Source organism: Lolium perenne, chromosome 5, assembly GCF_019359855.2.
Source record: "Lolium perenne isolate Kyuss_39 chromosome 5, Kyuss_2.0, whole genome shotgun sequence".
NCBI classification, from domain to species: domain Eukaryota; kingdom Viridiplantae; phylum Streptophyta; class Magnoliopsida; order Poales; family Poaceae; genus Lolium; species Lolium perenne.
In genome coordinates, this window is record NC_067248.2 from 152,522,870 (window position 1) to 152,594,958 (window position 72,089).

At 49.2% G+C, this 72,089-nt stretch overlaps 3 protein-coding genes across 3 annotated transcripts in view; 2 read left to right on the plus strand and 1 right to left on the minus strand.

Moving 5' to 3' along the window:
• The first annotated feature begins 26,081 nt into the window (after positions 1 to 26,081).
• LOC127300270 (sodium/proton antiporter 2) lies at positions 26,082 to 34,818 on the plus strand. The gene is made up of 10 exons (XM_051330371.2): positions 26,082 to 26,364; positions 27,157 to 27,330; positions 27,458 to 27,586; positions 28,344 to 28,520; positions 29,854 to 29,960; positions 31,178 to 31,298; positions 31,893 to 31,954; positions 32,043 to 32,345; positions 33,031 to 33,325; positions 34,254 to 34,818. The coding sequence occupies exons 1-10, from the start codon at positions 26,149 to 26,151 to the stop codon at positions 34,371 to 34,373; spliced, it is 1,704 nt and encodes a 567-aa protein (XP_051186331.1). The 5' UTR covers positions 26,082 to 26,148; the 3' UTR covers positions 34,374 to 34,818.
• A 13,529-nt stretch (positions 34,819 to 48,347) lies between these two features.
• LOC127300271 (probable LRR receptor-like serine/threonine-protein kinase At4g37250) lies at positions 48,348 to 51,289 on the plus strand. The gene is made up of 2 exons (XM_051330372.2): positions 48,348 to 50,292; positions 50,373 to 51,289. The coding sequence occupies exons 1-2, from the start codon at positions 48,528 to 48,530 to the stop codon at positions 51,062 to 51,064; spliced, it is 2,457 nt and encodes an 818-aa protein (XP_051186332.2). The 5' UTR covers positions 48,348 to 48,527; the 3' UTR covers positions 51,065 to 51,289.
• Positions 51,290 to 70,366: 19,077 nt separating this feature from the next.
• Positions 70,367 to 72,089, minus strand: part of LOC139831042 (uncharacterized) — a 2,265-nt gene continuing 542 nt past the window's right edge. Inside the window, exon 1 of the mRNA XM_071820042.1 lies at positions 70,367 to 72,089. This exon is cut by the window's right edge and continues 542 nt beyond it. Coding sequence (XP_071676143.1) covers positions 71,369 to 72,089 — 721 coding nt within the window. The 3' untranslated portion in view covers positions 70,367 to 71,368.

Here is a 72,089-nt window from a genome sequence, read left to right on the forward strand (position 1 = left end):
TACAGACAAGCATCCGCGGCGGGACGCGAAGGACGCCAATATGGCCTCGTACCGCTTCCATGTCCAGCAGCTATCCGGCTTCTTCGACGGCTGCGAATTCCACCACGTGCCACGAGCAAACAACGAGGCGGCTGATGCCTTATCCAAGATTGGCTCAACCCGGCAAGCCATCCCGCCAGGTGTCGCCTTGGCGGTTCTCAAGAAGCCGTCCATCATACCGTCACCGGACTCGGATTCAATATTCGTGCCGGCTGACCCGGGGGCTGCTCAGTCCAACCCGGAGGCTTCATCGCCCAAGTCGGGGGCTAACAAGCCAAACCCGCCGGCTAGCATGCCGAACCCGGGGACTTCTCAGTCCAACCCGGGGGCTTCATCGCCAAACTCGGGGGCTAGCAAGCCGAACCCGCCGGCTAGCAAGCCGGACCGGCGACCATGCAGTCGAATCCGGAAGCTCCCACGCAGGAGGCCCTGTTGATCAGCGTATTCGAGATAAGATGCGTACCTTCATGGGCACAAGAATTCCTCTCCTACCTCACCGATGGTGTGCTGCCTGATGATAGAGTCCAGGCCAGGCAGATTGAGAGAAGGGCCAAGGCCTACACCATCATCAACCACCAGCTGTACAAACGCAGCGTAAGTGGGGTGTTCCAGCGGTGCGTCGAGCCGGCTGAAGGGATTGAACTCCTATGGGAAATCCATCAAGGAGAGTGCGGACATCACGCCTCATCCAGAGCCATAGTGGCCAAAGCCTTCCGGCACGGCTTTTACTGGCCGACTGCGCTCAGAGACGCAGAAGATTTGGTGAAGAAGTGCAACGGCTGTCAGCGCTTCGCAAAGCAAAGACACCAGCCGGCTTCCGCCTTGAAAACCATCCCCATCACATGGCCATTTGCCGTATGGGGCTTGGATATGGTGGGCCCATTCAGAACAGCGAGGCGGCATGACACATCTCTTGGTGATGAATGATAAAATCACCAAGTGGATCGAAGCAAAGCAAATCAATAAACTGCACGGGTCCACAGCCGTCACATTCCTCAAGGAAATCATTGAGAGATTCGGCTACACCCACACCATCATCACCGACAACGGCACCAACTTCTCCCAAGGCATCTTCTCTCGCTATTGCGGGGAAATGGGAATCCGGATGGCCCTATCTTCTGTGGCACACCCAGAGTCCAACGGACAAGTGGAAAAGGCTAACGGCTTAGTCCTAGCCGGCATCCGGCCCCGGCTGGTGGAGCCGCTCGAGCGAACAGCCGGCTGCTGGATTGAAGAACTGCCCAATGTGCTGTGGAGCCTGCGCACAATGACAAATCGCTCAGTCGGCTTCACACCATTTTTCCTCGTATACGGGGCCGAAGCCGTCCCCGCCGATCGATATCGAGCACGACGCGCCAAGGATCAAGCTCTACAGAAGCCGAAGCCAAAGAAGCTCGCGAAGATGGAGTCGACCTGGTCGAAGAGGCCCGGCTGCTGGCTGAGTCTAGATCTACCATCTACCAGCAAAGCCTCCGACGCTATCACAGCCGGAAGGTCCAGCCCTTAGCATTCCGAGAAGGAGACCTAGTGCTCCGGCTGATCCAGCGGACAGCCGGACAGCATAAACTGTCATCCCCATGGGAGGGTCCCTTCATCGTGAGCAAGGCGGTAGGCAATGATTCCTACTATCTCATAGATGCCCAAGAGGCTAAGAAAAACAAGCCGGACAAGGCTGACGAGGAGACTAAACGTCCCTGGAATGTCAGGTTACTCCGCCCATTTTACGCATGAGAGCAGGAATGTATGTATCCCTTGTATCCCCTTTGTGAGTTATGAAAAAGCTTGCGCCAAGAGCGCCGTTTCCGACAAGTTTTTCGCATACTTTACCTTGTTTCGCCAATTGGCTTGAACCCTCTCACGCGGTCGGCTCAGTAACGTGATCCGGTTTCCGACAGCCGGCTTCCGACCAGCTACAGACCGCAACCCGGCTGTCCGGCTGGCGGGAGTAAGGCCTAGGGAGCCGGCACGCGAAAAACGACTAAGGGAAAGAGTAAAAGCGAGTTGACTTGCAACTTTTCATAAAAGTGCCGGATTGCCGAATTCAGCCCGTTCGACTGAAATACTATCGGCCTCACCCAGCGGCCCGCTCTTGATCCGGCGACGGACCGCAAGTCGGACGTACGACCGGCAAGGGCACAGCCAAAGAGTGGGGCGGATGGGAAAAAGCGAACGAGTCGAAAGAAAGCAACTCGGCACATAATTGGTTAACAAACACATTAAAGTGTGGCATAATTAAAAGGCGATAATATTGTCTTACATCTGCACCCGGCATCCCGGGGATTTAATAAATTGTCTTGCAAAAGAACAACTGAAAAGCAGGAAATCTAAGCCGGAGGGGCATCAGTGGAGCCGGCGGCCGGGTCGTCCTCAGGCACGTCTTCCGCCTCCTCATCATCCATGTATTCTTCATCGGATGGAGGAGGGTTCGGGTCCGCGACGAAGAGGGCCTTGTCGACGAAGCCGGCGATGGTGCTGGCTCGAGCAAGGCGGGCGGCCTTGAGCTCAGCCGGGAGCTTGTCCTCCACGCCGGCTCGCCGGAACTCAAGCTGCCCCAGGTCCACCTCGTTGTACCAGGAGAGGACGAAGGACAGCGCCATGTCGGCACCGGCGCGCGTGGCCGACTCCTTCCAGTCGAGGAAGCGGTCCGGCGCCCGCTCCATCGAAGAGATGAGGCCGGAGATGTCTTGCGGCGCCGCCTCCCCAGGCCACAGCATGGGCACCAGCTCTTCGGCCGCCTTCCGCAGCTCCCAGCCGAGCTTGGTGACGGGCTCGATGCGGGCAGCCATGGACGCCAGATGGTCCTCCATGGAGAAGTACTCCGAGCTGCCCTCGCCGGTTTCCCGCCTCCTGGAATCGCGCGCGACGCCAACGGCTGCCAAAGCCGCCTCCTGCGTCTCCGGGAAGGCCGCTGCAAGAAGAAGAAGCAAGTCAGAAACCATCAAAGCCGAAATAAGCTGAAAAATTCAAATTTTCGAAGTCCTAAACCAAAAGGAAAAGCCTGGCGGCAGCCGGCAAGAACCGACTGCCGCCAGCCCGAAGATGAGGGTAGCGAAGAAATAAGAAGTTTCTGCTGCCGGCTACCAACGAAAATCGGCAGCCGACAGCCGAAAGCCGGCAAAGGGAAGGAACATAAAGATGCACTCACCCGCCAAGCTGCGATCAAGCGCGCTGAAATCGTCGGTCCAACGCTTGGCGGTAGCCGTCAGCTCCGTGGACTTGGCGGTGACCTCCTCCTGCAGCACAAGCCGCTGCTTCTCCACCTCCGACAGCCGCCGGCTCAGATCATCCACCTTCTCCTTCTCCGCCGTCCTGAGAGAGTTGAGCTCGGTGATGTGGTTCTTCTCCGGCGCAGGCGCAGCCGTGTCAGCTCCTGCTCAGCCAGCTTGAGCTTGGCTGCGGCAGATCGGCCCGCCTCCTCGCTCTCGGCGCACTGCGCGCGAGCGGCTCGGAGATCCGACTCCAGCTGCGGGACCTTGGCGGCCTCAACTGCGAGGCGGCCGGAAAGAAATGTCAGCCAACCAAGATTAAAAAAGAAACAAGACATCAAGTCGAAAGAAGCATAGAGCTTACCCTTGACAGCCTCCAGCTCGCGAGCCAAGCCGGCTCGCTCGATCTTAGCCTTGTGGTAGCTGGTCACCACCTGGTTGTACAAGAAGGTGCGCCGCTCCTCAACCGTCTGAAAGAATCAGTTGCTTAGACAAGACCTGGACCGGCTTTGTGCAGCCGGCCCACGTCTCGGAGGGCTACCAGGACAAGAAAATTGCAAAAGAAAAGAAAACACACCTTCTCGGCATCCTCCGGCGTCGCCGGTGGGCATGGGTCTCGGCGGCCTTGGTCTTGAGGCTGGCCCGATAGCCGGAGAAAAGCATCTTCATGGGCGCCGTGCCAGGCTGCCCCTCCCGGCTGAGTACCTCGCAGAGTTCGCCCGATGCCATGCCCTCTCCATGGTTCTGCCGAGCCGGCCGGAGTCGGAGGCGGACGGCACAGCCACCAGCCGGGCACCCTTGGCCACGTGAAGGCCCTCGAGACGGGCCCGCTGCGCCGTCCGTCCTCACCAGCGCGCGCGAGTCGGCGCCCTCCGTGCGCGCCGGCTCGTCCCTCGCCGGCTCTGCTGGTCGGCTCGTCCCTCGTCGGCTGCGGCGGCGGCGTCGCTCCGGCGCAGCGGATGGCCCAGCCGGCCCGATTGTCTCCGGCGCACGGGCGCCCTCCGGACTCTCGTCCAACTCCACCACGGTGGGCCTGCTGCCGGCTCCGGCCGCAGCGGCGCGGCCCTGCCGGCGCCGGTCCTAGGAGCAGCCCCGCCGGCCTCCGGCCCCGGCTGAAGGCGGCATGCCCGCCCGGCCCCGGCCGGGCTGGGTCCAGAAGAGGTGTCCGGCGCGGGAACATGTCGTCCAGCGTCGGCTGCCGCGTTGGCTCGACCCGCGTGCCGCGATCTGGCGCGGAGGCCAGCGGCACGGCAAAGGAAGAAGCCCCTGTCGCAGGCGGCGGCGGCGTAGGTGCGCGCGAGGAAGGCTGCGGCGTCCGCTCCCTCCTTCGGCGCGAAGCGGCGACACAACGCGCGGAGCTTGCCGGGAGCCGCCGCCCGGGCAAACTTGATAGGGGCCCTAGCCGGATAAACGAAAGATAATAAGCATAAAAGTAAGGAAAGAAAAGGAATCAAACAAGAAAAAGAGAGAGAGAACTCACCCGGCTTGCTCCGGGACCTTCTTCGGGCGATGCCGGCGCTGTTTCTTCGCCCTCGACTCCGCGGCGGCGGTGGAGCCGGCTCTCTTCGTGCCCTTGGGCGCCGAAGTCGCCGTGGCGCTTGGCGGCCTCGTGCGCGAGGCACGGCGGGGATTAGCCCCGTGCCGGACGTCGCCGGCTCCTCCTCCTCCCGGTGCTCGGTGAAGGGGGCGGATTGTGCTCCCCCGGCCGCCTAGATCGGGCGCTGCGGCAGGTCGTCGTCGCCGGCATGGTCGCCGGCTTGGTCAGCCGGATCGACGTGATCCGGCGTCCACCTTCGTCGCCAGGTCGCCGTCCTCGGCGTTCCGGCGCTCAAAACCTAGAAAGACAGAAAAACATGAGCATAGCCGGAAGTCGGCGAAGAAAAGGAAGTCGGCCTCGCAGCCGCAAGCCGGAAAATGGCAAAGACACGAAGCTTACCCGCGCCGGTGGATGGTTCTGTCGCAGGGCACCAGCCCGTAGCTCCAGTCCTCCGCCAGGTTCGCCTTGGTGATGTGGTTCACCCGGCTGGCCACCTGGGCCTTGGTGAGCAGCACCTTGGACGTCCGGTTCGGATCGAACCGGCCGGACATGTGCCCGATCTTGTGGGTGCGCATTCGGAGCGGCAGCACCCGGCGCTCGGCGATGGTGCAGAGAAGATCTTCGGCGGTCAGCTCCGCCGGCGGTGGCTGTCGCCAGGAGATCCTGCAGAAGGTTCACCTCCGCGTCCGGATCCGTCGAGCGGGCGTTGTGGCTCCAGTTGATCCGGCCGACTGGAGGAGCCGGATTGAACTCCGGCAGGTTGATCCGGTCGACGAGCTCCCCCTCGTTGCGCACGTAGAAGAATGACATTTGCCAGTTCTTCACCGAGTCGACGGTGGGGATCTTGGGGAAAGGCGTACCAGGCCGGGTGTAGATCGAGGCGGCGCCGCAGGCTCGCAGGCGGCCGTCGTTGGTCTGCGCCTTCAAGAAGAAGAGCCGGCTCCAGAAGTCGATGTCGGGCCACAAGCCGGCGTAAGCCTCCATGAACGCTACGAAGCAGCTCAGGAGGACGCACGCGTTGGCCGGCAGGTGGTGCGGCTGAAGGCCGAAGTGGTCGAGGAATTGCCGGAAGAACGGCGAAGCCGGCAGACCCAGCCCGCGGTCGAGGTGCGCGCCGAAGACGACGCGCTCGCCGGGCCGCGGCTCGGGCTCCACCTCCTCGCCGGGCACCCGCGTGATGACCGACTGCGGGACTCGCCGGAGGCGCACCAGGCGCTCGATGTCGTCCTCCCGCATGTAGGAACCCCTCCACGATCCACTGGGGGACGCCATTGACGAGGTCGAGGAAGAAGATGACCAGGAGAGGCTGAACGGCGAGGAAGAACCTTGCGATCGCGGCGGCGACAGCGGCGGCTGAGGACGCTCCGTCGAGACGCGCGGCCCCGTGGCGCCGGATTGGCGGGGTGGCGGCGGCGGATCGGTGGAGATTCGCCCGCCGGAGTTCGCCAACGGAAGATGTTCGCCGGAGCAGCAGTGAGCTCGAGCGCGCAGAGGATGGCGATGGGGGCAAGAGTGCGAGGAAGAAGAAATGGCAAGTGGCCGCCTCGGGGCGCCCCCCCCGCGGCATTTATAGCCACCCGACGCGGGCGGTTGGCCTCCAAGTGGCGGTCGTGGGCCGTAACTCCTCCCACGTCGCCGGATTTACTGCGCCATGACTGCGCCGTAACTCCTCCCACGTCCACGACGGTTACCGAAAACGGCCACACCACGTCGCCCACTACCGCACCGGATCCGGGGGAACATTGATGTGACCAGACGAACCGACCACCGGGCCAGGCGTCAGACCCGTCAAGTCGGGCGCAGGACCCGAGGCGGCGGAGACCCCGGCGCGCCGCAAGCCGGAGCCGGACCAAAAGTTCCACTCAAGCCAAAATTCATCAGCAAGGCGGAGGCGCCATCAGATCTTGCGAGAAAGCAAAAAACTACACAAGTGTAAAAAGCGGCCGGCTAGAAGCAGCCGGCAGGAACGAGCCGGATGAGGGCGCAGCCGGCTGAATGGAAATTCTCAGTCGGCCCCTCCAAGTGCCGTCAAATATACTCGAGAAGCCAGGAAAACCTGCCTAGGTCCTTCTGGGCGCAGGACCTTGCCAGCTTCGGGGGCTAATGTCGGGGAAGACCCCGGGTAGGGCAATGGACGCGGAGCAGCCGGCTGGCCACTGGCCGGCTCGCGGCAAGGCCGGCTGAGGTGCAGCCGGCTGGCGCCGTGGCCGGCTGGTCCGGAAGCCGGCTGGCTCTAGGTCCTAGTCGGCCTGGCTACGGCCACCAATGCTGTAGCTGGGCCGGCTTCTACAAGCCATATCCGACTGGGGTTTGTACCTCAGACCGACTCGAGGCTGGCGAGTCTTGCACTGGAAGGAACCGGGTTGGTGATCCGGGTTCCTAAAGTCCACGCTGACTCCATCTTCCGTAAAACGCGGGAGCCTTTGTGGGAGCAATAGTGCCGCGCGATGGACAGGCCGTCGGGGCTTACGACGATCCGTACCGGCTACGGTGGGCGACGGCGACAGGGACACCTCCTCCATACCGCTGACCGTGGCAGCCGGATGGGACAGGCCACGATGCCCCAACCACTCCTGACGTCACCGCCTCGGGAAGGAGCGGAAGCCGAAGCCGGCCCAGCCGGCCAGTAAACTATAGGGTCTTATATGTAAAGTGCCGGTGCCTATATAAGCCGCACTACCCCCTCTCGTGCAGGGGATCGATCATTTTATTGCTTTCACCCACCTACAGAGCTGCCCTGTGAGAGAGACCATCGTCTTCCTTAGCCTCTCAGGGCCAGCCGGACACAGCTCTAGGAGCACCACCATCTTGTGTGATCATCTTATACACTCATAGCAGGAGTAGAGGTTTTACCTCCACCGGAGGGCCTCGAACCTGGGTACGTCGCCGTGTCGCTCGTGCCCATACCCGCTTCCGGATACCGCCGTGAGATCCCTCAGGAACCACTTCGATTAGCCACCCTATGGCATATGCCGTGACGATACCACGACAAATTCTCTAAAAATATGGTGTATATTCAATTGAGAATACAACAATCATATCTTTTAGTGCGATAATTCTTTATTATCTCTATTATGATGCATTATTACTAATCTCATAATCTTTCTATTTCTACAGCCAACATGGCAAGTTCACGTCCAGGACGAAACGTGAAAGTGATGGATTCCACACTGAGCGAATATGAAGGAGGACTTGCAGATATTCTACGTGCCATGCTACTTGAATTTGGGTGTGATCCCCAGATCCAAGTAAAGAAATACATGTACTATGATGGTACTGTATTGGCCAAGTGTAGGGTAGGACTGCGACTTCCCGAATCTTTGGGAATGAGCGTAGTAATGCCAGCAGGGGAAGCCAGAACTATCAACACAGCCTATCATATAGCTGTTATGAGAGCCATCACAGATATTCGGGAGCATAAGACGAAAGAGCTTATGGGTTCCGAATTCACCCACATTCCTCATAATCAGGAGGAAGAGGATCCCATGCTTAACCACTACAAATATGCAAAACGCAAACCAATAGCAGCTGCAAAATACATGGACAATAGCCGCAACTTTATATCATTGCTCTTTCAGTTGAACCATCATCTGACGGGAGTAATTGATACGATGCTAGAGGAGTTTACTGAACCCAAGGAGGAGATTAGGGGGAAAGAACCTATGGAGAATGTGGTGCAAACACCAGTTTATTCAGCTGGTGACTACATTAGTATTGATCCTCTTGAGCGTGAAGCTACACCTGTTACACCTGGGAACTATCTGGGTAGTTCCTATGGGGGATATGAGGGCGGAGAGGAATCCGGAAACAATCAGCGTTCCAAGACTCCTATAGAAAATTCCACGGGTTGGCGTTGGGGATCTGATACTGGAACTCATAGTACTTCGGTGTATTATGACGGGGAGATGAATGATGACGCCACAACCCAGAACCAGAGTTATCCTAGTAATGAAGGAGTTGATGGAGGGTATCCGACTCAGGTTGAGTCGGGTACGAGTGTTGGAAACACCTATGGTGGAGCTACAGGGGAGTACACCCGATGGGTGGACTATGATGCACTTAACGATCAGTTTGTGAACACTGACTTCTCCCTAGGATCATCATCTGATTCGGATTACCAGCCGACGGGGAGACCTTATGTTCCAGGGTCTATCAGGAGGACGATACGTTCGACCGGATGGAAGCCTGGGATGTACCGGGAGTGAAGATCGACTAGAGTCCACCAAGGGAGGCGAGGCTATAATACACAAGTACCACGTGTATTATAGTATGTAATATTTGTATAAATTTGTACATATACTTTAATAAGTGAGTTTGCATACTCACATCGACTTGAGTATTGTAATAAGACCACTTAAGTATGTATATACATGGTATATGTTTTGTATGATTTGGATTTGCTTCTTGATTTCCATTGCGTGGCTAGTTCTGTGCACAAAGTTGAGCTCAGAAAACTTGCGCATGGAGTAATTATGAGTATCATCTTGTGTTGCAGAACTAGGGGGTTATGTCGGGAGCGTTAGGAGAGGAGACCGAAGCGTAGCGCATGGAGCGCGAGGCAAAGCAAAAGGAAGAGGCTGATGACGCAGCCAGAAATCAGTTTCCACCACCACCACCACCCATGACGCAGCAGAATTTCGTCCAGTACATGCAGCTGGTAGAGGAGACACAACGTGTAACGTTGGAGCAGCAGAACAAATTCTTCCAGGAGCTGCTGCAACAGAATAGGGTGGAGAGACCCGAGAATCAGGGAGTCACTTTAGCAGACTTCCAAAACACCAAGCCTATATCTTTCGCATACGCGCCCGAGCCAATGGACGCGGAAGATTGGCTTATGGATACTGAGTGAAAGCTCAATACCGTTGGATGTAACGACCAAGAGAAGGTCCGTTATGCTACCCATCTGCTGTGTGGACCTGCCGCATCATGGTGGGACAATATAGTAGCCGTTTATCCGGCTGGAAAGGTATTTACCTGGGAGGAATTCGCAAGGAAGTTCAGGGAATCCAATGTCCCTGAAAGTATCGTGGAACTGAAGCGCCGAGAATTTGAAAGTCTCGAGCAGAAGGACAAGGCCATCCTGACCTATGTCAGGGAATTCTCTAAGCTGTCCCGGTATGCAGTTGAAGAAGTCAACACCGAGGACAAGAAAAAGAAGAGGTTTCTGAGGGGGTTAAGTCCCCAGTTCAAAGTACAGCTCCGTATGATGAGAGCAACAGAGTTCCAAGAGTTGGTGGATGAGCCATCACTCTGGAAGATGAAAACAACTGCAGGAGGAAAAGAGGAAGAAGGCCAAATTTGAGCCTAAACGATTTTCCAGTAACAAGCCAAATACCAGCTTGTGTTTCAAGCCAAGGTACAACAACAACAACAACAACAACAACAACAACAGCAACTACTACGGTAGCAGGAAGAATCAGGCATTTCAGACTGCAAATCAAATCGTTTGCAGAAGCTGTGGACTCACAGGGCATTTCGCCAAGGATTGCAAGAAACCAAGGATTATATGCTTTGGTTGTCGCCAGGAGGGGCACATGCTGAAGGACTGGCCCAAAAGAAATAATGGAGGAGGTCAGTCAGGAGGAGGAGGGAATCGTGGAGGAAACACCGGAGGAAACTGGAAGAATAAGAAGCCCTTCGGCAAGCTGAACTGCACTAGTCTGGAGGAGGTGGTCAACTCTGATCAGGCGGTGATAGGTACGCTCCAGATACTCACTCATCCTGGCAAAGTACTTTTTGATACTGGTGCAACTACATCATTCATTTCTCAACAATTCATCATCAAACATGGGATTAGTTGCACTAAGTTAGATACACCCATAACCATACTTTCTGCGGGGGGAACGATAGTAGTAACCCATACCAAACAAAAACAAGTCATCATGATCAATAAGTGCGCGTTTGACGCGGACCTGTTCATTTTACCGATGAAGGACATTGATGTCATTCTTGGTATGAACTGGTTGGAAGCTAATGGAGCATTGATCGACTGTGTGAACAAGACGGTGTCTTTGAAAAGCCCCGATGGAAGTAGAATGATCTACCAAGGCGACAAACATACACAGATTGAAGTTGAGCTACAGCTGAACAGCATGAAGGAAGTGAAATTAGAGGATATACCTGTAGTGAATGAATTCCAGGATGTGTTTCCTGCTGAATTACCAGGTATGCCACCAGATAGGGAGATAGAATTCACTATCGACCTAATTCCAGGAACAGCTCCGATTGCTAAAGCACCATATAAGATGGGGCCCAAGGAGTTGAAAGAACTTAAGGAGCAGCTGGATGACTTGGAACAGAAAGGATTCATACAAGAAAGTGTTTCACCATGGGGATCACCTGTGATCTTCGTGGATAAAAGAGATGGAGGAAGAAGGATGTGCGGAGACTACAGGAATCTGAACAACGTCACAATCAAGAACAAGTATCCACTTCCAAGAATACAAGATCTATTCGATCAAGTTAGAGGCGCGGGAGTCTTTTCCAAAATTGATCTAAGATCCGGTTATCACCAGATAAAGATCAAGAAGGAAGACGTTCCGAAAACTGCCTTTGTCTCAAGGTATGGACATCATGAATACCTTGTAGTGCCTTTTGGATTAACCAATGCCCAGTAATTTTCATGAATCTCATGAATAAGATTTTCATGCCATATCTAGACAAGTTTGTCATCGTATTTATTGATGATATCTTGATCTACTCCAAAGACAAAGCTGAACATGCTGAACACCTGAGGCTAGTGTTGCAAACACTAAGGGAACATCAACTCTACGCCAAGTTTAGCAAGTGTGAATTTTGGCTAGATCAAGTGGAATTCCTTGGTCATGTCATTAGTAAAGATGGAATAGCTGTTAACCCGAGCAAGGTAGCAGCAGTTCTAGAATGGGAAGCACCCAAGACTGTCAAGGAAATCTGAGGATTCCTAGGAATGGCAGGATATTATCGGAGATTCATTGAAGGATTCTCCAAGATAGCAGGACCAATGACAAAGCTGTTAAGAAAGAACACACCATTCGTGTGGTCGGAGGAGTGTGAGAAGAGTTTTCAAACTCTAAAGGAGAAACTCACCACGGCACCGGTGTTAGCAGTTCCGGAAGTTGGCAAGGATTACACCGTGTACTGTGACGCATCCAAGCATGGATTGGGTTGCGTACTCATGCAAGATCGGAAAGTGATATCTTATGGATCGAGGCAACTCAGACCTCACGAAGTGAATTATCCAACACATGATTTGGAATTAGCAGCAGTTGTTTTTGCACTCAAAACCTGGAGACATTTTCTCTATGGAGCCAAGTGTGAGCTCTATACAGATCATAAGAGTCTCAAATATTTCTTCACTCAGAAGGAACTCAACATGAGGCAGAAAAGATGGCTAGAATTGATCAAGGATTATGATTTGACCATCAATTACACTCCAGGGAAGGCCAATGTTGTAGCAGATGCCTTGAGTAGGAAGAGCACCGGAGGAGTGGAACAAGAAATATCACCGGAGTTGAGGAAGGAAATAAGTCAAACCCAAATACAACTTTGGGATAAGGAAGCTCATGAAGGACTATCGGCTTTGCAAGTAGCCGATGAGTTGAATGTTAACCTGAAGAATGAGATAATGATGGGTCAGCTGGACGATCCATTCATCGTGGAGGAGATGAGAATAATAGATGAGGGAAGACCATCAGAATTTCACCGCGGAGAATCTGGATCATTATGGTTCCAGAAGAGAATTTGTGTTCCGGATATTGCTGAAATCAAGGAAGTAATACTCCGGGAAGCCCATCAAACACCATACTCCATTCATCCGGGAAGTACAAAGATGTACATGGATCTAAAGGAGTTATTCTGGTGGAATAATATGAAGAGAGAGATAGCACAATATGTGGCGGAATGCCATACCTGCCAGAGAGTGAAGGCTGAACACCAAAGTTCGGCAGGAAAGTTACAACCTTTACCTATTCCAGAGTGGAAATGGGAGGAAATAGGGATGGATTTCATCACCGGACTACCCATGACTAATAAAAAGAAGGACATGATATGGGTAATCGTGGACCGGTTGACGAAAAGTGCACACTTCTTAGCGGTAAATCAGCAGGATAAAGGAGAGAAACTCATCGATCTTTACATCAAAGAGATCGTGAGTAAGCATGGAGTGCCCAAGAAGATCGTGTCGGATCGAGGATCCGTGTTCACGTCAGCATTCTGGAAGCAACTACACGAAGCTTTAGGATCCAAGTTGGACTATAGTACCGCTTATCATCCTCAGACAGGTGGACAAACAGAGAGAACTAACCAGATCCTAGAGGATATGCTTAGGGCTTGTGCCCTAGACTTCGGAGGATCATGGGAGGAGCACTTACCACTAGCAGAGTTTTCATACAATAATAGCTATCAAAGCAGTATCAAGATGGCACCGTTTGAAGCTCTGTATGGAAGAAAGTGTAGATCACCGATATGTTGGTATGAAGCCGGAGCAAGCAAAGAGTTCAACCCTGATTATGTCAAGGAAAAGCAACAAATAATTGACATTATCAGGGATAGGCTCAAGATAGCCCAGAGCCGACAGAAAAGTTATGCCGATCAAAAGAGGAGAACATGGGAGCCACGAGTTGGAGACATGGTATATCTTAAGGTGAGCCCGATGAAAGGACTTCAGAGGTTTGGAGTGAAAGGAAAGCTAAGCCCTAGGTACATCAGACCTTTCAAGATTTTGAGTCAAAACCGAGGGTTAGCCTTTGAATTGGAACTACCGGGAAGGTTATCTCAGGTTCACAATGTATTCCATGTGTCGCAACTCCGAAAGTGTCTGAAGACCCCCGATGAACCAGTATCACATGAAGAGCTCGAGTTGCAACCAGATTTGACATACATCGAGAAGCCAGCAAAGATTCTCGAGGAAAACTGGAAACAACTCAGGAATCGAGCGATAAAGTACTGCAAGATACAATGGAAGCACCATCCCGAGAGGGAAGCCACCTGGGAAAAGGAGGAAGACCTGAGGAAAACATACCCCGAACTCTTCAGGTATTACAACCACAACTTCGGGATGAAGTTTTCTTTAAGGGGGAAAGGCTGTAATATCCCGGGTTTAGAGACTATCGAGGGGTAGATTTTAGAAAGGGATGTGCATTGCATTGTAAATTACGGGGAAATTTCGCGCTTTTAAAACAAAACTGCATCGAAGGGGGACATGTTTCTCTCTCGACACCTTACAGGGTTAGGGTTTCGAGAGTGCGATGAACTTGTTCCTACTTAACTAAATTAGGGTTTTGAGAAGAGAGAAGTGATAATTGCATTGGAATCTTAAGTTGTATGATTGAATTACAAGTTAAGTGATATGTTTGAATGCAAACCAAATTTGAATTTGAATTTCAAATTCAAACATTAAATAATCATCACATAATTCCAAGTAAAGATAATTTCACAAACAATTAACATTAAGCAAGAATATGAGTAATACAACAATTAATTTAAGCTCATTGAGAAAAACTTGAGCTTTATTGATCATCACACACATAATACATTGTCTTTACAATATTCAGATTTGAATTATGGAATTACAACACATTACAAGAATTGAATAAATAGAAAAAGAAAAAGGAAAATTACAAGTTATCTAAATAAACTAAACTACAATGTGATTTTCATGAATTCTATGATCTTGATGATCTTGAATTCATCCTGATCAGCACTTGGTACCTGCACACATACACAAACAATCAAGTATTAAGCCAAGTGGCAAAGCCACTTGGCAGGTTAGCAAAGAAATAATGAACTAGAGAGGATATTATCAAGATCAGCCGAGCTGATCCACCAAATGGACCAAGTCCCAACAGGGAACCACACAGGCAGCTCACCAGGCTATGTGCATGCACAACAGCACACACAAGCCAGGGGAGTCACCAAAATGGTGCCAGGCTCAGCTGTCGACCAGGAGAGCAAAGAGAGGATGATATAAAACCTTTTTCCCATCCAAACCCTAACCATTCCATCGACACAAGCTCCTGGGTAAGTTCACCAAGAACAGCAAGAACACTTAGAACAGGAAGAACAACAAGCCATCAGAAACCATCCAGGGACAGCTTCACCAAGAGCTGTCAACTGTGAGCAAGCACCAAATGGAGTAAAGCACCACAAGCTTGCAAGGAGGAGCAGGGCAAGGAAACCAAGCATCACAGAAGCAATCCTCTACACCAACAACACATTCTAGGAGCTGGAGTGAGGTATACCACACAAGAGCCTGAGCAAGATCATACCTTGCTCATACTTAAGCATGCTTGCATCACAGGAGCACAGAAGGGTAGGAAAACCCTGAGTGTATCATCATTTGGTTACTAAACCAATTGGTGCCAGCAAGTACAATCAAGGCTAGAAAGAAATCAAACCAGGGAACACTGGTTGTGACAACACAGTGTCAAAACCAGAGAAATCCAGCATGGATTTACTCCTTGTAGCCATTCAGATTCACAAAGCACCTATTAGCCTAGCTAAACCATCAGATTGATAGGCAACATGTGCCTATCTTAGTTATCAACATTAAAGCTACTGGAAATTCACCAAGTGACTAGCCAGTGAGCATCTATCCATCACAGAAAGCCAACAAATAGGGGAGCTACCCTAGGGCAGCATATGATCATCACCCTGATTGGGTTCAAAGAAGGGCTGGGGTTCCCAACCACTGTGGGCATCCATCTAGCCTAAGCCAATCAATTGTGATGATCATCACTGTATCACAGTTCACATCAATTATCCACTCCATCAATTAAAGCAACACAGATAATTGATATTAACAAGCAAACTTTGGAATAAACATTTGCTAATGATCCAGAGGATCACTGCAAGTATCAGCTGATGCTTGAGCAAGCACCAGCACTGATCTGTGCCACACACATACACATAAATAGGTAACAGCAATGCACAGGCACATGTAAGCAAATCAATTATCAGCTATTGATGATCACATGATCATCAGAGCTTGCCATAGCATGCTAGGGCATGCTAGAGCATCACTAAGCAACAGAGTATGGACCAGCTATTTAATTGGCCACATATAATCAACAATTGTTCCACAGATAACCAAATGGATAATCAAATGATTGTATCCAGAAGCACATCCAAGGCAGGATGAACCACTGGATCAAGATACATAAGTACATCACTTAGTGCTCATCACTGAACCAAGCAGTTAAATCAAAAGTAATGCTCAATTGAGCATACACATTAAATTGAGCACAAGGGACAGCATACCATTGCCTGGTACTTGCAAATAGCAAGGAATACACATGTTAAACAAGCCAGTGCAGCCAAATTGAATACACATGAGTGTCTAGCAAGAATAGTAACTAGAACAGAGGCACATGGAAGGATTCAAGCCAGGAATGCAAGATTAAACAAGCATGTGGCTTTGGAACATGCACAGAAATGTGCACAACCAAGATAGCAAGAATTAAGCATAGCTAATAGGCAGAATAGGGCAGCACCGTAGCAAGGATTCATGGCAGTAACACAAGCAGCACAGCCACAGCACAAGTAGCACAAAGAAGAAAGACAAAGACAAAGCAGAATTAGCACGGCAAGACTCTACAAGGACAAGCAGTCCAGTGACCAAGCTAGACGAAGAAGAGGTGGAGAAGAAGAAGTAGAAAGGTAGGAGAAGAACTCACCAGGGAGGAGATGGCCGACACGGTCATGGCGGCCATGGCGGCGCGCGCCGGAGCACGGCGGCACCAGGCCTGGCCAAGCCAAGCCTGGCGACCACCACCGCACCTAGCGCTGCACCACGCGCAGGGGAGGCGCCTGGATGAAGGGCCACGACCTCTCCAACGCACGGCGGCGGCAGACGCCGAAGGTCTGGCGTACTGGCGGGTCGATGGCGAGCGAACAGCGGCACCAGCGACAGATCGACGCGGACCATCTGGTTCGCCGTTGAAAGGCGACCCAGATCCGCAGCACCTCGTCGTCGGCGACGGCCTGAGGCGGCGGGGATAAATCGGCGACGGCGGAGGCGATTTTGGTCGCCAGAGAGAGAGAGAGGTTAGGGTTTCTGCGCGAGGAGAGAGGAAAGGATGAATGGGCCGACCGAGCCCAAAGGGTGGCTCGGGTTCGACCTAACCCGTTGGGCCACCTGACAGGTGGGGCCCAAGGGTATTTCAGTCATTTCACAATTCATATAAATGCAGAAACTTTGAAATTAAATAAGAAATGCTTAGAAGCTCTAAAAAATAAATTAAAAATATGAAAATGGATCAGCATAAAATTCTCTATTTAAATAAAATATCAAAGAGAATTTTTGAAGAAAATTAAGAATAAGTCCTAATTTGAGGATTTAAATAATGATTTAAATCACACATATTATTTTCAATAATGAAAATAAGTCCATTAATGCAATTGGACTTTAAAAACACCTTGACAATATTTCAAGGTTGTATTTTACCCTAAACAGAGTATCCCTAAATTATTCTTAGTATTAACCTCTCACATGAAATAACAACGACATCGGAAGGGGGGAACAAACCCTAAAACTGGAATCATGCATAACTGCTTCTTTAACCATTGCCCTTATCGGACAATGATGCTATTTTTCAGAGATAGAGGACAAGGGTCAGTCCACACCATCCAACTGCAAAACTTTGCAGTGTTCAGGCAAGTTCATCACTTGCTCATGTCATTTGAGTATTTCTATCAAATTACTTGCAAAGTATTATGGTTATCACTATTGCATACAAAACAAAACCACTACTTTCATAATTATGAATATGACTATGTGGTGGGCAATGGAACCATGGATTGTGTTGATATGGTGGAGGTTCCATTGCACGGGTTTATATCCATCTAGGATTAAACAACAAATGTCGCCAGTGATTCTTGTGTCGTAACACCCGTGTTAACCATAAGATCCGGAGTGGGACGGAATAGTCAAAAGTGTTTCCACCTCTCGTTCATCAACGGATGCGCTTTACCGTAGTACACTTGTAATCCAAGGGGGCAAGCGGTGAGGCTGGGGAGTCCTAAGTCCCCACGGCATAGTCCGTAGTACACTTGTCGCCCGAAGGAGCAAGCGGTGAGGCTGGGGAGTCCTAAGTCCCCACGGTATTGCGGTCTATGATGGGTTGCAGCTACCGGCGTAGGAGTGTATGGTAGAGCCCAAAGATCGACGTCGTGGTCGGGGTCCACCTTGAAATCTACAGGAATAATGGGACCGGCGTGGACCCAGGGTCGGGGCATGCAACAAAGGGTGGGTGTTCGAGGTAGCGGAGGAACATGATTGGCTAGACCTTATACCGGGCCTCACACCGAAGGAAGTGTGGACGGGAAAGCTGCCCGGTTGGCACCAAGGTTAAGATCTCTTATGGGTAAAGCAACACACCTCTGCGAGTGTAAAGAATCGTGACTGTCACTCCCTGTTCGGGATAGGAATCGCGAACGCGGCCGGAAAGGAGCTCCATGAAGTTCTAGTAAACCGGTGAAGGCTGACAGACATAGCTCTTTGGAATAAAAGCAATCTCTTGAAGAAATGTTTATCAAAACCTGCATTGGTATTAGACTTTCTGGTCTAATATCGTAGCTAGAGCATTAAACACCTCTTATCTATAATGAACTTGTTGAGTACGCTCGTACTCATATCACTCTTAAGTCCCATGCTTAGATTGTCTGAATCGTCTGGAGGAGGACTACGACCACAATGAAGGAGCTGAGATCATCGGCTATGAAGAACCAGACCTCTCTGGAGGTATCGAGGGCGTAGACTACCTCATCGTCTACGGAACCGGGGAGGCTTCCGGAAGAGATCAAGCCTAGAGACATCCAGTAGTAGTAGTAACCGAGCAGCCCGAACTCTTAGTATTTAGCCGCTCGAGGAAATAAATGTATAACTTAATGAGACTCTTATATTGTAAACTAAGTTGGGTTCGCCTCGAACCCAGGAGTATCCCTCTTAGGACCCAAGAGGAGCTCCGAGACAATATGTGTATCATGTTTGTAATATTAATGGAATGAGTTATGGACCTGCTATGTTCTGTTGTACTACTCTAAGGGATGTAATATTTGCGGAACGGTACTTCGTGAATGTTATATCAACGACTGGCATACTACAACATGCAGTGGTATGCAGGGTCACCACAAGCGCTGAAGCGGCATCCAATCCTCTGAAGCATCGAAACTGCTCCTCGACCACGACCCCTCCGCGCTTGGTCTCTAGCGCTGACCAGCGGCGTAGGTGGGGCGCGGATGCTCGCGGGGAGAAGGCGGGTTGTTGTAGGCCAACGTTCTCTCGCCGATGTAGGGGCGGGACGGGGAGAAGGCGGAGCTCATCGGAATAGTAACTTCGGCAAGTACCAGATAAATACATCAAAATACAATTTCTGAAACAAGTATAAACATGCACTAAATCCATATAAAGATCTATGTATTTGAACACAAATAACCAAATGTTCCATACAAAGATCTATCGAAATCGAACAGACCCCAAAGTCGGCCACGAACAGATCCCAAATCGAAAAATACCAAATCCAATTGACCACAAATCAACCACGAGAAGATCCCAAATCGAAAAAATGTCCCACCTACGACGTGCGTCAATACATGAGGACGGACGGCGGCACACTGATGTGGATGTGACCGAAAGGCGGCGGTGGCCGGGGGCCAAGGGCAACGGAGGTGCGGGGCACCTCGCGACGCCGCCGTGAGGAGCGATTTCTCTGGCCCGATGGTTGACTTCATAACCTCGACCACCTCATGCTGGTAAGCGCCGAAGACGCCCTACCCTGCTCTAGCTGTGATCCGCTCGAGGAGGGGAGGGCCGACCCGCCTTCCCTGCTCGGCTGCTCCAGCCATGGAGCTCGTCGGGGAAAGGGACGGGTTGGAGCTTGTTTGGCCTCGCCGGGGAGAGAGAGGCGGGGTTAAGGATAAGGTGTGGGTGGGGACCGACGATTTTATTCCTAGAGTTTTTTGGTGGACATAGGATTAGCAGATGACAGACATGCGGCTGGGGGCTGAAGAATGAGTGGAGGATAGGAGAGGACAGCCAAAAAAGATGCTAACGCTGTATGGTGGCCATGAGTGAGAAACTGAATCTCAATGTTGATCCAACGGTGGCTAGGGGGTGCTCACGTACCCCCTGAACACCAAATCCACTCTCTTGAATTCAAATGCAAACATTATAAATTGTGCATGAACCTTGGGGAGCTTTCTTATTTTATTTAGAGCACTATATCTCTCTTATCATGATATCTTTGTTTGCCCAATTGGATCTTTGATTGCTTGCTTTATTTGTTGAAGCTCACTTCACCATGTTACTTTTATGCAATCTTTGATCCTCAATATAGTTTGACTTCCTTCAAGTATTCATCATTGGATATGTGCACTTGATTCCACTCAAATTATGAGAAGTGCACACCTTGGGGAGGAACTCACATTATATTGGCTTTCTAAATTTTGCACCCATTTTGGCACTTGTTGCCAATGGGGGCGAAGTTTAGAGGGTTTAAGAGAATGGTCTTATACTTAAGTTTGGTTTGTGCTTAAGTGTTTTGCCTCTCATGCATTCCAGACTTATATGTCTTGCTGGGTTGTATATATATAGTGGAAACTCTCCCAAAGGTTAATCTTGACAATGTATGCAATGAATTCATGTTCATCACACGTGCATACATTGTGGGGGAGTTTGCTCTATATATATTGGTTCTACTCACATCCCTTGCATTAGTTGTAGTTGTGTGAGTAGAGCCGGTGTTGGTATGGGCTAGTAGCTTTGTGTTACTTGACCATATCAAATACAACCTCTTGTATACAACTTATTCTCAGATAAGTTGCATACTTGTTTCTAGTATTCACTATATAAACCCTCTCATTGTGATTGTCATCAATTACCAAAATGGGGGAGATTGTAAGGGTACATTGCCCCTACGTGTGGTTTTGGTAATTAATGACAACCCCTATGGACTAATGTTTTCATTGAGTTTATATGAAGGAATATTCCATAGGTACTACTTGTATTCCATGTGTTGGATTCAAGTATGGATGCCATGAAGATAAAGATACACCTTGTGTATTGGCATCAAGATCGTCGATCAAGATAGTATGATAGAGCATGAGAAGATACACGGTTGACCAATACAAAGAGTGAAGAATAGATTCAAGATTGGTCAACACATGAAGCATGAAGAATGTGCCACGAGAAGTCATGTGGTATGGTAAGCCGTGTCAATCATGCTTTATGAACTAACCCATCATATATGTTTCCTTGCGTTGTCTATGTGGGTTAGGTATCTTTCCATGGGCATGCATAAAAGTGAGATCTCATATAGCCCATGATAGGATGACGTCAAGTGGTGATTGTCATCAAGGTTGAGTTGGACAAGTTCAAGTTGAGCATCTCGAGAGGATCATATGCTTGAAGCTTGCCGTCCATTTGATGATAATGGACATGTGAAGATGTACAACAATGGAGCTTTCCCATCATAGTGTATGGGGGAGCGTTTGTGAGTCTTCACGAAGTAACGATGATCAAGTAAGGCATTCCGGCTTGAGTGGAGCTTGAAGAGCTATCATCAAGATCAAGCGGGATGCGCAAGGCAAAGGTATGGCCTTGCTAGGTTTTCCTTTTACCGGTCTCAAGATGGTTGTTGGGAGACCGGATTATATGATAGATAGCCGCACTATCAAGAGGGGCTTTCGGTTGGGTAACTTGATCACATCGTCTTAGGGAGCTCAACCCTTTGCATGCTTTGCATTCCATAAATCTTGTTGTTTCTTGGTGTTTCTCTGTGTGAGGTTCTTGAGCTTGTTGCTAGCTTTACAACAAGCCCAAGTTCATCGAAAACGGAATCCATATGCATCTTCTATTGCGTTTTCGAGCTTGGAGGTTTTATCGGTGTTTCTTTTATAGATAAGTCAAAACATTCATCTTATGGTTTTTACTCCGTGGGTGGACAATGATGTTTCTATGCATAAAGTTGTAGGGCTTGTTGTCCTGATTCCAACAAGCCCAAGATCATCGGAATCGGAGTCCGGACGCAAAAGTTATCATGGTTTTTGTAAAACATGTTTTCATGATTGGCCCGGTGCCTCGCCCGGCGTGACCGGCCGTCCCACCGGATGGCCCGGTTTCAACCGGCCCCTGGACTGGTGCCAACCGGGACATGTCTTTGTAAGTCCCGATCCACCGGTCCACGGCCCGACCTCAGTCCGGTTTGGACCAGCGGCCCGGTCAGTGGTCGGCCGGATCGGCTCTCACGCTGGGCGTCCGGTGCAGGCCCGGTCGACCAGCTCTCACGCCAGGCGGCCCGGTCTGTGGCCCGGTCCCTGGCCCGGTCGACCAGCTCCCACGCCAGGCGTCCTTGTCCCTGGCCCGGTTGACCAGGCTGCACGAAAAACTTCCACATCTGCCCCAAACGGTCATATTTCGTTTGGCTATAAAAGGGGCTTCTTCCCCAACAGTTTTATAGGGTTCTTGAGCACGTTTTTGACCACCATTGTTGAACCTCTTGAGCTTGCTTCCTCTCCCTTCCCTCCCACGATTCTTGTTCATTCTTGAGGGATCTAAGAGAGGAGATCTAGATCTACAACCTCCACCAATCCATTTCTCCTCTAAGTAAGGGGAACTCTTGGGATCTAGATCTTGGAGTCATTTGTTGATTTCCTCCATTGTTCTTCCTCTCTAATCTCATCCTAGCATTTGTTGCTTGGGTGGGATTTGAGTGTGAAGGATTTGAACACCTCTAGTGTTCTTGCTTTGCATCATTGCATAGTGTTGAGCTCTCCACCACGATTAGTTCGAGTGAGAGACCGTGAGCTTGTTACTGTTGGCTTAGTTGGTGTCCCGGTGACCTCTTCGTGGAAGATTGTGAAGGGGCCCGGGCTTCTCCTTCGTGGAGCTTGTGAAGTGGTTGTGGAGCTTGCCATCTCCGGAGCGGAGGAAAAGCTAACCATAAGGAAAGGGCCATTATCCTTCGTGGGTGTGGCTCGGAGAATAGGGTGAGCCTTCGTGGCGTTGGGGAATCCTTCGTGGGACCTCCACTCCTCCAAACGTGACGTACCTTCTTGCAAAGGAAGGGAACACGAGAATACATCCTCGTCTCCGCGTGCCTAGGTTATTTCTATACCCGAGCTCTCTTTTCTTGTGATAGCCATCGAGCTTGAAGTACATATATCTTGCTATCACTTGTGCTACATATATCTTGTGCCTATCTTGCTTAGCTCTAGTTGTTCTTGTTACACTTAGTTGAGCTTAGCATATTTAGGGTTTGTGCTTCTAATCTAAACGTTAGTTTAATTCCGCATTCTTACAAGACAAATCCATAAGAGTTTTTAATTGCCTATTCACCCCCCCTCTAGGTGACATCTCGATCTTTCAAATGCAACCACAAGTTTAAGAAAAAGAAAAAGGCCCGTTGAGGCCACAACACAAACATGTTTAGGTAAAACTGAAAAAAGAGCAAGCTCAGCGCCCAAGACAGGTGGGTGCTGGCCAGCGGATGGACGGGGCAGGAAGATGGTGTGCCGTCTCCAACATTTATTGCAGCATGTCGTCTAGTCGCTCTCTGCTGTTGTCTACACAACGGGTACCACAACTACAAGAATGTCATAGATAACAATTTTTCAATAACCATCTTATTGCGAATACTCCAGAGGATCCACGACATGGCATCAAACACTGGCCATAAGAGACATCTCTTCTTGCTAGTGTTGTTTGCTCAGTTCTCCAAGAACTCTCCAAGGTCTTAGGCCTTCCAATCAGGGCCGAACACCTCTTGAACATAACTCCATAGGAACATGGCCGCGGGACAAGTGAATATTATGTTCGTTCCCGACCCCGGGATCCCACATAATGGACATAACATGTCCCCAACCCCTGTCGTTTAGCCACCACAACCCCTGAAGGAAGGCGATCTCGAAGCTAATGGCAGAGGAAGATCTTGGTGTTCAGGGGTAGAGGGGATTTCCATAGCGGAGATGTCCAAGGTAAAATGAGCCCTCTAAATAGGGCAAGGTACGCCAAGCTAACCGTAAAGATCCCCGAAGAGGCAATACACTAGGAGACACTATCTGACAAGGCAAGGCAGTGAAGGACAGTGTGAGACTCGCCCACAACGCCTCCCAAGCTGCCGCTTCATCTTTGCCGAAAGTTCTAGGGAACACCACATTCCATAACCCCCCATTGTCCGTGGGGAGACCAACAGGGAAGGCTCAATGCAAATCGCAAAGAGGCTAGGCATGACACCCTTCGAGGGCATCCCCCAAGGGGTCCAACCAAGGTGTCATGGTACCTTCTCTGGAGCCTAAGGAGAAGAAAATCCCAAGGTGAATGTCATGTTTGATGTCCTGGATGGATCGCCAAAACTGCGACCCTTCCGACGATCACATGCCAGGAGAGGTTGCCCCCGTAGGTATTTGGTCTTGATAAGGCAAAGCCAAAGACCTATCCGTAAGGATGCGCCGCTAGACCCATTTCAGCAGGAGGGCCTTATTGAAGTGTCTAGAGGCCAAGATGCCTACGCCCCTATGATCTTTGGGGCACATGTATCAGCCCATTTGACCATGTGGTATTTTCAGCGGCCATTGATATCCTCCCAAAAGAACCGCGATATCTCTTTATCTTTCGGAAGAAGGTATAGCCTTTAATATACATGGAAAGGTTGTAGTCTATGAGGATACTTTTACTGGCTTTTTAGAGGTGAATCTAGCACTCCACGACAGCTTTCATCCTAACTTGACCATCCAGCGGGTCAAGATCCTTAATCAAGATCCTAGTACCTCTGGATCGGGGACGTGGCTTGCCTGCTCCGTAGGTTTGCTCCCATCTGTGCTCCCATTTCATCGCACGGCTTACGTTAATTTCTTTCAGGATCTCTTTGTTTTAGCCAAAACTAAATTGAAATCAGCAGCCGTATTTTCCTTTTCCTCCCGTAATACTCGCGCTATCAGAGCTCCAATCTCCTCCCGCTGTGCCGTGTACTGCTTCATCTTTCTACCTAGCCGGCCATCTTTCTCCGCAGCCTGGTGGCACCGTGCTCATGACTTCTCTATCTGGCGCCATGGTCTGGCCTCTGGGGAAGAGAGAGTACATACGAAGTATTTTGTTTAGAGGAAATGATACTTGAGATCCGTTTTGAAAACAAAAGATAGCCGGGAGAGAGAAACGCGGGGAGACGTTTGATCGTGGTGATTTGCATGCGGAGCACGGATGGGAGCAAAAGTGGGGAGCAGGCAAGCCCCGTCCCTGGATCGGCATCCCCAAATACGTAATGAGAAACGAGGCAATACAACAATTAAGATTGTCAAAGATCCTCTTCTAATTCTGGAAAGGGTTTGACATCCTCTCTTTCATCAAAGTTGATTCTGAGGGTAGACATCTCTTCGAACTTCAGATTTCCTATATCTGCGCCGACACAAAGGGACACGCTGGTTTGTCCCTTACCCTAATCACTCTTAAAAACTTCAATTGATAAATTTCTAACTGCTTTCCCAAGTGTATGTATACAAAATCTCCAATTTTCACAAGAACTGAAAAGTAGGATTTAGCGAGTTTCAGAATACAAGCAGGTTCCCACGAGGCTGTGAATATTCGCGTATCAGTTTCAGTTTGGCTTGTCCGTACACAGATTCCTCCCTCCTATCTAGGGTTGAAAATGAAACGGGAAACGAATAGAAACGTGTTTTACCGTTTTTGTTTTTCTCTATCTTATCGGAATCGAAAATGGAATCGAAAACTCCGAAAATGAATATGAAAACGAAAATCATCGGATATGAATACAGAACGGATACGTAGCGGATACGTTACGAAAATGGATATTTGCCACAACACAATGCGACATAATACCTTGATTTGTAGACTGAAAGACACACATAAATAAAATAATAATAAGACAAGATATATCACTTAACTTCGACAAGCGGCAATTTAACATAAAGTAACACACATAGTTTAACGGCTGCATGCACACGTAATTATACTAAGTGATTAAGGTTAGAGTAATTAGTGGACTTGATACATGATCAAACTCAGTTTCATGTGTAAATGTAGGCCTACTAAATGCACGGGCCTCTCTAGGTTATATTTCCGGAAACTTTTCGTATTTATTTTTTCGGAATTTCCTCTGTTGTTTCCCTTTCCGTCGAAAAGGGCTCTCTCGTTTTCTTTTTCGTTTCCTTTTGTGATTTTGTCGTTTCCATTTCTATTCCTCCAAATATCGTTTTATTTTTCATATTTGGTCCTCTATTTTCTTTTTCCTTCGGAAACAGAAGGAAAGTTTCCCTTTCATTTTCAACCGTACTCCTATCCTATGCATTTCCTCTCTGAACTGCGGGACCCACATACACTGGCTTCTCATCCATCCAACTCTCGGTTGACGGCCACCCCGCAAAACCTCACAGGCAATGGCGCTCTCCTCCTACTTGCTCGCCGGCAGCCGGGCAGCCTCCCCTTCCTTCCCATCCCTCCGCCGCCGCAGCCACCACTTCCCTCCGTCCCTCCTCACTACCCCTCTCCCGCCCGCCCAGCGGTGGCGGCGCTCGCTCCGCTTCTGCGCCGCCTCCTCGCCCCCGCCGCCAGTGCCACCCGAGGATGAGGAGCTCACCGACTACGACTACGAGGTACCGAATTTGACCGATATGGTCGTAATTTATTTTAGTATCAGATTATGGAATCGTGCTAGTGCGGTTTCAAGTTCCTTCCACGGAATCTGCGAACTGCCCACCTCTGTCAAGAGTCAAAGCATTCAGTTCACTTATGCTTTATTTGGGCTAAATGGCAGCAGTCAGTCAATAGCATATTACATAAATTCTACACATCGCTGCTTATTGGGCTAAGGAATGACTCTGTACGGTTTTACTACTGAAAATCCCCCTTTTCCACTTTGGTTCTCACAAGTTTAGAGATACTTTTCCTGATGGAACAGGGTGTATAACTAGTTTGGGAATCCCCCTGTTCCGCTTGTGGAATGACACATTTTGGTGACTACATAAATAGTTTGGGAATGCTTTGTTTAGTGTTATTGCTCAAACTAATCATCATTCACGAATCCCAAAGCCCTTATGGTTATAATGTTGTTACTACAAATTTGGTTTGCATTTTTACGATTGTCAATGGAAGTCTTAGATAAAAATTTCATGTGGAAAAGCAAAAGCACATTTATTTAATACCTGAATTTATTTCTGCTATCAAACTTTCATATGCTTTCATCAGACAATGCATCTAACATGCACCATGCGCCTGTTGCATCGAGAGTTATTTTTATATTGAATTTAGTGAGAGAACACTATGTCATAGGATTTCTTTACAACTGAAAGAGTGATTTCCCCTGTTTGCATTGTTTGTTTGCCTTTTCTACTACCCACTGTGTTCTATGCAGTTTCTAATACCGTCGTGTTTCGCCAAAATTTCAGCTATCAGAGACAACTGGAAATTGCGACCCTTTATGCTCCGTTGATGAAGTTAGCTCGCAATATTTTGAAGCTAACTACAAACCAAAGAATGATCTTATTAAAGCTTTAGCTATTCTTGCAACATCTTTGGCTGGGGCAGCTGCAATAAACCATTCCTGGGTTGCTGCTAACCAGGTCTGTAGATTCGAAGTATCTTCCAGTTTGAACTATGTAGTTTCTTCATCTTATCTCCTTATGCTGGTAGTTATGTATGTTGTGGTAATGATTCTTGCGAACATGGTTGAAATGTTTTCTTTTGCAGGACATTGCAATGGTGCTAGTATTCGCAGTTGGCTATGCAGGTATCATTTTTGAGGAATCACTAGCATTTAATAAAAGCGGAGTTGGATTATTGATGGCTGTTTGCTTATGGGTTATCAGAAGTATTGGGGTAAGCTATAATCTGTGAAGTTATCTTTGAGACTTCAGAAATCTTCTGAGAGTCGATCGTCTCTCTTGAACATCACTTTGAGATTTTTCTCAGTTGAATTGTCTTGATAACAGTTGATATATGCACGCACCCTTAAATAATTTAAGTAGAGAGCAACTTATTCGACGTTCATATTGGCTGGATGTCCTCCTTGTTCCCATCTATGTTTCCATTTCTTAGTTTTTCTATGTAATAACAAAAACAAGAACTTCCCTGATAAGTCTGCATGTCTTTCAACTGCAATCAGTGTTAAAGACATTATGACATTCTTCATGTATATGCTAATTACATTTCCATTATTACGGGAGTGGATTATGGTGCTTAGTTGCTAGTTACTCCCTCTGTACCGATTTAGAAGATGTTTTAGCATCTTATAATTCGGTACAGCGGTAGTACGACTTACAAGCAATGTTTAGTTGCTGTTCATATGGATCATTAAGGGACTCAAAAGTAATCAACTCGTTTTAAAAAGTTATTCTGGATTTATGCCTGTGTGTTTGCATCCTCAGATGTTAAGCTAGACTTTGCCATGAAGATGAATAAGATGTCCCTTCTTTGCTAGTGGGTATCTAGTTTGGAAGTACCATAATTCACTAGGATGATTTACATTTTCATTACAATGATATAATCCTTATGTTATGAATATATTTAAGACTGTGTTAGATGATACTCATTAGTTGATCTTTACTGTTCCTTTTCTGTTCTTCATATGATTTAGGCTCCCTCGACCGATGTAGCTGTTCAAGAGTTGAGTCAGAGTACTGTTGAAGTTAGTGAAATAGTGTTTTTCTTGCTTGGTGCAATGACCATTGTGGAGATTGTTGATTCACATCAAGGTTTTAAGCTGGTGACTGACAATATATCTACTAGAAATCCTAAGACTCTTCTCTGGGTGGTGAGTCTTTCTTATTTTTATGTTTCGCTCACTGAAGTTTTTATTACATTCTATACTTCTTATACTTTTAGTAATTTGCAGTGTGCTACTATGAGAAACCAACACACCGGAATGAGTTGCCAGTGGTAAACCAGGGGGTAGTACCAAAGTGTTCTAGAGCCACACCTTTTGCGGTTATAGCAGACATCTATTTGTCCAGAACAGATAGATGTTTTGAACTTATGATCTATATTGAGTGTCTCCCCACAAAATAAACTTATATTTAGTGACCTATGTCAATAGAGAAAAAGCAACCTTCACAGTACACGTGGTTCCACTTCGATGGTATCTGTCTTTCACCTTGAACTGAATAATTCTCCACCCCTGGTAATTCAATCCAGAGAAAACCTTAAAACTTTCACCAAAGAAATTCTTCCACTTGTCTTGTTTTGCTACTGTTGCACAGTTCTCTTTGAGATGCTTGGTTCCCTATTCATCTATATACCTTACCAACTAACGCAGCTCTAATTCCAGTGACTCAGCAGATTTGATGTTCATACTTGTTTGTCAAATCATTATCTGCCATCACACTGTACCTATCTAGTTCAGGCAACTTTAGTTGGGAAACTCTGCCATATTCTGTACTATGTGTCCAGAGGTCGGCTGTCTCATGATGACCATCCAAGGGGAGGTGCATTCGTGGGCGATGATTTGTGGTGATCAATATGTTCCCCGGATGGCCGACAGAATAAAAGCCGTCACTGTGTGGGAGGTCTTGATTAACCATCGAACAGCGCTTCAGAATGGCAAGCCACGCAAAAAAATCAGCTTAGAGTTGCCCATGGCTTCCAAAAAGCGCATGAAAGGGACTGCACCTGGAAAGAGATGTGATAGACAGAACTAGTAGAGTACTTCCCTGACACCTCCCTCCCATCTCCAGATCATAAATCTCCTGCATCAGGGAGGAGATTGATATCTCTGTTTGCATTTGGGGGAAAGTTGTAATATGCAGAAGATTCCTGATGTCTGCAATTCATTCATCCTCAAAAAGGGGTTCAGCCACCATTCGCCTGAGGTGGATGGATGGTGGGATGGCCTTGTAGAGATCTGGGGCAAAGGGGCCGGATAGAACAACCATTGGTCCAATTTCCGGTCCAAAATTGGATACAAGTCCTTCTGTTGATCTTAACCTTGGGTTCATTTTTTTTTTTGGATCTGTCTTTGGTGAATAAAAGAATGCCGTTGCTCGATCACTCACTGATTCACCGTGTAACCTTACAAGACTAACCTTTTATTTCACAGCCATTAATTATCATGTTTTATTTTTTGATGCATAAATTGTTTCTTATTTCAGATTGGCTTTGTTACCTTCTTTATGAGTTCTGTACTTGACAACTTGACTTCGACTATTGTCATGGTGTCATTGCTGCGGAAACTAGTACCTCCATCAGAGTACAGAAAGTATGACCTCTATTATCTCAGCTATTACTTTTGTACATAATTTTGTAATTCTTTTGCTCTGAAGTCAACATATTTGCTTTCAATGTTCTAATTCATGTATTTTCCTTAGTTTGAATTTTTTTTCTTAATCTGTACAATGTAAACAGTAGTAGAAACCTGGTTTAAAATTGTCCTCTTAATCTCTTATCGTATTTCTACCATTCTTTTCATGAAAACACATAGGTTCAATACCATACTTTGGCACACTCAAGTTAGGAAAGTTTAAGTTTTCGTTGTATGATTTTGCTATATCTCCATAAGCCCAGATTTTACTTTCTTAGATCTATTGCTGACGTATCATAGGCTAATTTTCGCTCCAACATTCGCTCAAGCTGTGCTGATCAAAATATTTCGTAGAAATGCTTTCTAGTTATCAAGATGATCTGGGAGGTTGGCTGAATAAAATTTGAGTTCTTGAGAACATTCCTGTATACTTTCTTTAAATAAAACTTTGGGGGTAGGTCTCACAGTATAAGTAAGAACCTAAATTCCGTGTCCATGAGAGCTTGAACACAGGTGGTTAGATTGTGTACTGATAATTGTAACTTGAAACATTTGTTCAATTGTTCATGCGTCTCAAGAATTTGTTTTACACTGATAGTTGCACCTTACTGCACAAGAAAGGGTTCAACAAATAGGAAACGTATTTAGTGCTAACCACCCTTCTGGCGCAGAAGAGCATGCCATGCTACTTATGGTATCAAATCAACATGAACAGTTCTCACGAAATATATATAGGGTGTTTGAAGTAATGTACGGCAATACGGAATTTTAAGGTTAACTAAAATAATAATACCATTTAGGATAATAAAAAGGCAGAAGAAAAGGAAATGTGATTAATTTTACAAATTACAAGCGTTCTCTTCTTATCTCTCGATGGTGGTATGTCGGTCTATTACCTTCTCAGTTTGCTTGCGGAAGTGTTGATTTGAGGCCAAAATTTTCTTGAAGAGTTATCTAAGGCAACTTGGTTTAGGTTGACGCTTTCTCCAACTTGTATATTAGCACTTGATATTTATCAAAAAATAGGACCTAGTTAGAGACGGGCGTAACATTGTAAATTAGATCTCCTTATATCTCAACAGGCTTGTCTACAGAACTTTTTATCCTTCAATCCATCAATAAATCGTTTCAAGGAGTGTTTGGCATCTTTACTAAACATTGGCTTATTGGGACAGATTATTAGGCGCTGTTGTTGTGATAGCGGCTAATGCTGGGGGTGCATGGACACCAATTGGTGATGTGACAACCACTATGTTGTGGATCCATGGTCAGATTACGACTGTAAACACAATACAGGTTAGATTTGCACATTGATCCTTGTATTTTCTCTAAATTGTTCATTATGCTAATATTTCCTAAATGTTAGAGCTGTTCATTATGCTAATATTTCCTAAATGTTAGAGCTCTCTAATATTTCCCTATTTCAGGCATCCTATATCATGCATGTCGTTAGTGATGAACCTTATAAAGGTTGATCAACTTTAACTGCTAAAAGAAAAGAAGATAAGACAACTCAGCTCATTCTTTTTTCAGCTAAAAAAAGAAGATAAGACAACTTTTTATTTATCATATTCCTATATGAGTGCTATTTCTTTTTGCCCAACAGTATTATTAAATTTTAGTCAATACTGCATATTGCTATTAGAGATAATTTGTAGTGCAAAATTTAGGTGAATTGCTTAAATCAGTATAAATTGAATGGAAGATGGTTCCAAATCTGAATTTTCTCAAGTATGGGGATTATCCTATAAAAAAGACAACATTATACAGAATAAATCTCATGATCTCGATTGCGAGCAACCAATCATTTTATGAATTTTGTGTGTTTATTCTTTTTTTCTGCATGCTGCTTCAGCAAAGTGCTGAACTACTTGGCTTATGATCTGACAGGGCTTGTTTGTCCCCTCCGTAGTTTCACTGGTGGTCCCACTGGCCCTGATGTCCCTCACCAGGTTCTTTAAAAAAGGACTACTTCTGCTACATGATATTAAGCAATATTTGTGAAGCCTTATGGAATAATTTCTTATATGTTTCATGTAGTGAAGCAAATGGATCAGATCAGGCATCTTCCAGTTTGCTATCATCAGAACAGATGGCTCCTCGGGGGCAACTTGTATTTGCTGTTGGACTTGGAGCCCTAGTGTTTGTTCCAGTGTTTAAATCTCTCACGGGATTGCCACCTTTCATGGGGATGCTCTTTGGTCTTGGGATTCTCTGGATTCTGACAGACGCGATACATTACGGAGAATCTGGAAGGCAGAGATTAAAAGTTCCACAGGCACTTTCACGGATTGATACACAAGGAATTCTATTCTTCTTAGGTATTCTGTTGTCGGTCGGCAGGTAACTCCCCCCCTTCCCAACGTGGATGCACGTCAGCTTGATTATGTGGAACTCGCCTTTAGAAAAGCTGTGGAATATTTAAACCATGTAGCTAATATCAGGTTTTATGACTGTTGACCTACAACTGTTAGTCTGCATTTTATCTAATTTCAAACATATATATTATCTTAAGCTTAAGATTTGATATAGCTAAAGATGATGTGGAAAGGTAGTCTTTCGCTAGAAGGCTGAGTAGCAGAACTAGAAAAGCCTGTCATCTCAAAAGAATTAATACGACCTATCAGTGTGAATATCTCCGGAGATTCTATACTCAAAAGCACCATACGCCCTCTGAGAGGAAGAACCTCCGGTGTCTGAGTCCCTGCGGCAGCCGGTGAGAGGCGGCAACAGCGGCGGTAGGGACGGCAGGAGACGATCTAGGTTTTGTTCAAGAGCTAAGCCCTAAACGTGCTTCAATCCTGTTGTCCAGTGTTATGGATATTAATTGGCCAATATGTTATATACACGTAAGACAATGTCATATGTGCAGGAAAGCTCTTATGCAGCTCTAACTCTCAGTTCGTTTCTATGCATATAAAACTTGGTTACCCTGTCGTTTTCTACTTCTTACACTCTAGTCCATTGCCAGTTGGATGGTCTTAATTTTCTAATTGTTGGTTTTGTTATTTCTGTTTCTCTGCACTAGCTTGGAATCTGCAGGGATTTTGAGGCAGTTAGCCAACTATCTTGATGCCAATATTCCAAATGCTGACCTTATTGCAAGTATCATTGGTGTTGCATCAGCAATTATAGACAATGTCCCACTTGTTGCTGCAACCATGGGGATGTATGACCTGACTTCGTTTCCTCAAGATTCAGACTTCTGGCAGCTTGTTGCGTTCTGTGCTGGTACGGGCGGCTCAATGCTTATCATTGGCTCTGCAGCAGGAGTGGCTTTTATGGGAATGGAAAAGGTGGATTTCTTTTGGTATTTTCGCAAGGTAAACTTCTTCTTTATTCAACTCTTCAAAGGAGATGTGAAAGAGCAGAATAACAATCGACAGTACGATCTATTATAGGGGAAAAATCCCTCAGCAAGGTGTATTGAGTGCATTTTTTGATCTTTCACTCTCAAACTTATTCAATACAACCCATATTTCTGATATTGTTTCTTTGAGTAGTTTTCAGTAGAGTTCAGGGCAGAACTTTTATTTCAGACTGCAGCGTAGCTTAGGCCTTAGAGGTTTCTCTTCGGCACTGCATTTTAAGAAAAATATGTTTCCAGTTCTTTTAATATATTATTGCTCGTTAATAGGGATAAAACTGCAGCAAACAAAGTGTGCCCTTTTCACTGTCCTGGATTTAGAAGTATAGGTCAAATAATGTTGAATTACGAGTAGACTCCCTACATTTCTTTGATGACTTATTTTTGGTGAGTTGGTTGGTACATGAAAGCATGGCGATCAGAGAAAGATCATGGCTAGCCACAGGATATGCAGACGGGTTTGTGTCCTGCTGTCTTAGTATGAGGATTAGAAAAAAAGAGCAAGAGTTCATATATATCTTCTCATGACATGTAGATTTGGATGATGATTGAATAAGAGTTCTTGTCATTAATAAAGAGCCATATGCATCAATTGATACAGAGGCTGGGGCTGCCCCATTTCGAAAAAAATAAGAGTTCTTGTTCTGATCATGTCCAGTCTAGTTACATTTTAGAGGGACTCTTTTGTAATTGTCATCAAGGAAAACGAGGTTTTTCATTAGAGTTCACAAACTTGGTGACCTTGACTGCCTGACGTAGACAAATAGCATCGTAGGCAATTAAATAATGCAGCCCTGTATAATACAGTGCATGCCATATTCCAAGTGATGTGTGTCCCTGTGAGTTAAAATTGTTTGTTGACATGGTACCTGTTGTGTTTGCAGGTGAGTGGTTTTGCCCTTGCAGGTTATGTAGCCGGTATCATCACTTACCTAGCTGCTCAAAATATCCCTATATCTCTTCCCACTTCACTGGCAGAGATTCCATTTATCACGGGTTCATAAAAGGTTGACCATGACGGTCCTTTAAGAAAGAGACATTACTGTAGATTGGAGATGAACACACCCTATTTCAGAATGTTTTGGCAAAGAGGGGATGTTTCCAACTTGGCTCATAAATATACGGGCTGAAATGGTCGAGAAATAAACCGTGCACTGAGCTCCACATTTTGTGTAGCAAAACTGAAAGGCTCGGAGTGTATGATAGAAAAGTTAGGTGTGTGTAGCCTAGAGCAGAATGATCATTTGTAAATTAAGTTCGTAGCTGCCCTTATCAACAAAGGATAAAAACATGGGCTTCAAACTCACGAAGATCGGTTTTGACTTTTGAGATGTCTACTTGTTGTAACGATGAGCTTTCACGGTATGCTTTTGGAAAGAGAGGAGATCTGTCTGATGGTACATGTAATCCTGAAATATCATCACTTGGTACTATCGTTGTTCGTTGGAAGGAGGTGATCCCAGGCTGAATGCCTTACCATATATACTCTGCGATGTATGTGCTCCTCCTGCCTCCTGGTATATTTTCATGTCAAACGAACATCCATTTGTAGTTCCTTGTTCTTAATCGCGAACATCCCTTTGCAATTCCCTGTTCTTATAATTTATGAATGGGTGGTTTAGGCCATTTTCAAATGCCCGACACAAACGGATCAAACGTGTCTATTTTGGTCCACGCGGCTAAGGATGCAAAGTGGCTGGCATGTCCAGGCCGATGCATTTGAAGGCCAAATTAAGGCTCGAAATATGTTGCGGCGGACACAAGGCGTGTCCATGTTCTATGTCCTCGGGCCCACCTAGCGGCTGGTCAGCGGACTGCTTCGCTTCCAAACCTACGCTGCTTCGGCTTAGCGGTCGTGCCAGGTCTAGCGGGCGATGGCTGGCCTTCTGTGTCATCATCAATAACGTGTATGCCGTCCTTTTTATAGCTAAGCAATCGCACGCGTAAGTGCTCACACATCCATCGCTATTGCCATTCCGACATTGCTTGCTCCACAGATCACTAGTAGTTGAAACCTTCTGGCTTTACTTGCTCCACAGACCACTAGTAGTTGAAACCTTCTGGCCCCCGTTGTCATGTACCGGGAATGGGTGGACTGGCACGAGGCCACCCAACTCGCCAAGTATGGCATCCTCCTGCCACCCAAGGCGACAGTGCCTAAGGGCTTCGGCAATCAGCCTGAGCAGGTTCCCATGCCGTCTCTACCCAAAGGCAAGGAATTTGGCTAGGAGATCTTCCGGAGACGGCAGAAGGAGACGCTGTGGCTCGACCCATAATACGACGCCGGTAGCGCCTACTAGGCAGCCTGGTTTCGCGAGTAGCGAGAGGACGCGTTGAACTGCTTCGATGGCAAGCACCCGCCGACGGAGAGGAACAAGGCCAAGATGAATCACGTTCTGGTTAAAGCCCAGCCGCACGGTGGAGAAGGTCATCGAGGATGCCCCACCATGTAGCATTCATTCGGGAGGCCACGGTTGCCGGTATCGTCAACCTCGATTCTGGCAATGAAGCACAGGAAGTGCCGCCAGCACGAGCGCTCGGCGACGAAGCCTCCGATGAAGAGCCCTCAGATCCTACTAGTTATTTACGTTTTGTATGAATAAATGATGAATCCTACTATCTCCTTCTTTTTCTTCAAGTCATTGTTTCAATGTAAAAAAAAAAACTATCTCTCGCTGAGAAATACGTCGGGCCACTGAGGCTACCCAAACCAAACGGCCAGTTTTGTGTCTACCGGCTTGATCCAAACGAATCAAAACAGATACATTTGGTGTTTTTTCTGAGAGTACGCGAAGGCGTACCTATAAAGAAGGTAGAATTTGATCACAAGACGAATACATCTCGCTGTGAACAACGAGTGCAGTACGAACTCCACTCCGGGCTAATCCGAAGATAGCCACCCCGAAATTACAACTCCGACACACAAAAAAACCTCCTAAGAGGAGGATCCCTTACATGGTTTCCATGTGAGTCTTGTCAAATGCTCTGAATCAGGCACAGTTTGTGGGTGGGTTGTGGGGGGACATAACACTGCCCGGAAGCAGAATTGGCATCGCTGTATCTGATATTCTGATCTGGTTACCAAGTGCCAAAATGAGCTTTGTTACTTGGGGCCCGTCCTACTCCTATGCGCGCGCGCGCTGCTATCGTGTGCAGGCAAAGGCAAAGGCGAATCCAAGTGCCTGCCAACATAGGCGGCATGCAGCAGTGTCAAACTCACATGAAAAACAGGGAGGCAGCTAGGCAGGCGGTAACAGGATGAACCGATGAAGACGACACCGCTAGATTTCGCACACATGTGACGCCGCTGTGCTGCATCAGCATATGCTAGCAGCTTTACGCCGCTAGGGTACCTCCACATGTATCTTGATTTGTCACGGAACGAAGACGTGGACAGATGTGATTAGAAATGCGTGGAACCAAACGGTAACATCTGGCCGTTCGTGCATGTGCGTAGTGCTTCGTGTAGAGCCAAAGACGGAAAGATTCCCGTGGCACGTACGTGGCTGCGTGCGTGTGCCTTTTTTTGCTCAGTAAACTCGTGACTCGCTAGTCGCTTCACTTGTCCCTCTCCGCTGTCAGCCACCGTCCTGATCGACGTGGACGTATCTTAGTCTCTGCATCGATTGATGCATGCAGCTTTTTAGTACCTTACTAAAATTTAGGTATTACAAAGGATTTACATCATGGATCATCTAGGATCGATATATTGATCAACCATATTAAGAAAGAGGAGAACATGAAGTAACTATGGATCAATTGATCAACATGTTATTCTATGATAAAAAAATGTCAATTAAACTGCATCTCTAACCGGTTGCACCCTGGACCGTCTTGTTTCTCTGTTGGCTAGTGGTAGAACCACGTATAGATCCAATAAATAGCCAAAGAAATTAGCTGCATAAAAGAAGTTGTTTTAAAATTGTTAAAAATGTAATCATTTTAGATAGTATTTCACTTAGATTTGTGCTCTATCCTTTTTTTTTCAAACCCAGCCAACCAATTCCCAAACAAATTTGTGGTGTTAGTGGGTGCAATAATATTAAATGCTATATGAACAATGCACTGCCCAACTTAGCTAAAGGGCACAAAATAAACAAATATTGTATAGACTCAGTCCTCCTAATCAAAGAACAACATTTTTTACTGCCTTCCCACTTTCGTTTCGCTAAATTATCTTTAGTGAACATCACTTTACGATAAAAGAACCGCATGAAAATCCTTATCTTTAGTGGTACTTTTATTTTTCATATACATTTTCTAAGAAATCTTGTGTGGTCATTAATGTAATCTAGATACAATATTTGACCCATATGAACCCGATGTTGTTAACTTCCAAACAGAGACATCCAGTTGCGTGGTTAGACGAACATATATCAAACATCTTGCTAGATGAAGCCTCCTTTCCCCTCGATTTTCCTATAATGTACATCTAAAGCCTATGTTCAATGGTACTCGAGACATAAATAACAATAGCTACCAAAACTTGTTTTTCGTTGTGCTATGTTATAAAGAGACGAATATTGCTACAATGTAGGGGAATCACCCAGCCAAGTACCTTCTCAGAAAACGAGTTTCCTGGACTGTCTCCTCCCCAAGAATTACGACGTCCACTTCCACAAAGACTGTCTCCTCAGCCACCAGAGGGTACTGATGTTGCCGGTGCCGAACTATGGCTAGAGAGGCGCCAGAAGATCGCCTGTCGATGGTCACTGCTTCCTCCATACCTCGTCAACAACCCCGCGGACGACATCAACTCACCAATGTGGGACACCTCGAGTAGGAACCGCGCAACCGTATAGGGTTCCTCGACGACGACCAGTACAACTACGACGCTCCGCCATCGTCGGGAGTGAAGGTGGAGGTGGAGGCGTATGTCGGCGACCAAATCCCATGAGAGGAGGAGCGGGATGACAAGGATGATTTCGTCAGCTACCTTGTCTACATCGCAGAGAAGGCAAAGGAGGAGGGCATGGTGCAGCTCCCCTTAATGCGGGAAGGCGTGGATGAGGAGAAGGCGATGAGGCTGGCCATGAAGGCCTCGCCGGAGCAGCCTCCACTGCCACATGTGCCGCCTCGCTATGTCACGGCGGTCATGCCGATGAGGAGGCCCTAAGGGTCAACATGGACGCTTCGGGCGCACCACCGCCTCTATCTAGTGGCCTGCGCCAGCCCGGGCCTATCCTCCACCTCCTCCAACGGCGAATCCACTGTTGTCCTAGGCACCCAACTACCCATGGGAGCAACAGCCACCAGCTTCATCGACCGTCCCTCCTCCTTCACCGCCAGTCCACCCAACTAGCCATGGGCGGTGCCGGAGATCGTGGAAGAACGCGTCTCAGCTGATTTTATCTTCGCAAACAAATCAAAACGAGCATATTTTAGATTAAAATACGCCGTGCCTGGTAGACGATGCTGCCGCTCAACGGTCAACGCCCGGGTCAAGGCGTCGAGGTGTCTGTGCCAACCTAGCGCTCGCACCTATTGATCGGTGCCCAAGCCACACTAGTAGGAAAAGCCTCATCAGTGGCGCACCAAAAATGGATTCTATGGCGCATGGGAGGTGCGCCACAGAAACGTCGCCACAAAAATAAGCTTTCTGTGGCGCACCAGCCCATGCGCCACAGAGTTAACGTATCTGTGGCGCACGTGATCTTAGGTGCGCCACAGAAAAGAGTGCGCCACAGAATTGGTTTGCAGTGCGCCACAGAATTTGCTTGTATTATACACGATTTTGTGCTGCCTCCTGTACACATGCAGTTTATAGACAACAATATACTGAGATATACATGTTATATACAGCAACATTCAGATATAATATAAATATCATGTACATTGCACAGATATAACATAGACATCATCATCACATTACTTAGATCCCGATCGAGATACATATATAGTGGCAAGTGTCAAATGTTTTGCATACAACTCTTAATTCATACAAAATTCACAATTTCGAGATACAAAGTAGTCTTCATCCTACAAAGTAGTCTTCATCTGGTTCCTCCTTTGCTCCCTCATCTCTACCCACCAGGCTCGCTTGCATCGGGGTCCTTCATCCAGTTCCTACTATGATGAAAATGGAAGAAAGTGAGACCAACAAGTCCGATGCACAAGAGAAATGGAATAAATGCCTCATACATTGTTGGTCAACACAAATATTAACATTCAGGGACGGTGTAAGTGAGACCAGTCCGATGCACAAGAGATTGATATTTGTGCTATCTTACCAGGCTCACTTACGCCGCTCCCGAGTGTACGGTGACCAAACATTTTAATCATCGGCATTTTGAAAATCTCAAAGCAAATGGAATGACAAAATGGAATAAGTGCCTCATACATTGTTGGTCAACACAAATATTAACATTCAGGGATGTCGTAAGTGAGACCAAGTCCGATGCACAAGAGATTGATATTTGTGCTATCTTACCAGGCTCACTTACGCCACCCCCAAGTGTACGGTGACCAAACATTTTAATCATCGGCATTTTGAAAATCTCAAAGCAAATGGAATGACAAAATGAAATAAGTGCCTCATACATTGTTGGTCAACACAAATACTATGATCAGAAATCATAGTTGCAGTATACACCGCCGTATACTTTGCAGAAGGGCCCCCTTTCCCCGGTCGGCGTTCCGTCAACGGGTGCTTGACGACACAACAACGCCGATCTGCATCTCCGGCGCAGAACCACGGCAGTCCCTCGCTGTCCCGGTGAACGAGTCCTTGATGCAAAGACCGTGCCGGCTTTGCCCATCATTATGCCGGGCCGTGTTGCCGCGCTTCAAGCCGTGTGTCCGCGCGCTTTGTTCGCCTTCTTGCCGGTGAACCAATAGGCTGATCGTTGGAATAAGGAAACCGATGACGGCCGGTCGCAAGATTAAATTGCGATCGGCCGTCATCGGCTTCCTTATTCCAACGATTAGTCTATTCGTTCACCGGGCAAAAGGCGAAGAGTGCAGGGCGCGTGATCGACACGGCCGAAGCGCGACAACGAGGGTCGGCATGATGCTAGGGAGGCTGGCACCGTCTTGGCATTAAGGACTCGTTCACGCATCGGACGGCGAGAGAAGAAAAGTGGTCTGCGCCGGAGAGGCATGTCGGCGTTGTTGTCTCGTCAAGGACTCGTTCACGGAACGGCGGCCGTGGAAAGGGGCTCGTCTACAAAGTATATTGCGGCGTATAGGTGACCAAACATTCTAATCATCGGCACTAAAATGGAAGAAAGAGCCAAGTGGTATCTCAACTAGATATCATATGCCTCATACTTTGTTGGTCGAAACAAATATTAACATCCAGGGATGGAGTAAGTGAGGCCAGATAGGATGCACAAGTTGATATTTGTGCCATCACACCAAGCCTCACTTGCTCCACCCCCGAGTGTACGAGTGATCGACCAACCATCTAATCATCGGCAAGTACAAAAACACCAACAAACCAGCAACCATGGTGACATAAGTCAAGATGCTCAAACACACATAGCATGCATGGAGCAGATGCTCCAAAGGGATTATTCATCACTTGGTATATAGACCAAGTGATGCTGGCAAAAGAGAGGCCAATCAAGAACCAGTAAATCCAGTAAGTGATAGATATGCCTAAACAAGCAACAACACATAGCATATCCCAGCTAACCAGATGAGACAAGTCTTGGTAGCCAACTGAATCACCTAGCACCACCTAGCCTTTTAAAACCATCAGAAACATTCCTTTTTCTTCAAAGGATACCACAGTGGCATTCATTTACATGATCCCCTACTGTGGATATCTCTATTTTCATCAAAGCCAACAAGAAATAGAAATTTATCATTACTCAGTTGAGTTCAAAACAAAGCTGGGGTACCATAAGGGATTATTCATCACTTGGATGATGCTGGCAAGAGAGAGGCCAAGCCTGAGCTAGTCAATCCAGTAGAGATGGATATGCATAAGTAAGCAAGAACACATAGCCTATCCAAGTTAACCAGATAAAACCAACCTTGACAGCCAACGGAGGCGGCGGCGGCGGATCCAGGCGACCACGGAGGAGAGGGGAGAGGGGAGAGGGGAGGGGCTCGGGAGAGGGGAGAGGTGAATAGACGGGGGAGGGCACGGGCGAGATGATATAAGTCCCTTAATTCTGTGGCGCACCCGAGCAGGTGCGCCACAGAATCAACTACTTCTGTGGCGCACTGAAGCACGTGCGCCACAGAAAGAGTTATTTCTGTGGCGCAGCACGACATGTGCGCCACAGAAATACCTACAGTAATAATTGGTGGTGGCAGGATGTGGGCCCCACATAGTTTCTGTGGCGCACTACCAAAGCGTGCGCCACAAAATTAAGCTATTTCTGTGGCGCACCCAGAATGGTGCGCACCCAGAATGGTGCGCCACAAAATAATATTCTGTGGCGCATATTTAGTGGTGCGCCACAGAAATAAGCTCCGCCTATAAGGGTTTTCCTACTAGTGCCAATGTGACCAGCGACGCAGTTTTCCCACATATATGTGGGGGTACGTGACCCGGACTTTTGGCTCTCATCTACGCAGCCCCATGATATCTACACGTCCGTTATCAGCTTCGTGATCCGTGGACAGAGTAAGAGGAATATAGAAGTAAATGAGTATACGCTTCTGCAAAACATGAATAGGCATTTAATGGGCTATAGCTGGCGGCACTGGTACGTACCACCTGGTACATGATGCAGGGTCGGCCTAAGTTAATTTCATATTGATGACTAATAATGAGCTCACCGGTTAATTCACTAATATGAAAATCAGTACATGTGAAAATAATTAATCTCAGAATGCTGTTGCAAAACAGAATAATTTCATGTATTGTGCAACACTAGTCAGTTGAATAAAATATACACAGAAAGAAAATCATAGCTGAATAATAAATATATTGAAGATAACTTAAAATTGTTTTTCCAAACGTGTTGCACAATATCCAGTAATTAATGAAAATAAAAATAGTTTTGCTTAATATCTTCATCAAAAATCAAAGGTGGCAACTTTTTGGAAGAAAGACGTATGACTATGTGCAAGGAAACGTTCCAGATCAAACGGCCGGACATGACCAGAAACTATAAACTCTAATAATTTTGCATACCTCTGAACACTACTAATAGAATCAAAATTATTAACTAATGCAAACCATGGAAGTCTTTGGAAAAGCTGAGATCAGTTGCACCTCAGCAATCAGGTTTCCAATTCTTTTTTATAGATCAAGGGCAGCAAGATACAAATTAATAATAAAAAACCGTGGCTGCAAAATCAAATATTCTGAGCTAATTAAGCTGTCTAATTCTCAATATTTATCCATATATTAATGAGAGCTATTGCTAAGCGACATATCAATGAGAGTAAATGCATTCCTGCCACTGGTATGGCCTCATGGTGTGGGGACCTTGTAGATAGATACGAAACAGAATACATTTTGGTGTAGTTATACAAACATAACTGCAAGCAGGCTACAAGTAATGGACGGCTCCGGATAGTGAACCAAAGGTGAGATATGGGGTGAGGGCATCCGCAGGTTCTCCTATGTAATTTCGTGGGGGTACGGGCTTATCTCCATCCTATGCTCTATGTTTGAGATCCGTGCTCTGAACTTTGCACACACAACCCTGCACATGTACACTTTCATTTCCCTATAGGCAACAAAGTGTACCGTGTTCATTTCAGAGTTGACACAAACCGTCCCCAAATTCTCCCGTCTCTCTCCCCCTTATCCTCATCTCTCTTCCTCCGCGCTCCACATGACCAGAACAGTCGCCGCGCCGAGCCCCGTCCGGCGCCGCCGTGTTCGACCGGACGAGCCCGCCTCGTCCCGCCCCCGTCCGGCACCGTAAGGCTGCTCGTCGAGCCCGGCCGTTGCTCCCCGTTCATGGCGCAGGTCCCCTTCCATGGCAGCGCTGATCTAGGCCATGAGGGTTCCGAGCTGGGTCCGACTGAAGCAGTTCTCCCCCGACCGGATGAAGGGCTCGCCGATTCATGGCCACCGATGGCTACCTCCGCCTGGATCTGGCCATGGAGGGCTTGATCCGAATGCTCCATGCATTTTATTTTGGACATTTTTTGTTTGGATTTGAACCCTGTTGGATGTGAGATGTTTTTGTCTAGTTTCGATTCTTTGTGATGGGTTATGTATGGATTTTCTGTTCTTCTATAAATCTTGGAAATTTATGTTCCAAAATCTTGTCCTATTTTTGATGCAAAACCTGAATCATTGTACAGTAGTACAAAGAAAATGCATCTTCCATAAAGAAGAACATATCCTCTATTTTTCCTCCATATGCAGAATATGTTTGCTTTTCGATTCAAGATTTGCTAAGAATTTAGGTCCGTACATGGGTGCAGTCCAGATCTTCCAGAAAATAATAGTGATCCATGACAGCTTGTTCCGAGGATCTCTTAATAAGCATGTAGTAGTTTCAGAGGGTGCTTTTACAATGTGCATGGAACATGCTGGGTTGATTTTGCCAAAAAGCTGGCACCAATCTCAAAGCATAATGAACTAATGGACGTCCTAGATAGGACGGGGACGCCCACATATATGTAGACTTGCATTTTCGATGTGACCAGTGGCTCCGGAGTGGACCAGCAAAGCCTAATTCTTTCCCCCGTGGGCACGGAGCAGTGTTGCGCCATGCATGCGCCAATTGGCTCCAAAACAACCCCCTGACCAAAGCTCCGCTGCTGCCTCGCATGCATGCATGCGCCTGCTGCTCCACTCACATCTGCCGTCCGGCGACCATGTGTACACCTAAATATTCCGGCGACTTTTGCCGCCGTTCGTTTTATCGTGGAGCAATCTAGTTGGTTGGAAACAGTACAGGGCATGCGAATTTCACGCTGCCTGGTTTCAGCCAAATCTGATATGGCGGTGCCAAGTCCTCCATGGCCACGCCACGAGTAACATCTGTCAAGTTTGAGTTGGCTAAGTAAAGTAAATGAATATTACTACGTCTATCTATAAAACAATGCCGTAAATTTGTCTAAATTTAGATCTATTTAAACACTCTTTAGTGTATAGACATATTTAAATTTATAAATCTCCGACCACCTTTTATGAACGGAGTGAATACAACATATCAGGGGTAGCAACAGCCGATTTCAGAGTTCATGTTCAAAAGGTAACTTTTTGCAAGATTTTATGGCTTACAAGTGGATTTTTCCACCTAGAATTCCAATGGCATTTCCTCATTTTTGTTTGACTCACTAATGTATGTCTTTGTTTACTTTTTTTTATTTCTAAATGAGGATTAATTAGCGGCCCGACCTCTACATCAAATGCACTCAACATTCATTATTAAGAGTTTCAAGAATCCATACTCTTACAGCTTGAAGGATCATCTCGTGCTACATGAATAAGCCATCAGAAAAGATAATACATAAGATGCCTACGCATTTTGTATTATGTTAGTACGCTGCGAGCCACCAAGGCTGAAGATAGTATGTACGATCAACACAGTGTGTATCAAGACTTCACAGGTTCCCGATGATCCTCGGGAAGGTGATAAGGCCATATGTGGATCAAGTCTGTAGCTTTGTGGATAACCCGAAAAAGAATCTCGTACATTCTACTCTGCTAAAAATCACATCATTTTAACGACTCCATATTGTCCAAAGCAAAGCACAAATGCCTACGTGAATCCGAGAGTACAGTGCAATTACGAATGATCGAATGCCACCTTTGTCCTAAGTATTTTTCCACCACATCATGGTTGTCAAGCCTCATCACTCCCCGTCCTTAGTTTCAATCACCTGTACTTGGTGGCATTGGCATAAAAAACACTATTGTCTAGCTTGTCGTTATGCACAAAGAAGCTTCATAGACGAAATTTTAGCTTGAAGAGCGGCGTGATCTTGATTTTTGCAAGATATGATCTTCCTAGGCGAACTTGTGAAAAAGGGATGTAGGAGAGTCAACAAGGATGAACACATAATAGAGCACATCAGAGCACACATAGATTAAGACTGAAGGCTTTCTGATGGTGATTGTGTTTTTACAAATTAACACCAGTGATTAAATTCAAGATGGGATCCTGTCAATTCCATTAATTGCATATGCTAATATGTGATTATAAATGAGTGAATTCAACCTTGTTCCACTAGATAAATATAAGGACTGGAGCATGATTGTTCTCTAGTCAATTTTATGGAGCGACCGCCCCGCTATGCGCCCCCTCCCCTCTCATGCTTTCAATTTACCTCTACATATCGTGCTTCCAATGTACCTATACGTCTCCAGCTTCTAATCTCCAATCTCATCGCTAGATTTCCACCTCGCATGAGCGATCGGGCTATTCTCACATCACTCGATGAATCGATGTCGAGACCTCTCGCGTGTACTCAGGCCTCGGCTCTTCCTTGTGCACGACCACCTCACACATGTTTTACCGGTGTCCCTCGGGGCCGTTGGTGAAACCAAACCTATAATAGTTGCCCTCACTGGTCAGCCTCCCTGTTAGCTCATCATCCTCTTCCTCTCCACCCGCTACTTCATTGACTGATCTCCTGAGAGGGTAGCGAACCATGCGGTGCGCATCGAAGGGATCGTGTTAGACTTTCCGATCAGATATTTAGATGATTGAGAAAACTTGGCATAGATAAATTAACACAACGCTAGATATATGTGTCAGATAGCATAGAAAGATGTTATACGTCTAGGTATAACATAGCAGTATCATGACAACTCGATTATCTAAAGATCATCGGGAGCTCGACGCTGCCTTTTCATATGGACACGTTAGCTACTTTTGTGCATAACCATCCCTTTGCATGATTCAACAATCCCATTTTATCTTTGTGAAAAGGAGCCCCTTGCCCCTGGACCAAAGCAGCCTGCAGCCGCCTTTTCACCAATTACTCCACGCATGAGCTGACAATCGGACGAGGGGTCCAAAGGTTCATTCACGCAAGAAAACAGAGCATGCATCAACCAAACCCCACCGTGGCACAAACACTATCCCTCCTTCATACCAGCATCCATTTCAACAATCAACAGTCCCTTTCACCTTCTCTTGGAGCTCCTGTTGTGTTTATTCCACAAATCAATCACATAAAAATTCAACGAACACGACGTAATGTTGGATGAACTGTTGCCAAAGGTCCACGTATTATACCTTGTCCTTCTTTGTTTTTCTCAATATCTCGATACAATATATATCCCTGGGGTTATATACACGCACAACCAGGAGTCCAGGACACGAACATCTAACCAAATTTAACTAAAACTTACTAACGCAGGGAACTAACACTAGTATCCTCCTGCTAGTACCAGGACTGAGGGTGCATGTCTAGGGTTGCAAACAGTTCATATCTCGGTATTATGTATTATGATAGGCAAGTTGGTAGCGAGTCTAGTTAAAGGTTGAGCTATAAAACGTGGTTCATATTCAAAATCTCGAGTTTAGTTGAAGGTCGAGCTATAAAACATGGTTCATATTCAGCTTGTAATGATCTCGAGTTGGTCTCGAGCTAGTTTTGAGCTCGGTAAATAAAACTTTATTATTGCTTGCATATAAAATGGAAAATATCTCATCCACAACATATAGAAGGCTTAAATTAACCTTCCAGATTTTCTTAATTAAATCTTATCCACAAACTAAAGGATTAAATCCCATCCATTTCATATATGGTGATAATTATCATAGTTTCTATGTTCATTATATAAGATGTTTTTTTTAAATGCATGTATTTAGGCACGTTTTAATATATAGGGTTCACTTATTTCGATCTGTATCAAATCTACATTAAAATATCTACAACATAAAGTGTTTTGTTTTAATATGTAGCATAATAGTTGTACACATACCTGGCCATGAGCAGCCCGGCCCGAAATCCAGCCCAAAAAACTCAGGCTTGGGCCTAGAAATGTTGGCCCGACAGCCAGGCTGGGCCAGGCCTGGGTAGCCCGAAAACACAGTTTTACACTACGGCTCGGCCCACGGCCCGATGGGCTTTGTGGGTTTAGTCGGGCTGGGCTGGGCATGGACCTGATTTGGCCAGGTATAGTTGTACATATTTAAATTAGTTACAATGGGTCATATCATGCAGTATCATAGTATATGATATATGATATTAGTATCATAATCTTCTAATATTTATTGATTTGTAGTAGTATCTCCATGCACATCATATTAGTTACAATGGGTCGACTCGTTCTTTTTTAACTCCACTGATATTTATTGATTTGTAGCATTATGTCTATAATGCATGGCATCATGTACTAGTATCATAATCTTCTAAGATTTATTGATATGTAGTAGTATCTTCATGCCAATATATGTACAAGATTTATTTGATATTACTTTTCTAGATCTACGTGCTATGATACGGTATCTATCTAGTAAAAGTAGTACTACTGTGATCTTTCTAATCATTAATTAGACTAGCCCCAATGGGAGTATATCATAAGTACATCCATGTTATGTTGGCAAAAATCTGATGTGACACACCAATTAATGAGTTGAGAGATGAAAGTGATATCATAATATGATACCGTATCATAGTACGTAAAACTAGAAAACATAGTGGCAAACACATCATGTACACAAATTTGCATTGAGATTCTACAAAACATTAAATGTGATGATACTATGATACTATCTTATGTATGCATTGTGGGGGTCGTATCATAAACTAGTATCATGTGACTAGTATCATGATACTATGATAATTTCCATTATGACTAGTCTTATAGTGTGTTTTCATACATTTTCGAGCTTTCAAGCCAAAGTAAGCAAGCTCGTGTGGCTCAATATTAGCTCCCTCCAACAGAGTCATGTAAGACCCAGTCACTTCTCAGTGGAGCTAAAAAAAAAAACGAGTCGATCTGGAGCCGCTCATGAGTCTGGAGCTATTTTTGCACCATGTCCAAGGTGGCTACAAAACTAATCAACCTGCTCAACACTAATTATGCAATATTATCTTTTTTATTAAAATAGGCAAGATAAAGCTAACAGCTCCAATCCCTTTTGACAGGGCAGAGGGAGAGAGAGAGGATCTGATTCACTCTTGACTATGCTCTGACTCCACTTCACTCACTCTCGTATCTTCTTCCTCCATCTTGAAGCTTTAGCATAGTTTTGGTGAACCACCACCTCAACCAATCCAGGGAAACAGAACCACCGTCCCGGCCAAAACCCTGCTTCTTATGCCCTCCAATCCCCATGCTACGACATGCCATTGCAGCACCACGCCACCAGCACCACCTTACTACATCCATGGCCGCCGCAGCTCGCCACCCTCTGCTTCTCCGTATCCCATTGCTGCTGCTGACACTGCTGCTCGGCATCCAGCTCGCCGCGGCGCTTAACCAGGACGGCGTGCAGCTCCTCTCCTTCAAGTCCTCCCTCCTCGCCGACCCGCTCGGCTCCCTCGCCGGCTGGGGCTACGCCGACGCCACGCCCTGCGCCTGGAACGGCGTCGTCTGCCTCGCCTTCCCCGCCACCGCCACGGCCGCGGATCAGATGAGGGTGGTCAGCGTCATCCTGCCCAACGCGCAGCTCGTCGGCCCCATCTCCCCGGAGCTGGGCCGGCTCGAGCACCTCCGACACCTCGACCTCTCCGGCAACGCGCTCAACGCCACCCTCCCCGTCGACCTGTTCCGCGCGCCCGAGCTCCGCATCCTCTCGCTCGCCAGCAACGGCCTCACGGGGCGGCTGCCGGAGGAGGTCGGCCTGCTGCGCAGCCTCCGCGCCCTCAACCTCGCCGGCAACGCGCTCTCCGGCCCCATACCGGGCAACCTCACCCTGCTCCCGAACCTCACCGCCGTCTCCCTCGCCAGCAACTACTTCTCCGGCGCGCTCCCCACCGGCGGGTTCCCGGCGCTGCAGGTGCTCGACGCCAGCGACAACCTGCTCAACGGCACGCTGCCGGCGGACTTCGGTGGCGCCGCGCTGCGGTTCATCAACCTCTCCTCCAACAGGATCGCCGGCGCCATACCGATCGAGATGGCCTCGCGCCTGCCGGCCAACGTCAGCATCGACCTGTCCAAAAACAACCTCACCGGCGCGATCCCCGCGGTGGCGCCGTTCGTAGGGCAGAGGGCGACCGCGTTCGCGGGGAACGACAGGCTGTGCGGGAAACCACTCGATAGCCTCTGCTCCGATGCTGCCACCTCCGCCGTGGATCCCCCGAACGTGACGACGGCAGCAAAATCGCCCCCGGCCCTTGCGGCGATACCCAACGACCCAACCGAGGCGATGCCCGGCGATGCCGGTTCCGGCGCGTCGTCATCAGGAGGAGGACAAGGCAGGATGAAGCTGGCCACGATACTTGCCATTGCCGTGGGCGACGTGGCCGGCATCGCCATCCTGTTCGTGGTGTTCTGCTACGTGTACCAGGTGAGGAAGAGAAGGCAGCGGCAGGAGGTGGAGAAACAGAGGATGGGAGCAACGGTGTTCAAGAAGCCGGAGCCACTGTCGGACGAGTCGCCGGACGCCGTCGGCAGGAGCCTCTCGTGCTGCCTGCGGAAGAAGGCTGGAGACGACAGCGACTACACGGAGGACGAGCTCACGGACACGTCGGCCACCTTCGCGGCCAAGGAGGCGAACTACAACGCAGATAAGGAAGCGATGGCGGCCAAGAGGAAGGCGAAAGAGGGGTCGTCGGTGCTGGTGACGGTGGACGGCGAGGCGGAGCTGGAGCTGGAGACGCTGCTCAAGGCCTCGGCATACATCCTCGGCGCCGCGGGCGACAGCATCGTGTACAAGGCGGTGCTTGCCGACGGCTCCGCGCTGGCGGTGCGCAGGATCGGCAGCGAGGACGCCGGCGTGAGGCGGTTCAGCGAGTTCGACGCCCAGATGCGCGCCATCGCCAAGCTCCGGCACGGCAACATCCTCCGGCTCCGCGGCTTCTACTGGGGCCCTGACGAGATGCTCCTCATCCACGACCTGGCCGCCAATGGCAGCCTCGCCAACGTCTCCATCAAGAGTAAGCACCCACAAGAAGTTTCCCATGCCGATATATACATACGCGTCATTAAATTGCTAACGCGATCGTTCGCTGCGCAGGGAAGGCGGGGTCGTCGCCGATCAACCTCGGGTGGAGCGCGCGTCTGCGCATCGCGCGCGGCGTGGCGAGAGGCCTGGCATACCTCCACGACAAGAAGTGCGTGCACGGCAACGTGCGGCCGAGCAACATCCTCCTGGACGCGAACATGGAGCCGCTGCTCGCCGACCTAGGCATCCACCGGCTGGTTCGCGGCGCGGGGGACAGCAGGCTCAAGCCGGCGGGGCGGTTCGGAAGCAAGCGATCGGCCAAGAGCCTCCCGGACCTGACGCCGCCACCACAAATGCCCGGGATAGCAGGGTCGGCGAGCCCGTTCGCCGGACCGTCCTCTTCCGCCGACGCGGCGGCGCACTACCAGGCGCCGGAGGCGGCCAAGAACCCGGCGAAACCGAGCTCCAAGTGGGACGTGTACTCCTTCGGCATGGTGCTGCTGGAGCTGGTGGCCGGGCGCGCGCTGTCGACCGTGGAGCTGTACCAGTGGACGGGCGGGGAGGAGCAGGGGCAGCCGGCGTTCTTGCTGGCCGACGCGGCGGTGCGGGGGGAGATGGAAGGGAGGGAGGAGACGCTGGCGAGCTGCCTGAGGCTGGGGTTCGGGTGCTGCGCCATGGCGCCCAACAAGAGGCCCGCCATGAAGGACGTGCTCCAGGCGATCGACAGGATACCGTCTCCTTCCTCATCTTCATCTGCGCAGTGACATCCTCGAATGTTTTAATCATTCCTTCTCCTCTGAGTTCTGCTCGTCGATTTCTCTCTTCCTGCTGCTTGTGCATTACTCTGCTCTACTAGTTTCTTGCTTGTGCCGCCATTTTTCTCCTGTCCGATTTCTGAAAGGAATTGGGCGCGTACGTGTTTGTGCATGGTCAGATGTTGATGGTTCACGTCTATACAAAATAAGACAAATATACGTATCTCACACCAACCTACAAAGCATTCATCTGTCATCATTCATCACCATCACCATCACCATCAAAGCGGTTTGCACGCGTCGTGGTCAATAGTGGTTTGATACATTCTTGGAATTTTCAGAGGAAAAGCAACATATAACATCTGCAGGACCAATGCGTCCCTGTTCTCTCTACATACTCAACGTTCTTGATTGTCTTTTAAGATGGATACATTCTTGATCACAAGCAGTCTCTGTCCAATATAAATTCCTGCGTGGCCAAAACTCTGACCAAATGGTAATCACGACATTCCACACAACTGAACTGAACTAGTACTCCTTCCATTCATATTACTTGCCAATAGTATGGATATACTTAAAACTAAAATATATCCAGATACATCTATATTAGTGGCAACTAATATAAATCTGAGGAAGTTGTACATTTGTCTCTTATACTCCCTGCGCATTCCGTTATACCCCTACTTTTTTCAACCAAGAAAATATGTTAATATCACGAAAATAGCTCTGTAATAACGAAATTTCCTAAAAACATTACACACGCACACAACCCTACTATAGAAAAAAAAGACATTGCTACTGCAAAAAAAAAGGAGTAGAAAAAAAGATACCGCTATCGTGATCAAAACTTTTTAGCTGCAACACAAAACATCACCAAGACAGACTTGGAGCCCATGCTCTCAACAATGCCTTCAATAAGGCCATTGCCAGCACAATCAATTAAGATCAGATTTTGAATTTTTCACGTCGGAGCAAGTCCTCCCTGTGAAAGCAATTCCTTTAACAAGATCATTGTCAGACGCAACAAATTAAGGCCATACTTTGGAATTTTCACTCAAAAAGATAAGACTTTGTACTCCTCCTGTGGTAGCCGCACCCACATGCTGGCGTCGTTGCTGCAAGTCAAGAAACACAAAGCAAAGTCCTTTTCGCCACAAAAACTCGGTCTAACACTACTAGAGCTCAGAGCTTTGACGCCATAACATTCTCCACCATTGTCTTCTCGAAGGAAATCGAGAAAGACATGTTCCACGATGGCAACAGATAGCGAAGTTTCGTGTCACTTCCTGTTGAAGTTGCACGACCAGAAATATGGGTGCACACGATCGAATCACATCCGATACAACAACTTACAAGCTTCATGCGCCCAACAAAGATAGCCGGTGGAACCTTCCGAAACTCGTCACCGGCTGATCAATGTGGCACGACATCAACCATATATTGTTTTGGCCCAAGAAGAACCCAAGGACCACATCCTTTATTAGGAAGATCGGTAGGCCCCCACGCCACCGCCCGTTGGCTCCCAACAGCAAACCGGATATCTCAGCGGACACCACCACCCGCACCACGCGGAGATGAGGGGATGAGCCGAGTCCCCCAAACCAAGCATTGTGCCACCCTTGCAGCCAGAACGATTGCCAAGATCGGCAAAGAAGTCCGGGACCACCGCCTCGGGTCCATCCCCCGCGGGACGAGCAGCATCGTTTAGAGCTACGGGCTACCGCGAAGGACCGGGTGGCGGCAGGGAGATACGGGGGAGGAGGGGTAGGGGGTTCGGGTTTCGCCCGAGCTGCCCCTAGGAGGGACACGCTTTCTCAACTGACTAATGCTCCCATTATACTCCTACTAACTACATTTCACATGTTCTTATACTCCTAGCCACATTTCATTATCAGGGCAGAGTTCTTTTGGCAGTACTTATACCATTCAGAGAATACCAGCATCTACAGGTACAACACCCGTGATCCTTGGGGCGACACGAACATAGATCGCAGATATATTCTATTTGTGCGCCAGAAAACTCCAAAAAGTGTTGGGACTTGAGGGAAGGATCATATGGATGGGCGCCAACCACTCCGAGACAACAAAACTATACACATACACCCACTCCTCGCTGCAGGATGTACTGATAGAACAATATCATAGTGCTACAATATACTGCGCACCTTGCTGGCTATGTGTTTTTGTTCTGGAGCTATTGGTTAAAATGAATCTAGCTGTTCACTCTGGATCTCGCTTAGGTTTCCATGGGTGTCAGTGCGGTCAAGCAGCCGAAAGGTACACTGAACTGGCCACATGAAAGGCAAGATTTCATGAAAAATAATCTCATATAATACTACTTTCATATTGCAGAAAACAATGGTTAAAATGAGCATATGAACATCAAAAGTCAAACCACAATTTTCTTTACAGATGGATTAGCAATTACTACCAGGCAGTCCAGGTGAACTTTTGGGTAAGCAGAATGTTAGCAACGGCTATCTCCAGTCTTGCATCTTTTCGTTTTGAGTGAATTTCACATTTTCCCCTTTAGTTAGGCATTTATGATACTAATTACCCCGCCAAGTGAAATTTGTGAAGGTTACCCATTTTAAAAAAATTGTGTCCTTGTTTAGGTGATAATTGGGGTCCAAAAATATCAAGACAATAGTAAAGAGTGTATCATATGGATTACAAAAGTTTGGACATAAGGGTGCATGAGGCCCTCCGATAGTCACATATTTTGTCACTCCACCTCGACGTATCATGCCTGTCCTATCTAACGATAACAAGTAAAATGCTAAATTGGATCTGAACCGTGTTTAAGGTATCCTAGATGTGATATTTTGGTAGGTGTTTCACTAAATGTAAATGGGATAATATATATCACTGATGCATAAGTACATGGCAAAAAGTGGAAATCACTCTTTCTTTTTTAAACAGTAAGCCGAGGCCATGCGTTAAATAAGCAACACTACATTGGTGGAGGATACAAGAGTGCTCAACCAGATTACAACACAACACTCAACATATCCAACGATAAATATAGGAGCACACAGTGAACGAGGCATCGGAAGTAAACCAGATCAATTGGAAGAGCCAAAAAGAAAGCACGGAGCTTCTGATGAGAACTACGCCTGACGTGGGGTCTCCACATCAATACCCATGGTTTATGAACTTAGATTTTAGGGAAGTAGGTGTTCTTGCGAGTTCGCTGGCGGACGAGCAAAGAGAAGGCGTGATTTGCCTAGGTTCAGGCTCTAGAGGGCAAAGCCTACTTCCTTCTTGTCTGTTGATTATTTGATGATGATGATTACAAGGTCACCATGATGGCTATGGTGTTCTCTCTCGAGCTAGATTGAATTATATCCCTCTTTCCCCGATCCCTCCTAGCCCTTATAAAGGAGGCTACGTCTCGGGTATCGTCTCCAGGTTGGTTACATGTATGCTCTAGGATTTCTTGATATGGGCTTGTCCTTGCTCGGCACGCCACTTACACGGGCCTTGAAGCTTTGTAATCGCCAAATCATCTCGGGCTTCTTGATCCTTAGCATGTTATCAGGTGGACCTCTAGTTAGACCGCACCTGGTATGTTAATGGTGGGGAAGACAACGCCTTTAGGAAGGAAGTGGCACCTAAAGGTTCTATCGACGCCTGATCCGAGCGGCAACATCTTCAAGAAGAAAGAGGAGCTCACGGGTGTTGCCGCTGCCGGCCCCGAATACCCCAGGCATGTTTTCACCCCGGCAAGAAGGTTGTTAAACAGAAGGCACGAGTTCCCAGCTTTAAATTAATAAAACCTTTTACGGGTACTACATAGATGCTGAAGAAGAGCTTACAAACCATCGACCAAACAAGCACAACAGAAAAAACACTAAGAACAGCTTGCGATAGCTGAGGCCCTCATCCATGAGTAGCTACGGAGTCTGAAGAAGCTAGCTGAAGAAGGATCCGTCAATCATGTCGTCATGGAGTGCACCTGAGCATCGGAAACCGCAACCTCATCTAGTCCATCGCCGAAGAAGGTTCCCTACCTCCTTGTCCCGGCTCGTAGGACGCCGTCCCGTCGGCCAATGGCATCGCTCCCCCTCAGCCTGAATGAAAAATGCAGCCGAGACCCACTGCGGACCACCGTGCATGTTCAGACACTGCTAGCACACATCTTGAAGAGAGCGCCGCCCATTTTCAAGTCGCTCGCCTCCGAGAAGAAACTCCACGGGAAGCTGGAGAAGAAGTGGGCCCTGCCAACCTCGCAACATCGCCCACCGGACACTTGCACACCACCACAGACCGTCAGCGACCACATACCCCTCTATCTCGCCCAAGGCCGGGCCTTCAGCAAGGACAAAGACACCACCGGCGGTGCCGCGGCCCAATCAAAGATTTGGTATTTCACCCGGGGAGGTAGGGGGAAGGGAGAGGAGAAAGACAAACCACGATGGCGCCCCCAAGGAGGTAGGGGCCGCGAAGAGGCGTCGCCGCCGTCGAGACCGGCAAGCCGGTCTGGGATCTCCTGGTCGTCGATCCCCTAGCCAACACTCCAGCCAGATCGAGGATCCATGTAAGCCGTTGGATAGATCACCCTCGCCTAAGGCCCAGCCAGGGGCCGGCCGTCGCCATGGTCATGGCCCCGGCGCGGAGATCCTCCACCTAGACACCCCGCGAGGGGCCAAGGGCTCAGATCCCCGCCACCCCCTTCACCGGCGCCGCGGGCTTAGCCTAGCGGCGTCTCTGGGGCCCATGAGGTGGGAAGGAGGGGGAAAGGGGAGGCGTGTGTAGGGTTTCGCCCCCTTGATCGTCTGGAGGAGGCGACCCGAGGAGAGCGAATCGGTTCACCCCGGCAAGAAGTCCGTACCCAAATCCAAGAGTGACTAGTCTCCCATCTTCATTCCAAGGTTCTGAAAACTGAAAGAGCACAGATAAATAAATTGGTATCAGACGGTTAGGAGGTGATGAACAAGAGTCAGTGGGAAAGCAATCATGGTTGACATTTTTTCCCAATGAAAAAGCAAAATATGCTAGAGCCTAACGCTTTAAAAAAAAATCTTTGTCAGGGTTTTAGTACTTTCAGCTGCTCGGCTCAAGGCCTTTTTGTTCGGTGTGGTCAAGAGACGGTTGATTAGGCCGACTGACCCATTCATGATATCTCGGCACTTCCTTCGTGTACACAAAGCTAATAATTCTCGCAGCAAAGCTAACAATCCACCTAGCAGCAGCTACAATATACGCGAATTTTTTTTAAATAATACACTTTTTAATATTAATTCCAGAAATAATATTCGTTTTTGGCAAATTTCAGAAATAATACACCGTCGGGGTCCGCTAACCCGAATTTACAAAATCGGGGTCGGCGAACCCGAATTAGCAGAGTCGGGGCAGTGGAACCCGATTTCTAGAATAGCTCTGCTGCGGCGGAAAAATAAAATATAACTCGGGGTAGTGGAACCCGATTTCAAATAATCGGGGTAGGTAAACCCGATTTTAGCTAATCGGGCCAGGTGAACCCGATTCCAATAAATCGGGATTGTTCAACCCGAGAACCAATTTTTCCCGCCTTTTTGCGTTCACACAGTTTCCCGCCCGCCCTTGCCGCCACCCTTGCCGCCACTCCTTCCCGGCACCCTTCCCGCCAATCGTTGGCGCCACCATCTCCCGCCAATTTTATCCCGCCAGTTTTTCCCGCCACCATCTCCCGCCCTGGTGTCGAATTTTAGCCTATAAAAGCAGGCAGCGCTACTCTGGATTGCACAAGTTCTTGTATCTCTATCTTTGTGATGTTTGCTCACTGTTAGCCATCATGAGTGTGCCGTGCTCTGACCCGGAGTTTAGGCCGGTGAAGGCGAAGGCTGCAAGTTTACCCCCGGGTGTGACTGCGGAGCGTTGTTGGTGCGGCCGTGTTGCTAAGGTTAAGCAGGTGGAGGATTTCTCCGACAAGTTCGGCATGAAATTTTTCATGTGTGCAAGCTATGAGCATGATCCACCCCGTAGTTCAGCTTCGTCGTCCACCAGGCCGCCGGTATGTTTCGACATAATTTTATGTTGGCTTAATTTTGTATGTGAATTTGATTTAATGTTACTGTTTGTGTTGTAGTCTCCCCCGCCCCTATGCAAATGGTTTCACTGGATAGACACGGAGCAGCCGGATTGGGCACGCGAGGAGGTTGAGGAGAAACAGCGTCGTGCGTGGGCAACGTTCTTTGAGGAGGAGCGTTGGAAAAAGGTCCGTGCTAATGAGAAAGCCGAGCGAGAGAGGCAGATACAGAAACTAAGGGCGGAACATGCTCGTAATCGAGAGGTGAATCAGAAGAGGATGGATGATGAGGCTGCACGTAGGTTTGCAGAGGAAGAGGTGCGCAGGGAGGCTCGTGCAGCGGAGAGGAAGAGACTAAGGGAAAGAGTTGCTGAAGTGCAAGCGGCGGAAGAACGTGGCGACAAGTCTGGAAAATGGCCACGATGGACGCAGGGAAACTAGTGTGATGTGTCGTATTGGCTATGTATCTTAATTTCAGTTGTATCTTAAATTTCGTTGTAGTGTCGCTGTATCTTAAATTCCGTTGTAGTGATAAACCCTATTTTTATTTGAGCTGCAATGTATCTTCATTTCAGTTTTAGTATTATTGTTTCCCGCCTAATTTTTCCCGCTCAGTTTTTCCCGCCTTTTACCCCCGCCGTAATCTCCCGCCAATTGTTCCCGCTCAATTTTTTCCCGCCTTTTACTCCCGCCCTAATCTCCCGCCAATTTTTCCCGCTCACCTTTTCCCGCCGAAAGTCACCCCTTCTAGCCTATAAAAACCCCCCAGTGTTTCCTTCTGTTTCAGTGTATTCTCTCAGCAAGATGGATCCCCCATATAAGAATCCCCCCCATCTTTTCACCGAATCCATGGCCAAACCTCTTCTAGACGAGGCCCGCAAAGTGATGAGGGAGAGTAAGGTAGACACATTTGAGGAGTTCATCAGTAGCGACGCCTTGCTCCGTAAGGTGGGTAGGGAGTTTGAGAAATATTCTTATGGGTGGCCATTGAAGAAGATGCCTGCTCGCAGCCCACGGGAGATAAGGTGTGAGCTTATCAGGTTGAATGAGAAGTGGAAGTCACTAACTTGGAAGAATGAACGAGATAGGGAAAGAGATTTCAACTTTCCATGGCTGTGGACGGTTGAGAGTGAGGACGACGATGATATCTTTGAGCCTAGCAGCAAGGCGAAGAAAGCTGCATCGTCGAAGGGCAAGAGTGCCAAGTCCTCGAAGGGGAAGAGTGCTGCACCACCGGTCATCGACTCGGACGACGACTTCGAGCCTAGCACGAAGGCGAAGAATGCTGCATCGTCGAAGGGCAAGAGTGCCAAGTCCTCAAAGGGCAAGAGTGCTGCACCGCCGGTCGTCGACTCGGACGACGACTTCGAGCCTAGCACCAAGGCCACGAAAGCTGCAGCATCGAAGGGCAAGGGAAAGGGTGTGCTGCGTTCTTAGTGTTCTAGTTATCAGTAGTCTCATGGATCTTGCAATATGTTGTAGCGTTGTTGTACCATTTAATTTGTTAGAAGAGAGGTATGTTGTAGTGGTAAGTTGTATCTTAATTATCAGTTCATGTTGAATTTGAAATGTTTGTTGAATTTGAAATGTTTGTTGAACACAAATAGTAGTCATACATGGCGCATACAAATAGTAGTCATACATGGTGCATACAAATAGTAGTCATACATGGTGCATACAAATAGTACTCATACATGGTGCATACAAATAGTACTCATCTCACTGATCACGGCCCCTCCCTCCACCTCGCCTCGGTGGCGGTCGAGCCTGAAAAGGTGACGGCGAGTACATACGAACAGGTGGTCGGCGATGTCGGGGAGGAAGCATGTACCCCTGCTCGTGGCCGATCAGTCGCGTGGGATCCGGAGGTGGAGTTTGGTCGTTGACTTGAAATCCAGTCTTGATAGCTCTGTGTTTCGTCCTGATCGTGGAGCACCGGACAGGAAGGATCGTGATCCGGACCCCGTCGACATATGTCCCTCACCTTTGATTAGATAAAAAAACCGTTAGTCGATCATGAGGAAATTCACACATGGTGCACAATTAATATGGATAGTGATGAATTGCGTACCCTCTGGCTCATCCATACGGGGACGCCACCCGAAGTTAGGCATGGGAAATTGCTGCTCCATGCCGAAACCGGCACGCTGCCAATACTCGTAAGTAGGCTCCTGCTGCTGGTTTTGCCACCCGTAACCTCCTGCTGGTTAGGAGATGGTGGCCTCGGGCTCGGCGGTACCTCCATACGTGGGCGCGGGCGTGCTGCGGCTGATGCACCTGCAAAGAGGGACGAGGTGGCGCATTGTGCTGCTCCGGTACTCGGCAACATCCGAAGATCGCGTGCATGTGATAGTCGCGTAGATACGACGTAGTTTGTCCCGAAGACGTGCAAAGGAGGCGTGGTGCTCATACCGTCCAAGAAGTGGGCCGGAGGAGAGCGAGCGTGCATACTGGGCGGCGTCATCTTGCAGCTCCGCCGTCAACACGGCCTACAATTGTGAGCTCAAATTAGTTATGTGTTGGCCAAATGTAGAAAAAATATATTTGACTTACTGCGTGATGCCGAGTGCCTGAAGTGGAGTGACCACCCGCTTCTGCTTCATCCATATCATTTCTAATGCGCCTTGTCTCCCGTCGACCTCTGTTCGTCCGCAATGATCTTGAGTCAGGGATGTACCGTCTTTCATTTGGTATCACCGTAGTAAAATTTCCCACAACTCTGTATCCGACCATCTCGCCGGTCCAGGTGTGCAGCACAGCCTCTTTCGCGTAATATGGAGAGACGAAAGAGATTGAGTCCAGCCCTAGTTGTCTGGTAGCTGCCAGCACATGGGAGCATGGAAGGTGAAGCAACCTCGGTTTGTTGCATGTGCAGGCACACGATGGCCATTCTTCATTTCCAATTCTGACCTCATGTGTTCTCACCGCATTCACACAACCAAACTTGTCGGTTGGTAAGCGCACCTCAAACCTCCTTTCCTGATTACCGATGGCCAGAACAGTGTGTGACATACCCTTCTTCATCTTGACATCCATATATTCCATAATGGCCTCACAGTAAGGAGTGTTTGGATTTTCAAGCATATGCCTCAAAGCCAACTCCCGTCTCTCTTTGAAATAATTCATAGTGCCATATAAAATACCCTCCACAAGGGCTGTCAGCGGCAATGCCCTATTTCCCCTAAGCACGAAGTTGTATGACTCAGCTAGGTTGGTAGTCATCACACCATACCTAGCTCCATGTGTGTCATGCAGCAAAGACCACCTTTCTAATGGCTCGTGCTCTATCCACTCTGCAAAATTTTTAATCCGTCGTCCAGGCCTCCTTCTAGTATTGGGTGGGTCAAATCCAGGCAGGTCACATAGCCCAATAGGATCTGGCTCGGGGCCTACTGGAACCTGTGTACCCTGTGCCACAGCTGCTGCATGAGCTGCTACTAATGCAGCTCGGGCGGCTAACCTGTCCCGCACATGGTCCTTAGTGAACTCATCCAGCTTGCCGCGGAGAAAAGTGTACTTGCATTCTTGATTCTGCTTGCACAACTTCTTGAACAGATTCATAAGACCCTTGCTCCTAAACTGCGAGAAGAAATTGGCCCCCAGGTGGCGCATGCACCACCTACTCTGCATATCCTGCCATGGCGTCTCTTCATCAGGTCCGGCTTCTACCAGAGTCTTGATAGCCGCAAGTATACCTGCATGCCTGTCATGTAGCACGCACACATTTTCGCGATCTTTCACTATCGATTTTTTAACTGCCTGAAGAACCATAACCAGCTAGCAGTGTTCTCGCTCTCAACAAATGCAAATGCGAGAGGCACACATCGATTGTTGCCATCCACTCCAATTGCTGTCAGAATCTGTCCCTTGTACCTCCCAGTTAGAAAAGTTCCATCTACACACATCACCGGACGACAGTGCATGAAAGCCTCGATGCATATGCTGAATGCGAAAAACACCTGTGCGTAACCACGACATTAGGGAACTCAGGTATCACAAAGTCTTGTATGTCCACATGGGTGCCCGGATTCCGGTCCTTCAATGTCTGCAGGAGACGGACGACACCGTCATAAGCATCATAGAAGGTCCCGAATCTGTTCTCCAGTGCCGTCTGTTTAGCCCTCCATGCCTTGCCATATTCAATTACATACTTATATTGAAGGTGAACTCTTCTCTGGATGGCTTTAACCCCCATTGCTGTATTCTCTACAATCTCCTTGTAGAACAAAGCAGCAATAAGAGTGGATGTAAGGTTTCGTTGATCCTTAAACATAGTCTTAAGGACACATGTGTGCGGCACGAAATCGCTCACCACCCATGTTGTGTCATACTTCGGACAGTACCCATGCACCCTTGATGGACATCTAGCATCGCTGCAGACCACTGTCAAGAATTTCTGCCTTGAAACGGTGGTTCTGAATACCCTTTGCGTGTTCATTGCCCACTGAGTGATTGCTTCCTGCAGATGTCTCTTGTCAGCATATCTAGCACCAACTGAGATGGTGTTCATGCTGTACTCCCAGGCAGAATCGTGCCGATCATCGACTATCATTGCCTCCGACAAATCATGGTTCCAAGAAGAGGGGATCGGATCCGCCTCTTCGTTATCATCTGAAGTATCGGATCCACCGGATTCATCTGAGTCAACCTCATTGTCCACTCCATCCTCGTCTTCCTCGTCCATCATGTTCTCGTATCCGTTCTTCTTCTTCGTCCACGCTTTCAAGCTCAAAGATTGCCATGACCACCTGCCGCATGGCTACTCTGCCCCGGATTGGAAATCGCCGCCGCCAAGATCGGAACTTTTGATCAAGCTCGGCCTGGATGGAACGCACCCTCGCCTTCTTGGAAATTCACCACCTTCGCCTCGGGAAGCATTAAGGCGATGGGGTGAGTTCCCCTGCGCTCGCACGCTTCCAACCAGTGCACCCACTGAGAGGTCCGCTCAATCGGCTTCAACCGCCAGAAAATCTGGGTACTGGAGCTGCTCCACAAAGCATGCACACCAACAGTGTATGCTTCGGGATTAAGCCCGAAATTCACGGTCAACCACTCCTTCAACTGACTAACTCGCCATGTTTTTGGGTTTGTCAGATGCAAATCCTCACACTGAAACTCGCTCAGATCAGCTCCCATCGGAGTTGTTCGGACCGTGCCATGACCGAAGTAAACAACGAATTTTACTCTATCTGACATATCTGCTCACCTATACAAATTACATACTCGTCAAAAAAATCTAGCACCTACACTCTAAAATAAATAAAAATCTAGCACCTGCAGTCCTAAATAAATACTATCTACCGGTACATATTACACTAACTAATGTGCGAAGCTAACAAACGCAACATGCATTATGATTACACCATCTAATACCAGGAATTAGGGTTTACCCTTGAAGCGTGCCAAACACCTCTGTCAGCAGCTCAGCTTCTCCACCCCGCAGCAGCTCCACCACCACGCAGCAGCACCACCACCACCAGCTCCACCACCACCACCACCTCCACCACCACCAACACCACCTCCACCAAAACGCCTAAAAAACTAACCCATATATAGATCAGCTGATTCTACAGCATTTGGTGGTCAAACTACAACAAATGGCTGGATAAATCGCTCAGAAATGAGAGAAAACGCTGTTGGTCTCAGAGCAAACGAGAGAGAGAGCTGAGATGAACTGAGAGAGCAGCAGGAGGAAGAAGAGAGGTGCGTCGGCCAGCAGGAGCGCGCGTCGGCCGAATTAAAAACGCCACCGTTTCGGGCGCGGCCAGCCCGACTCGGGGTCAGGGGCGCCGAATCTTGCGCCTCGGGATGGCGCACCCCGACACCGGCTGCTCCTGCGCAGGAGACAGACCGACAACGGCCCGGCGTGGCCGACAGCATCGCTTCGGGCGCACTGACCCCGACTTTGGCCATCCCCACCAGATTCCCTCCACTTCGGTTTCAACAAACCCGATTTCTCTATTTCGGGTTAGCGGACCCCGACGGTGTATTATTTCTGAAATTTGCCAAAAACGACTATTATTTCTGGAATTAATATTAAAAAGTGTATTATTTAAAAAAAAATCGCACAATATACTGCGTACCTTGCTGGCTATGTGTAATTGTTTTGGAGCTCTTGGTTAAAAATGAAACTACCTGTTCCCTCTGGATCTATTTGGTTACAATGAAACTCCCTGGTGTACAAAAGATGAGATAGAAGTATCCTGACCTGTTGACATGAAAATAATGCTTTTAGAATTCATGAAAAATGATCTCATAACATGTTATGACCGACCTGGTCTCCCGCCGGAGGGGGCCCATTGGCCCAACCGGCCAAGCTTAGTTAGGGGCTTAGCCCAGTTAGCAGATTAGGGTTTCGCGAGTTCTCTTATATATACAAGTTGTAATAGACTAAATCAATCAAGCAATAATCAGATATCATTATTGCCGACTCCCAGAGGAGTCGGCCTTCTCCCGTCCGCGCCGCCCAAACCCTAGCCGCCGCCTTCCGCGTGCTCGCGACGGCGCCCTGCCGCCGGCGCCGCCTTCCTCCCTCTCGATCTCCGCACTTCCACCCCTACAATCTACGCCCTCGCCCCGGTAGAACCCTAGTTTCTACCAATTTGGTATCAGAGACCTCTACGATCATGTCTTCGAGCCAGCCCACCGCCACCACCGCCGCCGCCTCCGAGACGCCGCCGGCCTCCTCCGCCGCCGCGCAATCGTGCCGCCGCCCTCCACGGGCGCCGCGGCGCTTCGGCAGATGACGCCGGCGCCGCCACCCTCCTCTCACGGCAAGAGCTATCGACGGCCATCCGCGACCTCGCCACCGCCGTCTGTGGCATCCGCCGTACCTCATCCGCACGCAGGGATGACTACGCCGGTCCTGTCGCCACCCCTCGCCGCATACCCGGCCGCGCCGACAGCCCTTCCCGGCCAGGGAGCGCCCGCTCCGCCCCCGGCCTCACCGCCGCCGCCACCGTGGGCGTCTGGCCGCCGTCCCCGGTCCGGGCCCCGCCTCGCTGCCCCAGGGGGTGCCCATCCAGCGGGTCCGGTTCCCGCCATCGCCCTCCCGACTTCCGGCGTGGGTGACCGCGACGGAGCCCCCGCCGATCCACTCGGCCGCACCGGCGCCATCCCCGTCTACACCACCGCCGGGACCCCCGCACCCGTCCTTCCCGGACCCGCCGCCCGCCCGCTTCGCCGAGCCGTCCGCTGGTCGCGCGGAGTACCCCGCCCAGGGCGCCACCGGCTTCGCTCCCCCACGCTACGCCAAGCTGGAATTCGCCACATACGACGGCGTCGAGGGCCCCTCAATCGCTCAACCGGTGCGAGCGCTTCTTCGGGGACAGCGCACCTGGCCGGATCGGACGTGGCTCGCCTCGTACCACCTCCGCGGCGCCGCCCGGACGTGGTACTACTCCCTGGAACAGGACGAGGGTGGCATGCCTCCGTGGGACCGGTTCCGTGAGCTCGCCTTCTCCGCTTCGGCCCTCCACCGCGGCAGCCGCTTGGCGGAACTTGGGCGTTTGGCGTTCACCACCACGGTGCAGGACTTCGCCGACCGCTTCCAGGCCCTCGCATGCCATGCGCCCGGCGTGACGGGCCAACAGCGCGCCGAGCTCTTCATTGGCAGCCTCCCGGACCATATCCGCGTGGATGTCGAGCTACAGGCTCCGCGGGACCTCCAGACGGCGATGCACTACGCGCGCGCTTATGAGCGTCGCGCCCAGGCGGTTCAGCAGACGCCCCTGGCCCGCGGCACCCGCACCGCCCGACCTCCTCCTCCGGCCGCGGCCGCCACCCGGGCCGCCCCACCTGGACCGACTGGCCCTGCCCCCGCAGCTACATGCACGTTCCGCCGCCTCACCCCGGCAGAGCAGCTCGAACGCCGCCGCCTGGGACTCTGCTTCAACTGCGACGACCCATACACGCCCGGTCACGTGTGCCCTCGCCTCTTCTACCTGGAGACCGTCGACGTAGAGGAGGGCGACCCGATGACCGGGCCGGTTGCCGCGGCATCCGAGATGGCCGGGCCGACCGACGCAGCTGCCACGGCCTTCGTCGTGTCCCTCCACACGCTCGCCGGCATCCGCCACGAGCGGACGATGCTGCTTCCGGTCACTATCCAGGGCGAGCCTCTGGTGGCGCTACTGGACACGGGGTCTACGCATAATTTCCTCCCCACCGCCACTATGCGCCGCCTCGCGCTACAGCCGACAGGTGGGGATACCCTCCGCGTGACCGTGGCCAACGGTGACCGCCTCCACTGCCATGGGGTGGTCCAGCACGTTCCCCTTACCATCGGGCGATTTAGCACTTCGTCATCACGTGCGCCGGCATCGACTTGGGCTGCTTCGACTTCATCCTTGGCGTCGACTTTCTGCGGACGCTCGGACCCATCCTCTGGGACTTCGACGCCCTGACGATGACCTTCTGGCGCCAGGGACGCCACATTCGCTGGGAGGGTCTCGGGGGCACATCTCCCGCGCCGGAGCTCCAGCTAGTCTCTGGGGCCGACGACGCCGAGCACCCCCTCCCGACGCACCTCCTGCAGCAGCACGGCGACATCTTCGAGGAGCCGCAGGGCCTGCCGCCCCCACGAGCGTGTGACCATCGCATACACTTGCTTCCGGGGTCGGCGCCAGTGGCGGTGCGCCCATACCGCTACCCCCAGCTGCAGAAGGACGAGCTGGAGCGCCAGTGCGCGCTCATGTTGGCGGCGGGCATCATCAGGATCTCCACATCCCCGTTCTCCGCGCCGGTGCTCTTGGTGCGCAAGTCGGATGGCACGTGGCGCTTCTGCATCGACTACCGCGCCCTCAACGCCCTCACGCTCAAGGATAAGTTCCCGATCCCGGTGGTTGACGAGCTGTTTGACGAGCTCCACGGCGCGAGGTTCTTTACCAAGCTCGACCTCCGCTCAAGCTATCATCAGGTGCGCATGCACCCGGAGGACATCGCCAAGACGGCGTTCCGGACACACCATGGCCACTTCGAGTTCGTGGTGATGCCTTTCGGCCTCACCAACGCGCCCGCGACCTTCCAGGCCCTGATGAATGATGTCCTTCGCCCATACTTACGTCGTTTTGTGCTGGTTTTTTTCGATGATATCTTGATCTACAACGCATCATGGGCGGAGCACCTGCAGCATGTCGCCATCGTCTTCAACGAGCTTCGAGCGCATCGACTTCACCTCAAGCGCTCGAAGTGCTCGTTTGCGACGACCTCGGTGGCCTATCTCGGTCACGTCATCTCCACCGACGGGGTGGCGATGGATGCGGACAAGGTGGCGGCGGTCGCCGCCTGGCCGACGCCGCGTTCACCACGCGCCCTCCGCGGGTTCCTGGGCCTCGCCGGCTACTACCGGAAGTTCATCCGGGATTTTGGCCTCATCGCCTCGCCGCTCACACGCCTGCTGCGGCACGAGGCCTTCGCTTGGGACGACGAGGCTACCGCTGCCTTCGAGGCCCTCAAGGGGGCCCTGACGACGGGCCCCGTTCTCCAGATGCCGGACTTCGACAAGCCGTTCATCGTCGACTGCGACGCCTCCGGGGCGGGGTTCGGTGCCGTCCTTCACCAGGGTGACGGGCCGCTCGCCTACTTCAGCCGGCCGTTTGCTGCACGCCACCTCAAGCTTGCGGCGTACGAGCAGGATCTCATTGGCTTGGTTCATGCCGTCCGCCACTGGCGCCCCTACCTATGGGGGCGCTCGTTCCGTGTACGTACGGACCACTACAGCCTTAAGTTCCTCTTGGACCAGCGGCTGTCGACGGTGCCCCAGCACCAGTGGATCAGCAAGCTGTTTGGCTTCGACTTCACGGTGGAGTATCGTCCGGGGCGCCTCAACACGGTGGCCGACGCCTTGTCCCGCCGCGACGCCGATCCCGACGCCACTGAGGGAGACTCGGACGGACGCCTGCTCTGCATCCGCTCGGGGCCCTCCTTCGTCCTCTTCGACCGCATCCGCCAGGCAACGGTGTCCGCGCCGGACGCCCAGCTTCTGCGGCAGCAGCTCGACGCGGGTGAGCTGGATGACCCTTGGCGCGTCATCGACGGCCTTCTCCTCCACGGACGCCGGGTGTTCGTCCCCGACCATGATGACCTCCGCCATCAGGTGCTGCTCTTGGCACACTCCGCCGATCATGAGGGTGTCCAGAAGACCCTCCACCGTCTTCGCGCGGATTTCTACATTCCTGGCGATCGGGCCATGGTCCAGGATTGGGTGCGTTCGTGTGAGACGTGCCAGCGCAACAAGACGGAGACTTTGCGCCCAGCTGGTGTCCTGCAGCCGCTTGACGTTCCTTCGCAGGTGTGGGCCGACATCTCCATGGACTTCATCGAGGGCCTTCCGAGGGTGGGCGGCAAGTCTGTCATCCTCACGATGGTTGACCGCTTCTCCAAGTACGCCCACTTCATCGCGCTTGGCCATCCCTACACAGCGGCGTCTGTGGCCCGCGCCTTCTTCGACGGTATCGTCCGCCTACACGGGTTTCCCTCGTCCATCGTCTGTGATCGAGATCCGGTGTTCACGGGGCACGTGTGGCGGGACCTCTTCCGCATGGCTGGGGTCCAATTCCGGTTCAGCACGGCGTTCCATCCTCAGACGGACGGCCAGTCCGAGGTGGTCAATAAGGTGATCGCCATGTATTTGCGTTGTGTTACAGGTGATCGTCCTCGCGCTTGGGTGGATTGGCTTGCATGGGCGGAGTACTGCTACAACACCTCCTACCACTCCGCCCTGCGTGCTACGCCATTCGAGGTGGTCTACGGTCGGCCACCACCACCTATCCTACCGGTGGACCCAGCGACAGCGCGGACGGAGGCAGCTGGCGAGCTCATCCGCGCCCGCGACGAGATGCTGGCCGAGGTGCGGCAGCGTCTTGTCCAAGCTCAACAGGTCGCCAAGCACTACTATGACGGGCGACATCGTGAGGTGGAGTACGCGCGGTGATCGGGTGTGGCTTCGCTGTTGCACCGCTCTCATCTGATCCCTCGACCCGCGTGCCAAGCGTAAACTTGGTCCGCGCTTATGCGGGGCCCTTCATCATCGTCGAGCGGATTGGGACCATGGCGTATGCATGTGCTTCGATTGTCGAGGAGGGGGCCCGCATTCACCACGTATTCCATGTGGGCCTGCTGAAGCCCTATCGCGGTGCCCCGCCGGTGGCCACTCCACCACTTCCGCCAACGGCCGAGGGACGTCTGCTGCCCAGTCCGGCCAAGGTGCTCCGCGCTCAACTACGTCGTGATGTTTGGCACTTGTTGGTGCAGTGGGTGGGCCTTTCCGAGGAGGAGGCGACTTGGGAGCCTCGCGAGGAGTTCCAGCAGCATTACCCAGACTACCAGCTCGAGGACGAGCTGTTTGCGCAGGCGGGGAGAGATGTTATGACCGGCCTGGTCTACCGCCGGAGGGGGCCCATTGGCCCAACCGGCCAAGCTTAGTTAGGGGCTTAGCCCAGTTAGCAGATTAGGGTTTCGCGAGTTCTCTTATATATACAAGTTGTAATAGACTAAATCAATCAAGCAATAATCAGATATCATTATTGCCGACTCCCAGAGGAGTCGGCCTTCTCCCGTCCGCGCCGCCCAAACCCTAGCCGCCGCCTTCCGCGTGCTCGCGACGGCGCCCTGCCGCCGGCGCCGCCTTCCTCCCTCTCGATCTCCGCACTTCCACCCCTACAATCTATGCCCTCGCCCCGGTAGAACCCTAGTTTCTACCATAACACTATGCGCTCCTTACTGTTTTTTATTTTCGTTGCAGAAAACAATGATTAAAAGTGAATCTGAAAAGACAAAGTCTACCTTTTTCACAGAAGGATTAGCAGTTACTAACAGCTGGCAAAGTCCAGGCGAACTTGGGGTAAGCAGAATTCCAGCAAAGTCTATCTTCAGTCTTGCATCTTTATTCTGAAGTTCTGAAAACTGAAAGGGAACAGATGAACAAGAGTCGGTGGGAAAGCAATCATGGTTGACATTTTTTGTTAAATGTAAAAGGGAAATATTCCGACGGCCAAAGCTTTTCTCTTTGTCAGGGTTTAGTACTTTCAGCCGCTGGGCTCGAGGGCTTTTGTTCGGTGTGGTGAAGGGGATGTTGATTGGGACAACTGATCCATTGATGAAATCTTGGCGCTTATTCGTCTACACAAAGCAAATCCAGGCGGCAGCTGCTACGGGTGGGTCTGACCCTGTTATTTAGGGTATACCATTTCAAGAACCCAACTTTGATCAATTTGACAGACAGCCAATCCAACACCGAATGTGTCCGGTGATAAAACATGATACTCCCGAAAAGATTAGTAGCCGATCAACAGCGAGGATTTACGCTTTATCGTTTTTATAAACATCCCTTAACCAATTCCCGATAAGATTAATAATGTTATTTGGGGTACAATATTAAAGCAGGCTATGTGAACTATGTGCCAAACCACTTTTGCTAAAGGGCATGAAATTAATAAACGCTGTATTATCTCTTCTTGGTTGCTAAGTTATCTTTTATAATACTAGTAGTAATAACTTTTCGATGTAAGCAGCACATAATTTTTTTTATTTTCGGAGGTACTTTCATTTTCCAAGGGACAGCGGGACCTCCATGAAGAATGTATCTACCTAGACTCTGTTGATTGCATTGCCACGGTTTCCCAACAGATACCTTAATATAGCAGCTTTATCGAATTGTGTAATGTACTGAAGTTCAATTATGTCAGCACTGATTTCTTCTTTGGATAGTATCTGCAGCCTGAAGAGCATACATAACCATCTTGGAGAATGCAGTAATGTAACATCTTTTTCCTTCCCTTTTCGCAAATGAAAAAAACAAACATCTTTCCTTCCCGTTCTATCTTAGTCTTTCAATTTGGACGCTGAAGCTAGAATCAGGCACTTCGGCAGAAATATACTCTCTCCGTCTATAAATAAACGTTTGAGATTTATATAAATCTTGATGTATCTAGATACTAAATAGCGTCTAGATACATCTAAATTTAGAGAAATCTAAAACGTCTATTTATAGCGGGAAGGAGTTCCTCAAAAAAAAATTATAGTGGGAGGGTGTATAAGAAACCGATTCACCCTAAAGTAGTTCATTTTCCCTGGCCTAGAGTTGGTTTTATTTCGTTCAGCGGACCGACCGAAATCGATGATGTGAATAGTCAGTTTCTGTCTGTTTAGGTCGGCTAGTGGATAGTTTGGTGGTGCCTGTCTAGCTTGCTAGGACAGCAGGCACAGCGGCACGACCCATTCGATCCACGCTAGCTTTGGCCAGGGCTGATCAGTTGATCATTGCCTTTTAAATAGTAATTTTACGAACAAGGCAATTCCAATTGTACAAAAGTAAATATTGTTCAAATAACAATAGTGTACAATCACACACCACATAGTTTTACAAATAAGATAACTCAAATTAAATATCGAGCTTGGCACTGAAGTAGTCATCATATGTCCTCACGCCATCAAAAATATTCAAAAACTACTTTCTGGACATCTGATACCAGCGACGGAATGTATACGGGTCGTAATTCAGAATGGTATGGTTGAAATAGTCTCGCATAATGCCAGCGTGCCCACCCACTCCATCTTGGCCTTGCACTTCACCGACGACCCACCTCCGTGCTTCGGCGACAGAAAATAGTCGCACGCGCCATGCTTGCAGCAACGAGCAAAAGTTCGGTCTCACTAGGCGATTGAGTTATGCTTCTAGGGCTGAAGCCTCAAACAACTCTCTACTGGTTCTATTCTTACGGACTAGCCTGATTGGTCGACGACCACCTTATGAAAAGCAGTTCCTTTAATACGCCTTTACTTGAATGATGAAACAAACCAATCAATAATTGATGGATTGAATCCTTAGTCGGACGATGATTCGATGACATTAAATGACGTACCCAGTGCTAAGAGCTCCCGCCTCACGAAGTGCAATGTGAGGAGACCGCGACTCGAACCTCACAGGCGGTGAGGTTCTACCGCTGCACCAGGCCGCCCTTCCGGCAACCGGACGAGCAAGATGGCGTGGAGGACAGTGTGCAGGCAACTCCGGCAACGTGTGAGGTCCACGTCCTTCCTCGAAATGGGGAGGGCTTCGACGACGCCGAGGGAGGCAACTGCCGGCCAGAAAAGTTTGTCGACGGCACTACTACAGGCCACTGAAAACTGCTGACGCTAAAGGCAACCGAAAGCGCAGATGACGGTGCTGTGTAGGGGTGGCGGCGGAGAAGGAAGGTCCGGTTTGACCAAAGGGAGAACAAGAGAAGACGCCCTGTCTACCCGGGTTGGCTACACACACTGGCAGAGAAATAAGAAAAGAAATTAACACAAGGAGGGCTGGATCAAGGTGTGGGCTGGAGCGCGTAGCCCCTTCTAGCATACTTGGGCAAAGTGTAACAGCGAATCCTTCGCTTCACCATTTGGAGTCCCTGATTACTGGTGTGGAGCTGCACTGCCTGGACGCAGAGCGCACTGGTGGTGGTGGTACGACCAGCTTTGATGTCAACGAGCCTGGTGATGCAGAGGCTGCCATTACCTAGGTAGACCAGGCTGCCTGTGGGGGAGATCCCGTAGCCCTTATCGAAGCACTCCCATGGCCACGTCTCCTCCCACGCCTCGGTCACCACCGGCGGCCGGGCGTCCATGTCGCAGGCGCACAGGCACCGCCGGTCGGGGCAGAACCCCAGCAGCCGTCCCAGCTCCGGGACGTACACCGCCGCGCACCCTTCCACCGGCACCTCCCAGTCCCCCTCTTTCCGCCAGGTGCGCTGTTCCAGGGAGTAGGTGCCGAGCCCCCGCAGAGACAGCCACAGCCGCCGGCCCATGGTGAAGCAGGCCGTCACCGAGCAGACTGGCTTGACGCCGATGAGGTCGGGGTTCACTCGCTGCACCTCCGGCGGCGGCTCCGGGAGCGCGCGCCACGCGACGGTAGGCTCCCGGGGGCTCATGGCCTCGAAACGTGGCCGCGCTCGCGCGGCCGAGCCCAAGTGCGGGTAGAGGCTGAGCGCGTAGATGTCGGCGCCGACGGGGAGGAGTAAAGCGCCGCACTTGAAGCCGCCGGTC

Coding starts and splice junctions, on each gene's coding strand:
- LOC127300271 (XM_051330372.2), top strand. CDS start 48,528: ATGCTACGACATGCCATTGCAGCACCACGCCACCAGCACCACCTTACT. Junction 50,293..50,372: donor CGCCAACGTCTCCATCAAGA/GTAAGCACCCAC, acceptor TTCGCTGCGCAG/GGAAGGCGGGGTCGTCGCCG.
- LOC127300270 (XM_051330371.2), top strand. CDS start 26,149: ATGGCGCTCTCCTCCTACTTGCTCGCCGGCAGCCGGGCAGCCTCCCCT. Junction 29,961..31,177: donor CCTCCATCAGAGTACAGAAA/GTATGACCTCTA, acceptor TTATTGGGACAG/ATTATTAGGCGCTGTTGTTG. Junction 31,299..31,892: donor CGACTGTAAACACAATACAG/GTTAGATTTGCA, acceptor ATGATCTGACAG/GGCTTGTTTGTCCCCTCCGT.